The sequence below is a fragment of the Coffea arabica genome, chromosome 2e (assembly GCF_036785885.1).
Source record: "Coffea arabica cultivar ET-39 chromosome 2e, Coffea Arabica ET-39 HiFi, whole genome shotgun sequence".
Taxonomy (NCBI): Eukaryota; Viridiplantae; Streptophyta; class Magnoliopsida; order Gentianales; family Rubiaceae; genus Coffea; species Coffea arabica.
The window spans coordinates 65,558,068-65,630,156 of NC_092313.1; the positions used below are offsets into that span (position 1 = coordinate 65,558,068).

The 72,089-nt window shown below is 35.0% G+C and overlaps 4 protein-coding genes, 1 long non-coding RNA gene and 2 other non-coding genes across 8 annotated transcripts; 3 read left to right on the forward strand and 4 right to left on the reverse strand.

Moving 5' to 3' along the window:
* Positions 1–5,977: 5,977 nt before the first annotated feature.
* Positions 5,978–26,160, reverse strand: LOC113732676 (polyubiquitin-like). 2 transcript variants are annotated; one of them, XM_072080711.1, is made up of 3 exons: positions 26,067–26,160; positions 25,404–25,432; positions 5,978–7,319 (listed from the first exon to the last, which is right to left on the reverse strand). In XM_072080711.1, the coding sequence occupies exons 2-3, from the start codon at positions 25,430–25,432 to the stop codon at positions 6,203–6,205; spliced, it is 1,146 nt and encodes a 381-aa protein (XP_071936812.1). In that variant the 5' UTR covers positions 26,067–26,160; the 3' UTR covers positions 5,978–6,202. The 2 variants fall into 2 exon arrangements, with proteins under 2 accessions (XP_071936812.1, XP_027114397.1); XM_027258596.2 differs by lacking the exons at positions 25,404–25,432; positions 26,067–26,160 and adding an exon at positions 8,451–8,607 and having other exon boundaries at positions 5,978–7,804.
* Positions 18,217–19,852, forward strand: LOC140037037 (uncharacterized). Its single transcript, XR_011840884.1, has 2 exons — positions 18,217–18,792; positions 19,544–19,852. It is a non-coding gene; the product is annotated as an uncharacterized lncRNA (long non-coding RNA).
* Positions 24,062–25,432, reverse strand: LOC140037038 (polyubiquitin). The gene has a single exon (XM_072080712.1). The coding sequence runs from the start codon at positions 25,430–25,432 to the stop codon at positions 24,287–24,289; it is 1,146 nt and encodes a 381-aa protein (XP_071936813.1). The 3' UTR covers positions 24,062–24,286.
* Positions 26,161–35,063: 8,903 nt separating the features above from the next.
* On the reverse strand, positions 35,064–39,230 carry LOC140036411 (uncharacterized). Its single transcript, XM_072077806.1, has 5 exons — positions 38,859–39,230; positions 37,658–38,744; positions 36,327–36,481; positions 36,108–36,142; positions 35,064–35,709 (listed from the first exon to the last, which is right to left on the reverse strand). The coding sequence occupies exons 1-5, from the start codon at positions 39,228–39,230 to the stop codon at positions 35,064–35,066; spliced, it is 2,295 nt and encodes a 764-aa protein (XP_071933907.1).
* A 541-nt stretch (positions 39,231–39,771) lies between these two features.
* LOC140037436 (small nucleolar RNA R71) lies at positions 39,772–39,878 on the forward strand. The gene has a single exon (XR_011841339.1). It is a non-coding gene; the product is annotated as a small nucleolar RNA R71 (small nucleolar RNA).
* A 14,887-nt stretch (positions 39,879–54,765) lies between these two features.
* LOC140037437 (small nucleolar RNA R71) lies at positions 54,766–54,872 on the reverse strand. The gene has a single exon (XR_011841340.1). It is a non-coding gene; the product is annotated as a small nucleolar RNA R71 (small nucleolar RNA).
* A 541-nt stretch (positions 54,873–55,413) lies between these two features.
* On the forward strand, positions 55,414–59,580 carry LOC140036412 (uncharacterized). Its single transcript, XM_072077807.1, has 5 exons — positions 55,414–55,785; positions 55,900–56,986; positions 58,163–58,317; positions 58,502–58,536; positions 58,935–59,580. Exons 1-5 carry the CDS (start codon positions 55,414–55,416, stop codon positions 59,578–59,580), a joined length of 2,295 nt encoding a protein of 764 aa, XP_071933908.1.
* Positions 59,581–72,089: the final 12,509 nt, after the last annotated feature.

Sequence of the window (72,089 nt, forward strand, 5' to 3'; positions counted from 1 at the left end):
TTGGCTAGACCAACTGCGCGTTGTAGATCACGTGGCATGAACATCCTTACTGCCAACTGAATTTCTTCCTTCAACCCCCTTATGAAGCAACTTACTGCATATTGCTCCGGAAGTTCCACTCAATTCAGTAGTTCTTCAAATGACTCCTGATACTCCTTCACAGTCCGATTCTGTTTTAAGCTCTTCAGATCACCCATAGGATCGTCATAAAGGCAGTCTCCAAACCTTGATCCTAATGCCCTCACGTATTCCTCCCATGAAGGTGGATCCCTGGAATTCCTACCCTTCATGAAAACTTGATGCCATTGAAGAGCTTTTCCCTCCAAATGCATCGCAGCAACCCTGACCTTCGTTTCTGATGGTGTTTCATCTATTTCAAAAAATTGATCGCACTTGTACAACCAGCTCTTGAAGTCATCTCCTCCAAATTTGGGGAACTCGATGCGAGAGAATCTAGTTGGTGCCTGATAACTACCCCTACGACTTCCTTGATGATTACTTTCAGAAATGTGTGGGGATTCTTGTGGTCCTTGATTCTTTAGGCTGCAAACTTCCACCACTAAGTTTCTGATTGCCTCCAATTCCCATTCGAACTGTTCCCTCTGTTCCTTCAACAAGTTCCTGATATTTTCTTCGAACTTCCGGTTCTCTTGACCTCTAGTGCCTTCTGCCATTCTCACTGGACTTTCCTACCGAGCTGGGATGAACCAACTCTGATACCACTGATACAGAAGACAGGAAGAGACCAAATTTCCTTTATCAGAAGGGGTGAAAATGGAGAACGCCCCTTGGTGATGAAGGATAGAAATTTTATTGATAATCAGAATTAAGAGAGAGATTTTGGAAAGAATGAAATGATTCTAAAACATTCACTACCTATCTTCTTCAGCTCCTGGCCTTTTATGCATGTAGAGAGGCGTGGAAGGAGTTAGTTATAACTACTCCACTGTCTTTCCATATTCGTGCCATGCATGTGACTTGTACGTAACTAATTTCCTAACCATGCATGATACTTATTATTTCTGTTAGGTCGTTACAAGAATTCAAACAAGAAACAATTACAGAAAGAATGCAAAGCCTGCTTATTACAAAAATGCCCATGGTGAATATCTGTGTATGTAACATCCGACCAATAGTTTAGTGGCTGCTCAAGTTTTTTGCCCTAGTTCCACCATTTCTTTAGATGTGCATAAAGCATTACGAAAATGAATACATTAGATGGCATCTATTGACTTGTAAACTACCACATAAAACGAATTGTACAAGCAGTGGATCCTGTTTTACACAAACTAGAGTATGTTAAATTTGAAAGCCATATAGACATTGAAAGAAATCTTCACCATGCAAAATATTTGTGACCTCTCCCCTTATTGCAAATTGAAAATCATAAGTAAATACATGCGTCTTCATGATCCACATGGAATAATGTATTTAAGCATATGAGAGGAACGGTTTGCATCGAGAAAAATAAGAATGAAGAGGTTGGCTAAAGAAGACTAAGCTGCAAAAACTCAGTGGCTGATAGGATGCTACTAATTTACTTGGAAGAAGAATGCCACTTCCTCATGCACATAATATTCTTGATAGGATGATGTACATTCTGCACAGCAAGACTAAGTCTGCACTGCTGAAGAACCTATTAAACTAACTAGCAGATAAACAGAGCAGGGTTTGTACATTCTGCAGAGACTTTCCCTTAGGTTGCTTCAAACCACCAAAGAGAGGTGAAAAAAAGGTGCCTCAGATGGTTGAAGTGAGATATTTGCAGGTCCATCAGCCTTGAGGCAACGGTAAAGTTGGTCCAGTGTGACCAGAAAGCTGCAGGTTTGATTTATGACAGTACCCTTGTGTAGTACCAATCTCCATTGGAGGCTTATCAGGGCTTATATCAATTAAAATGTTAATGCAGGCTTTAGAAACCCCTGAAACCAAACTAAAGACTTAGTTCATCGATTGATTTGAAGTGGCAAAAGAAATGTAAAAGACCAATCTAAAATCCAACAAATCAAGCAGAGAAGTTATTAATTTTATTCCCAATAGTCAAGCCCCTGGCCCCATCAGTAGTTGAATATGCGCTTCGGTAGGCATTTAAATTGATCAGAAGAAAGTTACGGGTGTCAAAAATTTAAACAAGATGAATAGCTTCCCTTACCATCTAACGGATTCTAGTCAAAGTCAGAATCAAGCAAATTCTTCTACCATAAAATTGAGCATCTAACAAGGGCTAATACACTTTGCTGTCAAGACCAGTTGAAGTTCCGGTTGAGCAAGCAGAAACATAGATGTATGTCACTTACAGATGAATAGGCAGAGATGCAATAGTTAGGATGACGAAGCAAAGCTCCTATAGTCTCTGCAACCAAAATGGAGAGTATCACGTATATTCATTTGACTTAAAACAATACTGTTTGAGAGAAATGTGCAAAACATGCAGACTAAGCACTTGTGCACAGATTCAGCAGTAAAAATGACTCTTTACTTTATCTCTGACTTTTAATTAAATTAAATGAGGTTGTTCCTTCAGAGGATGTGAAATAAGCCGCTTATGCTTCTGATGAAAGACAAATCCTACGCGGAAGGATGTTCCATCATTTCATCAATCTGTGTTCAGATTCTGTCAATGCAGGGAAAGTTAAATGCAACAAAACTCAGGTAAACGAGAAGTGATGTAAACCGTATGAACCAATTTTACAACCAAAAGAAAAAGTTTAAAGAATAGTTAATCAATCTTTTCATTTGCAAGATGCAAAATATAGTGAAGTATGAGAAACTGTAGAGCTTTCCTACTAACCAGACTACACAAATGACAAATTAACTAAACTCCCATGCCTTTCTTGGCAACCAAACACTGAATAAATGCAGAGACTAAATGTTTCTCAAAAAAAAAAAAGAGTTAGATGCACAGTCATCCTAAACATGAAGAATTACTTAAAAATATGATTATGCGCATTTTATGGTCCACATTTGAGCAATCAAAAAGGGATTGATACGCTAAGACATTAGAAATTTTTACCAGTCAATATGTAGATTAAGCCCTCTACTCTGGATGTATCGGCAGTTTCAGCAATTTGGTCAAGATCCTTTTGTAGTGATCTCCCCGAAGCCAACAAGCCAATCTTTGAAAAAACAAATAAGAAATAGTATAAGATGCTGAATTTTTTAAAATATATATATATATATATATATATATATATATATATGTATATATCGAAACATGGAGGTGAAAACGAATTCTTGAAAAGTTCAAATGCACTATAGTCTGCAATGATACAGGACTGGCACCATTTATACATTTTTTTGGCAATATAATATGCATCACCCCAAAAAATAACAATAATAATAATAATTTGCACCACCCAAATGCTATGTATGGTCGTAGGTACAGAAGGTTGTACGAGGGAAATCTATTCATGTATGATCCTATGTAGAGAAAAACTAAAGAAAGCCCAGTTATTGAATACAGAGAAAAGTTCAAGAGAAAAGTTCAAGAGAAAAGCTTCAGTTGTCCCATTTTTAGCTCAACTTATATCCGAACACCCTCATACAGCAAGATCTTCATCTATATATGCAGTATAACATTGTTCATTTAAAGGTTGCTGATGCAAGTATGGAACCTAGAAAGATCTGCGCAAGACATTTCTCCATCAAGGTATCATTGTCCCAAGTCTGTTTTCCCCATTGGTAATTCTTAATTCTTGTCTCCTGATCCTGGTGGTTTTTTCTTTTACTGAGAGACTTGATCCATGATTGGTATCTGGCAAGTTACCATGCCTTGTGTGGAGAGAGGAAGATGGAGTTAGACAGGGGTCAGCCTCAAAGTCTGCCATGTTTATTCAGAACTTGTACAAACTTTTTCAAGAAAACTCCAGGAGAGGACGACTGGATATAGCTCTATTGAGAAGAGTTTGGGGTAGCAGTATAAAATTTGGGATATCAGACTAGAATAGTAACTACACTGATAAGGATTATAGTCCTACCTCGCACCAGTCAAATATGCAGACACAGTGAGTTCACAATGAAATCAGTTGAATCAGGATAATGCTTTAGGCATCTATAACGATCCAGAAAGAATTGATTGCCAGTCTTCTGAAAAAAATTAGTGAAACAAATTTAATCTGCCTTATCAGGGCATTTGCAGGGTAAAAGTGACTGAAGATATAGCACCACGGGGAAACTGGTTGGCAAATTTAATTCGTCTTTTGTACATTTTTATAGTGGAAGTTTTATTCTTTCCTAGGATATTCTTATGAGAGTTTTTTTTTTTTTTGTCATTTTTTTTTTAGATTTGACTATTGGAGAAGACAAGCATTGTATTTATGTCATGTTTGATGTACTTACTACTATTAGTCTAAGATATTGGGATGAAATTATTCTTATTATATAAAAAAGGAAAAATTATAATTCTTATATATTGTACCTAAGGACAAATTCGTTCCGCAGCTTAACGTTCTATTGTTTATTTGAAAACTTAAACTTGTGGTGGATCTTCTGTACATGCAAATTGTGCTTTTATACACAGTGACGAATTCAAGGTTTTAGTTTGGGAGATGAATCATCAATAATATAATATCAAAAAAAATTCTATATCAAATAAAGCACACTAAATGTAAACACAAAAGTTCAATAGACTATAATTAGGAATAAGAAATTTTTAAAAACTAAAGATAAAGTATAAAGAAAAAAAAATGTGAAAATTAGATTACATATTGTTTCTATTCACTATCACTAAGAAGCGTTTAAAATCGTGGTTGAAGATTCTCTAATTTATACAGCAGTTAAATTTTATTTTTTTTTTAGCTTTGATTTTCTATACAACAAATACAGTGAGTTTGTTTGGATAAGAGTTTATTTGGATGATTTATTTGAGATAATTACTGTAGCACTTTTTATGATGTGATGTATGTGAAATAAAAAGGTAATTGGGAAGATAAAAAGGTGATTAAAATTTGTGAAGTAAATTTTTTTATTTGAAATCAAAGTTGTCCAAACAAACCCAGTGTTATATTAGTTGCTATTTTAAAGTTATAGCATTTCAAAAATCTAAGAGTTAGTCTGTTATAAGAAATTTGTTTGAAAAATAGTACCAATTACCCTATATAATCTTTGATTTTCTATATAACAAATACAATGTTATATTAGTTGCTGTTTTAGTAACTGTTGTTCAAAAATAGTACTAATCGTAAGGTAGTGTAGATACTAATGGTATATTTTTATTTATAAAAAAAAACTGATTGCTAGTTTGATATAAGATACTTTATCTAAAGAAATTAATCAAAATAACAAAAACAACTATTGATAATTATATTTAAGGGGGGTCAGAGTTTTTAGTTGACAACTAAAATTATAGGGAGAATCTTAAAATTTTAAAAACTTTTTGGGGGTTGCTGCCACTGTCCGTCCCTTCCGTGTTTGCCCCTCTTTATACAAGCAATGGGGTTGCGCTCTACTTCAAAAAAAAAAATTACAAATGATGACAAAATAAAATTTTTAGATTACTATTTACTAGGTATGTGTGCCTGTGTATATCGATCTATCTAATAGATATTCATAAAACACTCATTAAAATATATTTACATGTTATGTGTTTAAAAATATAAAATTAATTAAAGATACTAAATAAACATAAAAAAGAGTAGGCAAGATTAAATAAGGAGATAATAATTTGTTAATATATGTGTGTGTGTAATATTTTAGATAAATACTAAGTGCGTTAACGATGAGCTAAAACGGGAAAAGTATATGATTGGAAAATTTTAGGACAAAAAAACCTCAATGTGCTTCGTCCCGACATTGACCACAAAGAAAGCCATATTGACATTGTAGTTTCAGACACATCTGTTGAAACATAATGCTTTTAGCACCCATAAGAACCAAGAAACGGCCCAATTTACCACTGAACGAGCTACGCATGCTCTCAAGCCCAGCAAATATACAAACTGAAAACAAGAAGAAATCAAGTAAACATAATAACGCAAACTTTAACAAAAGCTTTTAGAAGTCCTCGATTTTATTTCGCAACAGATAACACCACCATAAAATCCCATCACAACAAACAATATAACACCACCATCCAATCCCACAAAACGAAAATTACAAAGGCTTTAAAAAGCCAGTCACCATGACTTGGGCAGCAAAGAGACACAAGCAAAGCAAATTATTAACAGGATTATGTAACTTCCAATAGCAAGACAGCCTTCAACATTCAGAAGCCACCACGAAGACGCAGGACAAGGTGGAGTGTGGACTCTTTCTGGATGTTATAATCAGCCAAAGTCCTTCCATCCTCCAATTGCTTACCAGCAAAGATCAACCTCTGCTGGTCAGGTGGGATACCTTCCTTATCCTGTATTTTAGCTTTCACATTGTCAATGGTATCTGAGCTCTCCACCTCCAAAGTGATGGTCTTTCCAGTCAAAGTCTTTACAAATATCTGCATTCCACCTCTCAACCTAAGCACCAGGTGAAGAGTTGACTCCTTCTGAATGTTGTAATCCGCAAGAGTACGGCCATCTTCAAGCTGCTTACCAGCAAAAATCAACCTCTGCTGATCCGGTGGTATTCCCTCCTTATCCTGTATTTTAGCTTTCACATTGTCAATGGTGTCTGAGCTCTCCACCTCCAAAGTGATGGTCTTTCCTGTCAATGTCTTTACAAATATCTGCATTCCTCCTCTCAACCTCAGCACCAAGTGAAGGGTGGATTCCTTCTGGATGTTATAATCCGCAAGAGTCCGGCCATCCTCAAGCTGCTTACCAGCAAAAATCAACCTCTGCTGATCCGGTGGGATTCCTTCCTTGTCTTGAATTTTGGCCTTCACATTGTCAATTGTATCAGAACTCTCCACCTCCAGGGTGATGGTCTTTCCAGTAAGAGTCTTAACGAAAATTTGCATTCCCCCACGAAGCCTGAGCACCAGATGAAGGGTGGATTCCTTTTGAATGTTGTAGTCAGCCAAGGTACGACCATCCTCGAGTTGTTTTCCGGCAAAGATCAGCCTTTGCTGGTCCGGAGGGATGCCCTCCTTGTCTTGGATCTTGGCCTTGATATTGTCAATAGTATCAGAGCTTTCAACTTCAAGGGTTATGGTCTTTCCAGTAAGAGTCTTAACAAAAATTTGCATTCCCCCACGAAGCCTGAGCACCAGATGAAGGGTGGATTCCTTCTGAATGTTGTAGTCAGCCAAGGTACGACCATCCTCGAGTTGTTTTCCAGCAAAGATCAGCCTTTGCTGGTCCGGAGGGATGCCCTCCTTGTCTTGGATCTTGGCCTTGACATTGTCAATGGTGTCAGAGCTTTCGACCTCAAGGGTAATTGTCTTCCCAGTGAGAGTCTTAACAAAAATTTGCATCCCTCCCCTCAAACGCAGAACCAAATGAAGGGTGGATTCCTTCTGAATGTTGTAGTCAGCCAAGGTACGACCATCCTCGAGTTGTTTTCCGGCAAAGATCAGCCTTTGCTGGTCCGGAGGGATGCCCTCCTTGTCTTGGATCTTGGCCTTCACATTGTCAATGGTGTCGGAGCTTTCAACCTCAAGGGTAATTGTCTTCCCAGTGAGAGTCTTAACAAAAATTTGCATCCCTCCCCTCAAACGCAGAACCAAATGAAGGGTGGATTCCTTCTGAATGTTGTAGTCAGCCAGGGTACGACCATCCTCGAGTTGTTTTCCAGCAAAGATCAGCCTTTGCTGGTCCGGAGGGATGCCCTCCTTGTCTTGGATCTTGGCCTTGACATTGTCAATAGTATCAGAGCTTTCAACTTCAAGGGTTACGGTCTTTCCAGTAAGGGTTTTCACGAAGATCTGCATCTGTTGAGAAAGAAAAATCCAAAACACCAAATCAGATCCAATTAATATAAATTCCTCAACCCAAAATTGAAATTGCTAGCAGAAAATACACCCTAGCAAGAGAAAACTCACTGCCAAGGAAGGACCTGAATAACAGAATAATAGGAGCACCAAATTTCTTAATGTAGGGGTTCAACCCAAAAATTATACAAAAAAACCTAGATCAAAATCGGACCATCATAATTAGATCAAAATCGGACCACCATAATTAAAAGCATTAAAAAAGGCAAAAATCTTCTCATTCAACCAAATTAATCCACATAGGTTCATCGGTTATCAAATGGCTAAGAAGCTACAGTATCGATTAAGGCATCAACGAACAAAAAACCTAAATTGATAGATCATACACAAGACACGAATAGCAGGAAAAGGGGCAACCAATTTCCAAAATTAGGGTATTATTGCAAACCTAGCATCAAAATCCGACTAATTAAAAATAATAAAAACGCAACCAATATAATCACTATCAGATCCGTCTATGATCGGGAGATAAAGAAACCAGAACCATATCAGAATCAATTAAAGCAGCAAACAAACAACGAATCTTTATGTATTCTGAAAACAAACAGAAAAGGATAAATTGTCGGAGAAAGAAGGGATTGATTACCTTGTGAGAGGAGAAACAGAATAGCAGAGAAGGCTTTTGATTGAAGAATTTGAGAGAGAATTTGAAGAAGGATCGATAAATGAGCGAGAGGATAAGAAGATGAGAGGGTATTATATAATACTAGTTTTGAGGAGTCTGGAGCTGGTCAGCATTGACGTCTGTGAAAACCCAAACCGTAACCGACACGCAATTGCAAGTCGGTCGATTCACTTTGGATCCGGGGCACCTAAGATTGGCTATTGACGGGTCGGATTACGTCATTTCGACTCGATTTGGACCGTTAATTGAACGGAGCGACTCATATGCCAATTGCACGGATACTTTTTCCGACTCAGTTTTGTGGTTTCCCAATTTCCCCCTTCATGGTGAGGAAAATTTTCAGGTCTTCCATTACACGATAAAGTGTAACGTGTAACGTCCATAATATGTCGACGCCTATCTTTTTTGAATTATTATGATTATACTTCTAATTAAGTTGAATTCTTAAGATAGATAAATTTTAATACGTGAGGGTGTTGGACATTAACATATATGACAGAAGACCCGTAGCCAAATTTTTTCTTTTTTTTTTTGGGTAAACAATACGTACGTGTCAAATTATCTAGGGTAGAGCTATAAACATGCAGACTAGTGAGAAAAGCTACACACACTGCACGTGCATGTGCGAAACTAGTGAGAAAAGCAAAATATATATATATATATATATAGATACACGTGTTTGTGCAAATTAAGTAAACAAATTGGTAAGAGAAAATGTAATGGTTAATGATAGTTATTAATTTGAAAAAAATTGGTGCGTGATGCCCCGCACAGCCTGTGATCCCGTACATAACTTCTAAATACTTTTAATAAACATGCTATAATGGGCAAAATACATATCGCTTTAGGAATAAGAATTCAGTCTAGTTGTGTTTTATATAGTTCTGTCCAGTTATTATACATGTTTAAATTTTTTATGTATAAATATACATTATAATATTATTGTACAGAATATATATTAAATATTTTATTTATATACGTCACTTTTACTATAATTACAATAATATAACGTATTTATAAATATAAAACTATAGAACATGAACAAACCACACGAACTCCACCCGAACTGACTCCTTTCCCTAGCTTTGGTATGCAAAAAAAGAAGTCTTTTATATGAATTTTCAAAATGATTCCACTCGTGGCACGGTATCTTCTACCTACACTTTCCATGATAAGAAAAAAGTTGTAAAAACAAAACATCCAGCAAGGAAGTTTAATTGGAATGAATCATAATTTCTATTGTATGATCGATAGGTATAAACAAAAAAAAATCTCTATACTAGATCAGTTGCTCCTCAACCTCAACTTCTGTTTGAGCCTTTGTATACTGTAGAAGTTAACGTACTTGAAAATTCTTAAAGCATTAAAAGGGCATATTTGAAAATAAAAATGAATTGTGTCTTGAAAAGTAAATATTTAGCTAGCATTCATTAACCTCAGAAAGGGTGTGGAAAGAGTTAACAGTGCACCATTGACTCCCATAACCTCCTTGTGTTTGGTTGTGGTGTAAAATAGTACATTTTCTTTTAGGGATAATTTCAGAAACCTCCCCTTAGGTTTCTAACTATTTCACTGAGCTCCCTCAAAATTTAAAAAATTACACATATCTCTCTTATCATTTAAAATGACAATTTTACCCTTAAATATTTTAATGAAATTCCCTTATACTTAGAATAATTTTTAAAATTATTTTTTCATTTTTTTCCTTTTTTTTAAATTTTCATCAATAAAACTATAGAACTAACACTATTGCCTTTAATTTCTATTGTAACCAAATGTTGAATTAGTGATTTTTTTTACGAGTTAATTTTATTTGTAATCCAATATTTTTGATGATCTCTGTTTTATATTTTTTGGTATTAAAATTGACAATAAATTAAAAAGAAATGGTTTAAAATCACTGCTAAATTATGATTAGCCCATTACTCAAAAAATTAGTAAACTCTAAATGAATTATTTCAATATTTTCTTTTCTATCTTATAAATTTAACTTCATAATAAAATACCATCAAAATATCCTATCATAGTGATAAAATTATTATTATAGTTGATTATTAAATAGTATATATGAACATGAAAAATTTGGCACATTTTTCTTATAATTATACTAGATAATCTTATAATTGTATAGAAAAATAAATTAAAACTCATTACACAAGGGCATTTTTGGATATTCATTTAAAAATTTGATCAAATCAATATTATTTTAAAATTTTATTATTAAAACTATCAAATTAAGAAAAATAAGTGTAATTTTTTAAATCTCAAGAGAGCTCGGTGAAATTATCAGAAACCTCCCTTGTTTTTTTTTATTATTCCTAACATTCTCAAGGCCAATTGATCAGAATATTGTTAGATGACAAAAAAGTCGATCAAATACAGTGGCTTGGCTGCTTGCTTTTAAAAAGGCACGACGGGCAATTTCTTTTAAAAAAAAAAAAGTCAGGATGAAGACGCGCACACACACACACATGTAAACACTTGAAATTAAAAAAAAAGGGATAATTTCAGAAACCTCCCTTGAGGCTTCTGATAATTTCATTGACCTCCCTTGAGGTTTCGAAAATAACACTGACCTCCCCTCAACTGATTTTGGGGCCCATTGCTGATGTAACCTGGAATGAATTTACTACTTTGCCCTTATGCATAAAAGGGTGATGAGAAACCAATTTCTGGAAAAATATAATTAGGTCATTAAATAAATGAACTAATTAAATGATATTAACTGTAGTTCTATCTCTAATAAGCCAATGTAACTACACTTAAGAAATGACACTAATTGATGCACCAATATGGAGCCATTTTTTGTGATTGGACATGACTTCAAAGAGCAATACAAGGATAGTATTATACGAGAACTTAGAGAAGATGGAAAAATGGAAGGAAAAGAAGGAAAAAAACATGGCTCCCCTCGGGTTAAAATATGCTGATTTGCATTAAGATTATTGACATGCTACCCACTCGTGCTTTTGTATATGGTTGGCATTAGTGACAAACAATCAATGGTCATGAAATTTGGCTTTGCAATCCTCACCATCTGCCTCATTCATCTGAGGCAGATGGTGTTTGAAACTATCTTGGATTGCATCGATAGTTATGTAATACTACAACTGCTACAATTATAGCAATTTTTAACTAATGTCAAGTGACTTATGTTGCCTTACTAACTAGTTCAACTAATAAGTTGTTGCTTATTATCTCTTAGTAAAGTCACAGTAGTAGTCATCAAACAATAGTCATACAATTCTTCCAAATACAATCCAACTGACAAGTACTACTGGTTGACTTCTTACACAATCAGAAAAGACTTAAAATAGTTGGTACAATGTCGTGGCACTTTTATATTTGTTACGAGAGTTTATCCAATTGATTTTATATTTTGGATGAATATAGATACAACACCTAGTGTGATATTTATGATGAGTATCATGTTAACTATTGTCTTTGGTTGGTCCAGCCTTGCCACTTTTTATTACCTCAAAATTAGATAATCACACTAAAAATAAATTATTTCTTGAGTTGCTTGAGCCGTTTATATGCTTTTGAAAGAAACTTAAAATATGGCCATTGCACTAGCCATTTGTGCAAACCGAAGCTTCAAGTTGTTGTTACTGCACTTTTCCTAATTGCTATTACACCTACTAGAATTTACTAATTATGTATGTCTTTTAATAGTTTTCATTATTTACTAATACAAGTTGTGGATAAGCAAAAAGGGCATATGTGGAACACAAATATCATCTCACTCCTCAAAATATTTTTTTAATGCTCATTTTTCTGACATGTGTTGATCATGTTACTACAACTATAAGTTCAGGTGAGGTTTATGTCATTTTCAAAACCTTAGGGGAGGTCAATGAAATTGTTGGAAACCTCAAGGGATGTTTCTGAAATTATCCCCGAAAAAAAAAGTCAGGATGAAGAAGAGCGCACAAACACATGTAAACCTATGTTTTCAGAACCGGACCGAATAGCGACTCGGCCGAGGTCAGGGGTCAGGGGTCAATGGGTTCGACCGGGGGTCGATAGGGGTCGAACCGGATGACGTCATAAATAAAAATTATTTAAAAATTAAAATATTATATATATAATATCTAATAATATATTGATATTAATAAAGGTATATTCATATATATTTGATGTTTCAAATATATTTAACAAGAAAATACAAAGAAATTAGAACAATCAAGTAGCAATTTATATTATTTAATAAATATTAACAAGTTTAGACTTAAAATTATGAATTTAATTGAAAAATAACATCAAATTTTAGGACAATATTTATAAAGTATCAAATATTTGAGGTATATCAATAAGTTTTAACAATTTAGGGGGCCAAAACATAATATTAAAAAGTTTGAATTTTTTTTTAAAAAAATTACTGTTGAACCGAAAAAACCGGTTTTTCCCGGTCAAACCCGATTTTTGACCGGCTTTGACCGGATCTTAAATTTCCGATTTTTTAATGTGACTCGGACCGGCTACCTGGCCGGTTCCCGGTTCGACCGGTTCGACTGGCCGGTCCGGTCCGAGTTTGAAAACAGAGATGTAAACACTTGAAATAAATAAAAGTTAGGATGAAGACGTTGGGTTCCTCCAAAGTTTCTAGAGTTTGAGAGCGGCACTGCCATTATCATAGCAAAGCTAAAGCCGTTGCCAAGGTCCCTTCATTTTATCTTTAAGTTCTAGTTCATGAGATGGGTTTCGTAAAATTTCAAATTGTTATTTTTGACGTTGTATGGCTGATTCTGTGGGCTTATTTATGTTATACGTCTCATGAGGAGCATATTTATGTTATACGCTTGGTGAAGTATGTGCTAGTTTTGAATGAGTTTATGAAATAGAGATCGGACTGTAAATAGTCATTTTTGCTACTTTTTCACTCAATTTCTCTAAAAACTGAGGGCGAAAATGGAATCTATGCGAAAGACTTAGTGAAAGGTGAAACTTTGGGGTAAATCCATCACCGAAAGGCTCTATGACTGGTGGTGGTTGGTGGCGGCAATGGCCGGCAGCACTACCGTTGCCACTGCTCATTTCTGCCATGACTAGGTTGAGGAAGAAGAAGAGGGAAAAGGAAAAACAAAAAAAAAAAGGAAAATTAAGTTTTAGTAAAACTACTTAGCATTGCCCCACATCTAAACTACGCCGCTCCACTAAAAGGTTGAAAATGGATTTCAAAATCAGAAACTAAATTTGTAATTTGGTCCATCAATTTCTTGAAACCTCACTATAGGCCCACAACTTTGATTCTATTGCATCTAGGTCCATTTTTTTAATGCATTTTGGTCCATGGACTTTATCTATATTTAATTTTGATCCCTAATCTTTTTAATAATATGATTTTGACCTTTAAAACTCTCTAATTTTACAATTAGGTCCCACTAGAATGATAACTTTTCAATTAGAGCAGTTTGATTTCTTAATTACTATTTATTCCTCAATTATGCATTTTTATGTGTTTTTGTATGACTATTACAACTAAATGACTTTAATTAGTTTTGGTCTTTCATTACTATGACCTAATAGTGGTATCTTTGCTCCTTTTGTTCATGTTGTGAGTCATAAATAGGAAAACCTTGATCCAACACTTTAAAGGGAGGTACCCTTCTTGGTTTTACATTCAATTATGTTCTATTATGTGTTTATATGCTCTAAGTTGTTTTAATTTCTTAGTTTGCTATTATATTACCTTCTTAGTTGCAATTTGCTTTTTAAAATGCTTGTTCATTTTACTCTAATTTTTTCAAGTTGTTTTCATTTAATTAAATAAAATAGTTGGGTTCATGTTTTTCGTTCTCCCTTTGTTAGATTGCAATTAGGACCTCACACATATCAGATAGGTTTATTTTTCATTATTTCCCTGTCAGATTGTGTTCTCTAATGTAATAGATAAGGCTTTTGTGTGCTACGTGCTCTTATGTACTTACGTATTTGCATGCTTTCATAAGGATTGGCATCTAGATATCATGCTTATTTGTTACGTGCTGAGTGTGCTTTCCATGTTTACTCCTTTTATATCATGCTCTTGTATACAATGCCTGCTCAGCGCCATCACACTAGCACAATGCTAGTTGTGGCACCTTCCCTGTTTATTTGCTAACCAATACTAGTGAAGATTTGTAAAAATAGGTTAATTCAATGCTAGAATCTTAGATTTTTTGCACATTAAATCCATGTATTGTATGTTATTCATTTCATTTTTGTACATATTTTTTATATTTTTAGACATTTTTTTCCTCATTTGTATGTTGTTTTTTCTTGTAATATTCCCCTATCCCGTATGTGTTTGAGCAATTTCATTTATATTTGCATTTCATATAAGAATTTAGAAATTAGATAGTTCATTTGCTTGTTTAGATGTGTAAAGTCACCCTTTTAAGTATGAAAATGGGCAATTATTGCAATTATGAAATGGTTAAGAGGAAGTAACACTCCTAATCTTAAACTCTTCAATGGACTATCTACGCACAAGTGCTTAGTCTGCATGTTTTGCATACTTCCCTCAAACAATGTTGTTTTAAGTTAAATGAATATGTGTAATACTCTCCATTTTGGTTGCAGAGACTATTAGCTTTGCTTCGTCATCCTGACTATTGCATCTCTGTCTATTCATCTGTAAGTTACATACATCTATGTTCACTTTTATGGAATTTCAAACTGGTCTTGACAGCAAAGTATATTAGTCGTCCCTTGATAAGATGCTCAATTTTATGGAAGAAGAATTTGCTTGATTCAGACTTTGACTAGAATCCATTAGATCGTAAGGTAAGTTATTCATCTTGTTTAGATTTTAGACATCTGTAGCTTTATTGTGATCATTTAAATGCCTACTGAAGCGTGTAATCAACTTCTGATAGGACTAGGCGCTTGAATATTGGGAATAAAGTTAACAACTTCTCTGCTTGATTTGCTGGCTTTTAGATTGGATTTTACAATTGTTTTGCCACTTATAATCATTGAATGAACTGAGTCTTTAGTTTGCTATCCATTGTTTCTACAGCCTGCATTAACATTTTAATTGACGTAAGCCCTGATAAGCCTCCAATGGAGATGTGTACTACACAAGAGCACTGTCCCTATAAATCAAACCTGCAGCTTTTCTGGTCACGCTGGACGAAATTTAACATTGCCCTAAGGCTGATTCACCTGTAAATGGCTCACTTTCATCACCATCTAAGACACTTTTTTTCACCTGTCTTTGGTGGTTTGAAGCAACCTAACGGTAAGTTTCTGCAGAATGTACACCTATTTATCTGCTAGTTAGTTTAATATGTCCTTCAGCAGTGCAAACTTAGTTTTGCTGTGCAGAATGTACGTTCTGTCAAGAATTATAGTACATGCACGACGAAGTGGCATTCTTCTTCCAATTAAAAGACTCTAGCTAATTAGTAACATGCTCTTGGCCGCTGAGTTTTTGCAGCTTAATCTTCTTTAGCCAACTCTTCATTCTTATTTTTCTCGATGGAGTTGTTTCTCTTGTATCCTCAAAATACAATGCTCCATAGGATAATGAAAACGCATGCACGTAATTATGATTTTCAATTTGCAAAAAGAGGAGAATAAATGCTTTGTATGTTGGAGTTTTCTTTCAATGTCTGTATAGCTTTTCAATGTCTGAATCTCGGTTTAAAGAAAAATTTTCTATATTAACTTGAGTTCAGCTCATTTAAAACTCTTCAATGGGCTAGGTTTTAATCGATTTAACTCTAATTTAGCCAAAACTCAGCCTATTATGTAATTGTAATTCAAACAGGTTTAAAAACTTGATCAAAATCTATTTTTAAGGGCCAAAATGGCCTGTTTGAGTGAATGCAAATTTTTATTTATCAAAACCCTTGATTCACGTTATAATTTTAAAGTTTCAAACAACTCTATTTTAATAAAAGTTATAAATATTAAATTTTTTATTAAATTATTTTACCAACGTAGAGTACGGTTACGCTACTCTGACAAATTAACCAAAAGATCCTATACTTCTAGATTTCATTCGCAATCCTATACTAGCATGTGATCTTGTAGGTTAAAAAACCACTTATATGAACAATTACCAAATAAAACACGTGCTCCTGAGAGTTATTAAAAACCGGATCCCAATGAAACTAGTAAATATATGAATAGAAACTTCAAGGTTTGGTTTATTTTGCCGACATTCGAAGCAGAGAAATTCAGACGGGCATACGTGGTGGTGCTTGCTGACGCAAGTTCCATGCTGTCAACAGACTTCTTGCATGGGATCTAAGCCCATTGAGCAGCATTTGGATGCCGCTGAAAAGCCAATAGCAGGTGCACTGAAGCAGCGGCCATGCCGCTATAGCAGCAGATAGTGCCCAAGAAGCCTTAAGGAGCACTAGCCCAGGGTGGTACGGGAGGAGCAAGGATAGTAATGAGAAACTGGAGAGGACTCCAGTAGCGAAAGCAGCACCATTCAACATATCCACATATGTGTGGCAGCGATTCTGCAATTGCTTGATAGCCAGAAATAATAGGGGGTAGGAAAGTATAGCAGCAACGAAACTCCAGGTTTGCGGAGGATGTGTTTCAAATGGGTCCTCAGACTTGGCCTGATACTTCATTGCAACAACCCCAGATAAAGAGAGAATCAAATAGTTTAAGAGTTTATGACAGGGAGGTGTCGAGTTCAGTTGATCCTCAATCACTTCATCCCTGTAAGATAGTGAAGATAGTTCTTAATTTTTGTTATTTTTGACAGTGAAGACAGTTCTTAATTGCATCAAGGTTTTGTGCTAGAAAAAGGGAAAAGAATTTTGCTAGAATTGAAAAATAGAATCTAATGTTTAGTATGGACTATGGAGTGGATGGTGTGACGACCCAACCTAATCCTCATTTACACCTTAGAAATCTTAAAATTTACACTTTAAGAAATCTTAATATGTCCTCCAGAGTCAAACCTAGAAGTACATTTCCAAAAGCAAAGACATGATTGCTAGCATATAACTCAAAATCTCAAAACAAAATACGCCATTTGACTTTCCTTGTCAGATAACTAATATATAACTTTTAATAACATCCTTGAAGCCCTGGCAAACCAGGTTGTCTCAATTGAATTCATTCACATTGAAAATTATTATTATTATTATTATTATTGAAAACACCAAAAACAAAACTTGTAACCTAACAAGCCTAATGAGAAGCATGTGTGCACATATGATCATGGCTCGCGGTCGTGGGTCGCTGTCGCGTCGCGGTTCCGGTTGTTCCACATCCATCACGGCATATCGATTAAATATCTAGTGATATGCAAGTTAAAGTATATAAAACTTTCAAAAATTCTAAAAAAATTATTAAAAATAAAAAATAATATAAGCAATACAACTATCAAATTAAATTTGATAAAAAAAAAACCTAAGTTAACATAGATACCATGTAAGTCTTAAAAAAAAATGACGCAATTCTAATTAATAAACAAAAGATGTTGAAAAAAATCCAGTTCATTTGTTGTTAACTAATCCAATTTAATATTTGTTGGACTATTCTAATCTTGTTCCTTTGGTGTTAGGGGGGTTGAAATGTTGAATGAATGGAAACGCGAATGCATTCAAAAAACAGAGGAATAAAGTTTTAGGTATCCCCCCTTTGATCAAGAAATGTTTGCTCGGGTTACAGAGAAAGTTGGCAAGGAAGTGAGATAGAATCTGGTGGCCATTGACCTGTGATTTAGCTGTAATTTTTTCTTTTTCTTTTTTTGTTGTTGGGTGTTTCTCTCTCTCTCTCTCCTCACTCCATTCTATCCCATCACATTCCCAAATACACAACCCACACTGCCTCCCATAATCCCTAGAAAACGTCCTTCCATTCCACCGCCTTCCCCCCTTTATTTCTCTCTGTCTCTCTCTTCTCAAGCTCCACCACCATTACCAGTTTACCACCACCCACAAAAATCTCCAAAACCCCGAATCTTGCAAAATTTTTACAGATTCATCTTTCCACCGCCTCCCCCCCTTTATTTCTCTCTGTCTCTCTCTTCTCAAGCTCCACCATCATTACCAGTTTACCACCACCCACAAAAATCTCCAAAACCCCGAATCCCACAAAATTTTTACAGATTCATCTTACTTCCAAATTTGCTCCAACTCTTCTTGTTCGTACTCCCAATCTGAAGATTGGGATCAATCCCAACGAAATTACGAGTCTTACAATCACAACCCTCAAGAAACCTCAACTAATCATGATGGGTTGCACTAGCAGAAGTGATGGAATGAGGATGGCAACCGGTGGGAGAAAGAAGAAATCATGTGGGTGATTTTGTTGTCTGACTCGCGAGTTGACTCAGCCAAACTCGGTAAGTTTTACTAATTTCTTATTGATTTGAGTTGACTCGGTAAATATCAACCGAGTCAATTCGGATTCCGGTGAAACGGCGATCCAGGTGTCGGTATCGTACCGGTGAGTTCAGCTCCGGTTATGACTCGGCCGAGTCCGAGTTGACTCGGCCGATTTGGCGAACCATGCATATGATATACATTATTCTTGACACACACACAAGTCCGAATCTTATGAAAACGAAACTCTCAACTCAAACACAGGTCAAAATGTTCTTAACTAGTTCTAGAAAATTAATCAAAATTAAACCAATAACGAAGGTTGATAATATTCAAGCTTAACCAGATAAACATAGGCAAACCAAGTATTGCCATTGTTAACAAAACACCATCGCCGTCTCCCCAGGCAAAAGTGCGTTCAACCTCAGCGCACCAATTGCCTCAAGACTTTGTACAGAACAGAGCTAACCTCTTGACTTTGTACTTGAAAAACAGACATGCACTTGCCCATGAAGTTCCAACTATCAGATTGCAAAATATCATGTTTGCTTGCCAAAAGGAGGTCATTCAAACACGAATTCAAACAAACTACAGAATATACAAATCACACTCCGAGCAAAAAGTGTGCTGAATCTCAAATGCACAAAGTCACTTAAATAGCCAAGATTCATGCCCCATCATTATGTATGTAAAACTATCTCATGATATACGATTCACTGACAAAATCTATCTAGTTGTACTGGTACTTGACATAAATATATAATGGTGCAGAAGCCAAGACAAGCAAAAGACTGAAAAGCATTCGAAGCCCTGTAAGTACAAAAAGGATCGTTAGAATATGTACATGAGTGACCAACTGACCTGCGTGGGTTTCCGGCGAGATCATTATCGTTAACAGGATCAAGTTGGATCACAACAGCGTCCCCCATCAATACTTGTTGCGATAGCAGGATGGATGCAGTCGATATTATATAGGACTTCATGTGTCGAACTCGTCCCCCCTCAACACTTGTTCCGTAATTACCTTTTAAGGATGATGACGTGTGTTTTGTCGAATGACGTGTATTTTGTCGAAGGATACTTCACGAGTGAGCCGACCCCCAAAATTATGGTGGGGATAATTTCAGAAACCTCCCTTGAGGTTTCATGAAATATCACCTAACTATCTTGAGGTTTTCAAAATATCACTTAGCACCCCTCGAATTGACATTTTGGTAACATTGTTACTCTTCTAACCAAAAGTAATATTAAAAAATTCATGTTTGAGGAGAGAGATTATTTTAGCTCCTTTAATACCCTTAACCTATAGAAAAATGAACATTTTACAAACCAAGGAAAAAAAGTACTAAATTGGAACCATCTTAAAAGTGAGGAAATGAAAAGTGATAAGATTTTATATTACAGCCAATAGTTATTTCTATAGTAGAGAGAGACAGTAAAAGCAAATATTTTTAAAACCATTTCTATAAATAAAACCCTCCATAGCATTGAAGGCAATTAGCATGTAAAAATCATACATTTGAGCCAGAAAAACTCAGCAATAGATGAAATTCAACTTCAATATCATACAGAGAATTTACTCAAAATAGACGGACTTTTTTATGGGTGTGAAATATGAAAATTTTATTATAAAAAACTCAAAATTTGAAAAACTGCAGTTCGGAATTTTAGTTATTTTATTCTCTTGCACTCTACATGAATAGGAACAAATAACTAAATAAACCTGTGAAACACAAAAAAAAAAAGAGCCTGCAGCTATTTTTTTTTTTTGCAAATGCACTGAATATTTCATTGATTAAATCCTATATTTCATTAACATTTAGAAAAAGAAAAACAAGTTTAGAAAATTTAAATATGAGGGTATTATTGAAAATTCATCACCTTTGATATTAGCATATGGTCCTACTATCACTTCAAGGGTGCTAAGTGAGATTTTGAAAAATTTAGGGGAGCTAAGTGATATTTCATGAAACCTCAGGGGAGGTTTCTGAAATTATCCCTTGTGGTGGACTTCATTTTCCACAAGCGGCAAGTGGGTAAAGTGTAATTTGAAAGCACGCAAATGTCCGTACTAGTGCACCTAAGGACGTCTTAGGACTGAAGGAGTTGCCTAAACGCGTTCTACGCGCTTTCACTTGCTGCCACATGGCAGCTTTGAGAGCTCAAGTTTGCATTCCTTTTGGTGACCTGACCTTGGTTCTCCTGTTCTAAGGAAGGAATTTGATTGGGTTGGAAGGCTTGGACGGTGGGCCCTGGAACGATTGTGCCATCACGAGAGAAAAGGCAACCCAATTGGATGCTACGAAGGAAAATGGAATTGCTTATTGTAGGCTTATTTTTACTATCGATTTGTGAGCCGGTTTGTGCATGTAAAAATTAAATAGAGAGTTTAATAGCGTCTAAATGTAAATGGAAGGCTGTCTATCATTGTGAGAATTCCTACTTTAGTTTTTCACCCCTAATTTTTTCATTGGGTATTATCGTTAACGGGATCACAACAGCGTCGCCCATCAATACTTGTTGTGATAGCAGGATGGAAAAAAAGGGCCTTTTCACTGAATAATGTCTGATTCCAAAGCTATACAACTTCGTTAACCTGGACTAATATTAACCACCAGTCATTGAGGATTTCAATTACGATGCCTTCTTTTATTTTTCAGTACTTTTCCCTAAAAAAGCGTTATTCTTCGTATGCGTTAGCTGGCCACTTTATCTTTAATAAGTGCGTGTGATAATTTGGATAATGTAAAATCCAACAAATCAAGCAGAGAAGTTACTAATTTTATTCCCCAATAGTCAAGCCCCTGGCCCCATCAGTAGTTGAATATGCGCTTCGGTAGGCATTTAAATTGATCAGAAGAAAGTTACGGGTGTCAAAAAATTTAAAACAAGATGATGAATAGCTTCCCTTACCATCTAACGGATTCTAGTCAAAATCAGAATCAAGCAAATTCTTCTACCATAAAATATAATTGAGCATCTAAACAAGGGATTAATATACTTTGCTATCAAGACCAGTTGAAGTTCCGGTTGAGCAGAAACATAGATGTACGTCACATACAGATGAATAGGCAGAGATGCAATAGTCAGGATGATGAAGCAAATCTCCTATGCTCTCTGCAACCAAAATGGAGAGTATTACATGTATTCATTTGACTTAAAACATGTAGACTAAGCACTTGTGCACAGATTCAGCAGTAAAAATGACTCTTTACTTCATCTCTGACTTTGAAGTAAATTAAATGAGCCGCTTATGCTTCTGATGAAAGACAAATCCTACGCGGCAGGATGAAAATTTTTATCTTGGTCCGAACTCATTACTATTTAGTAAGCTTAACGGTTGAACTTGAAAAAATAAATAATATCATCAGGGCGTGGAAAAAAGCAAGAATTGGAATGCAGAATCTACGCACGTAGAGAAATGGCTGGCTGCGCGCCGGACTTTCCCGTCAAGAAAGATGTCTTGGTGGTCACTGATGCGACGGGAGATTAATTAATCTGTGATGGGCCTTTGGCCCTTTAAAGAACCAACGCGCGTGCGCGCACACATTTATACGCACAAATACACAGATACTTGATTCCCAGGTGGAATTCTATAGGAGACTATCTCATCTTCTTTTTTTCTTTTTTTCTTTTTTTTGTGTTCTTAATTTAGGCACAGATAAGAAAATTTTTTTTTTTTACTATTATTTATATGTGTTATAAAGTTTTTACAAATTATATCATTTCATTAAGTTTTTTCGTAAAAAAGTTTTTTTACGTTCTTTGTATGTATATCTTTCAATTATCTTTTTATTTTACATATATTAAATTATTATCATATATATAAATTTTTTTAAAAATTGCAATCCAAACGGCAGCAGTTTGGTAAGGGCAGCCGATAGGCCCTTTATTGGTACGTTCGGCATGTGGTAAAATCAAAATCGTGTCACTTATGCACTTACCACCATTAGTGTAAGATATTGGGATGAAATTATTCTTATTATATAAAATAAGGGAAAAATTAGAATTCTTATATATTGTGCCCAAGGACAAATTCGTTCAGCGGCTTGATATTCTATTATTTATTTGAAAACTTAACTTGTGGTGGATCTTCTGTACATACAAATTGTGCTTTTGTACACAGCGACGAATTCATGATTTTAGTTTGGGGGATGAATCATCAATAATATAATATCAAAAAAAATTCTATATCAAATAAAGCACAATAAATGTAAACACAAAAGTTCAATAGACTATAATTAGGAATAAGAAATTTTTAAAAACTAAAGATAAAGTATAAAGAAAAAATTGGGAAACTTAGGTTATATATCGTTTCTATTCACTATCACTAAGAAGCGTTTAAAATCGTGGTTGAAGATTCTCTAATTTATACAGTAGTTGATTTTTTTTTTTTTTTTGGCTTTGATTTTCTATACAACAAATACAGTGTTATATTAGTTGCTATTTTAAAGTTATAGCATTTCAAAAATCTAAGAGTTAGTCTGTCATAAGAAATTTGTTTGAAAAATAGTACCAATTACCCTATATATAATCTTTGATTTTCTATATAACAAATACAATGTTATATTAGTTGCTGTTTTAGTAATTGTTGTTCAAAAATAGTACTAATCGTAAGGTAATGTAGATACTAATGGTATATTTATATATATATAAAAAAAAAACTAATTGCTAGTTTGATATAAGATACTTTATCTAAAGAAATTAATCAAAATAACAAAAACAACTACTGATGACAAATGATGGGGTTGCGCTCTACTTCAAAAAAAAAAATTACAAATGATGACAAAATAAAATTTTTAGATTACTATTTACTAGGTATGTGTGCCTGTGTATATCGATCTATCTAATAGATATTCATAAAACACTCATTAAAATATATTTACATGTTATGTGTTTAAAAATATAAAATTAATTAAAGATACTAAATAAACATAAAAAAGAGTAGGCAAGATTAAATAAGGAGATAATAATTTGTTAATATATGTGTGTGTGTAATATTTTAGATAAATACTAAGTGCGTTAACGATGAGCTAAAACGGGAAAAGTATATGATTGGAAAATTTTAGGACAAAAAAACCTCAATGTGCTTCGTCCCGACATTGACCACAAAGAAAGCCATATTGACATTGTAGTTTCAGACACATCTGTTGAAACATAATGCTTTTAGCACCCATAAGAACCAAGAAACGGCCCAATTTACCACTGAACGAGCTACGCATGCTCTCAAGCCCAGCAAATATACAAACTGAAAACAAGAAGAAATCAAGTAAACATAATAACGCAAACTTTAACAAAAGCTTTTAGAAGTCCTCGATTTTATTTCGCAACAGATAACACCACCATAAAATCCCATCACAACAAACAATATAACACCACCATCCAATCCCACAAAACGAAAATTACAAAGGCTTTAAAAAGCCAGTCACCATGACTTGGGCAGCAAAGAGACACAAGCAAAGCAAATTATTAACAGGATTATGTAACTTCCAATAGCAAGACAGCCTTCAACATTCAGAAGCCACCACGAAGACGCAGGACAAGGTGGAGTGTGGACTCTTTCTGGATGTTATAATCAGCCAAAGTCCTTCCATCCTCCAATTGCTTACCAGCAAAGATCAACCTCTGCTGGTCAGGTGGGATACCTTCCTTATCCTGTATTTTAGCTTTCACATTGTCAATGGTATCTGAGCTCTCCACCTCCAAAGTGATGGTCTTTCCAGTCAAAGTCTTTACAAATATCTGCATTCCACCTCTCAACCTAAGCACCAGGTGAAGAGTTGACTCCTTCTGAATGTTGTAATCCGCAAGAGTACGGCCATCTTCAAGCTGCTTACCAGCAAAAATCAACCTCTGCTGATCCGGTGGTATTCCCTCCTTATCCTGTATTTTAGCTTTCACATTGTCAATGGTGTCTGAGCTCTCCACCTCCAAAGTGATGGTCTTTCCTGTCAATGTCTTTACAAATATCTGCATTCCTCCTCTCAACCTCAGCACCAAGTGAAGGGTGGATTCCTTCTGGATGTTATAATCCGCAAGAGTCCGGCCATCCTCAAGCTGCTTACCAGCAAAAATCAACCTCTGCTGATCCGGTGGGATTCCTTCCTTGTCTTGAATTTTGGCCTTCACATTGTCAATTGTATCAGAACTCTCCACCTCCAGGGTGATGGTCTTTCCAGTAAGAGTCTTAACGAAAATTTGCATTCCCCCACGAAGCCTGAGCACCAGATGAAGGGTGGATTCCTTTTGAATGTTGTAGTCAGCCAAGGTACGACCATCCTCGAGTTGTTTTCCGGCAAAGATCAGCCTTTGCTGGTCCGGAGGGATGCCCTCCTTGTCTTGGATCTTGGCCTTGACATTGTCAATAGTATCAGAGCTTTCAACTTCAAGGGTTATGGTCTTTCCAGTAAGAGTCTTAACAAAAATTTGCATTCCCCCACGAAGCCTGAGCACCAGATGAAGGGTGGATTCCTTCTGAATGTTGTAGTCAGCCAAGGTACGACCATCCTCGAGTTGTTTTCCGGCAAAGATCAGCCTTTGCTGGTCCGGAGGGATGCCCTCCTTGTCTTGGATCTTGGCCTTGACATTGTCAATAGTATCAGAGCTTTCAACTTCAAGGGTTATGGTCTTTCCAGTTAGGGTTTTCACGAAGATCTGCATCTGTTGAGAAAGAAAATCCAAAACACCAAATCAGATCTAATAAATATAAATTCCTCACCCCAAAATTGAAAATGCTAGCAGAAAATATACCCTAGCAAAAGAAAACTCACTCCCAAGGAAAGACCTGAATAACAGAAGAATAGGAGCACCAAATTTCTTAATTTAGGGGTTCAACCCAAAAATTATATAAAAAAAACCCAGATCAAAATCGGACCACCATAATTAAAAGCATTAAAAAGGCAAAAATCTTCTCGTTCAACCAAATTAATCCACATGGGTTCATCGGTTATCTAAAGGCTAAGAAGTTACAGTATCGATTAAGGCATCAAGGAACAAAAAGCCTAAATTGATAGATCATACACAAGACCCGAATATCAGGAAAAGGGGCAACCAATTTCCAAAATTAGGGTTGTATTGCAGAAATTATAGAAAACCTTGCTTCAAAATTGGACTAATTAAAAATAATTAAAGGGCAACCAAAATAATCACTATCAGATACGTCTATGATTGGGAGATTAAGAAACTAGAACCATATCAGAATCAATTAAAGCAGCAAACAAACAACAAATCTTTATATGTATTCTGAAAACAAACAGAAAAGGATAAATCGTCGGAGAATGAAGGAATTGATTACCTTGTGAGAGAAGAAACAGAATAGCAGAGAAGGCTTTTGATTGAAGAATTTTAGAGAGGACTTGAAGAAGGATCGATAAATGAGTGAGAGGAAATGAAGATGAGAGGGTATTATACAGTACAAGTTTTGAGGCGTCTGGAGCTGGTCAGCATTGACGTCTATGAAAACCCAAAGCGTAACCGACACGCAATTGCAACTTGCAAGTCGGTCGATTCACTTTGGATGACGGATCGGACTACGTTATCTCGGGTCGCTGGAGAGTTGACCCGACATCTCGAAATCAACCACCGCATTGAGCCGGGGTCAAGTGGCTCGATTTGGACCATTAATTGAATGGAGCTGACTCATGTGCTCTAATTGCACGGATCCTTTTTCCGATTCAGTTTTGTGGTTTCCTAATTTCCCCCTTTATGGTGAGGAAATTTTTCAGGTCTTCTATTACACAATAAAGTGTAGCGTGTAACATTCATATTACACCTTCTTTAACATCGACACCTATCTTTTTTGAATTATTATGATTATACTTTTAATTAAGTCGAATTCTTAAGATAGATACATGTTAATACATGAGGGTGTTAGACATTAATATATGACAGAAGACCCATAGCCAAAATTTTCCTTTTTTTTTTTGGGGTAAACAATACGTACGTAACAAATTATCTAGGGTAGAGCTACAAATATGCATACTAGTGAGAAAAGCTACACACACACACTATGCGTGGATGTGCGAATCTAGTGAGAAAAGCAAAATATATATACGTGTATGTGCAGATTAAGTAAACAAATTGGTAAGAGAAAATGTAATAGTTAATGGTAGTTATTAATTTGAAAAAAAAATGGTGCGTGATACTCACATAGTCTGTGGTCTCGTACACATCTTTTAAATACCTTTAACAAACATGCTATAGTAGGCAAAATACATAGCTTTACGGACAAGAACTTACTCTAGTTGTGTCTTATGTGGTTCTGTCGAGTTGTTATACATGTTCTAATTTTTTATGGATAAATATACATTATACTATTGTACAGAATATATATTAAATATTTTATTTATATACATCACTTTTACTATAATTACAATAATATAATGTATTTATAAATATAAAAATATAGAACATGACCAAACCACATGAAACTCCAACCGAACTGACTCCTTTCCCTAGCTTTGGTATGCAAAAAGTTTTTGATATGAATTTCCAAAATGATTCCACCCGTGACTCGGTATCTTCTACCTACACTTTCCATGATAACAAAAAGTTGTACTTGTGAAAACAGCACATTAAGCAAGGAAGTTTAATTGGAATGAATCATGATTTCTATTGTATGATCGATAGGTATAAACATAAAAAATCTCTATACTAGATCAGTGGCTCCTCAACTTCTGTTTGAGCCATTGTAATATTTAGCAGTGCACCATTGACTCCTATAACCTCATTGTGTTAGGTTGTGGTCTAAAATAGTAAAATAGTACATTTTCTTTTATCGTGAATGTAACAGTGACTTCTTCTTCTTCGGTTTTTTTTTTTTTTTGAGTCGTAACTGTGACTTAAGAGTCACTAATTCACACATCACCACAAAACATAGTGCTAGTGCACAAGTTTAGTACAAAATATTGATGGAATATGAAAAAATTCAATGGCAACTTGTAGGACTTGTGGAGGATGTATAAACTAATATGAAGCAAAGTTGAGGATATACAAACTAGACAAATTCTTAAGTACCCAAAAGGGGAAATGATCGTCTAAAAGTACAAAAATCTGTATTAGTGAGTTGCTCACTTGGCGACTGCAAATTAGTCTTCCGTATTACTGAATTTGACGCTATAGTTGGACTGTCACAGGCAAATCCGATAAACCATACTTAATAAATATTTAACTTATGATTTGAAATGTAGCACCAGCATACCTTCCGAGAGGATATAAAACCGTCTGTCAAACTCATAAATACAAAGCAACCATCACATAAACCTTCGAATGAATTTACAAAAGTTTCAAACATAGAAAATCGCTCATATAATGCTTCATACTAAACTCTTGACATATATACATTACTAGGGTACAAAAACCAGATAGGCTACACTTTTGCAAAATTCAACTCTAGAAATATAGCCCGATCAAAATTAATCTTCCAACCATTCTAGACCTGCTTCTCATCTGCAAGAGGAAATTAATTAGGGTGAGCATCCACTTGTTCAGTAAGTAGCCTAGTCACATCACCATTGGATCGAGCATATTAATATTACATAGAACGTTTTGTAAAATCATTTCACAAAATTCAATCACAATTAGAAAATTACATGCATATTACATATACGATGCATAACTATGCATGAATTCATATTTTATTAATTTTTAATTACAATCTGTGGATCTTTTTCTCTTTTCACTTTGCATTCAGTTAAAGAATATTCCACGGTCACTATTATATCTCGTGACAAGACTATTATATATTATTATTCTTTCCCGTGATAAGGCCATTTATAAGTTAAAAACGTAGTTCCGAATAATTACTACGATCACTACTTTTTCGCGTGATAGGGCCATTTGTCTACTATTATATCCCGTGGAAGGGCTGTACCGGTATTTAAATGTAGCAATTCTAGATTCTTTTCCTGTCCCTTATTTATTCAAGCAAGTCTAATGATATTCGAAATATTGCATAACAATCGCATTTGAAACATATAGTACAATTATTCATAAGCACATAGTCATCGAACAATTACATATGCTCAATCCAATTTAATATAACAAAATATATTCTTGCATAACAAGTAGCAAGTAAAGCCTTTTATGAATACATTTAAAAACCATAGAGATATGAAAGAACCACTTACTCCTTAGTCAAGATAAATTGGAATTTGTGTATAGTGTCACTCAAATTCTTCTTTATCCTTCCCCTAAAATAGTAAAATCAAAATATTAATTATCTGTTTGAAACTCCTAGTAGTAATCTAGAACGTAAATCATCTCAACAGTTATGCCAATATACTTGAGTCGCCTATAGAGTTGCACTGCTATCTATCATTTTCAGCATGGACAAAGTTCCATTAAACATGCATAACATGGGTTGTATACTTCGGAAAATTCAAAATTTCAATCCGTTAAAAACTAGAATCAAGGCTCTAACTATTTTTAGAAGGAACCACCGAGAGATTCAGATCATAAACTTATCTAAATTCAGTCACAATTCGGTACACTTTCAAGTTCCTATGTTGTGCAAGTGGAAATTTCAACAAATGCAGTCATTAGTTAAACACATATAACTCAGGTTATATATGTCAAATTACTGCAAAATTGGTGGCTTTAGAACCGACACTAAAAATGCTAAACATGACGGGTTTTTACTTTAAGTGCAAGTTTAATTCCGAATTTACACCCGTTGGACTGCAAGTATACAGGTCGCAATTGTAGTACAAGATGTGTATCGGGTCGATCCCACGAGGAGCAATTAAAACAATTATTAGATACTAATTTACTCTATTATTTAGACTTACAATTAATTTGAGCAGAAATTTCAGAATGTAATTCAACTACAAAAATTCTTAACTAGATAAATGCAATTTCACAAAAGGAATAGAATGAATAACAATCAACTCATATCATTTGGCCATAAGCTTCATCTACTCCCTAGATAAAGGAAATTAGCTACTCATGAATGATAAAACACTCATAACTTCATTAATGTAAATCATCATGAATTACAAATACAAACAGAGTAAAGAAAGTCTTAGCCAAGATATGGTGAAGCCTTCCAAAAATCTCCTTTGTCTTGAACTTAGATGATTACAAGATGAAATCCCAATTGCCCCTTGCAAGTCCTAGGTAGAGAGAATATGATTTTCTGTAAGAAGCTAAGCTACGAATGGATCCCAGACCTCTCCCCATATTTCTGCATAAAAGGTGGTAGAAATTCCATTCCTCTCACTTCATAATTTCCTCCACTCAGATTTTGTAAAAAGAAGTCAAAGATATGATGTTTCCTTTTGTCCACACTCATTTGGTCTTCTCTTTTATTGCAGAAGCATGTGCACCGAATTCCCTTGCATCTTATAGCTGGAAAGTGGTATGAACACAAGAGAATTGACTGAGTCAAATTGCAGAATTTCGGCTATAAAACGCGCCTACACAAAACGCGGCATAACTCGCGTTTTGTCTACTCGCGTTTTCACTCTGGCCTTATTTCAACTGCAATTTTCTCCATGATGCAGGCCGAACTAGCTTTTGTACAAAACACAAAAGTTGTAGCCCTTTGAGTTAGCTTTCCAATGCTTCAAGAATCATCCAAATCGGAGCTTTGTACCCTGAGATATGATCGAAATACTGTCACCTGTTCAAACCTCTGTTTTAACTTCCGACCACAGAATGCAGCTTCTGTATTCCAACGTTTTGCCCATGAAGATGGCAGAAATGGATTTCGATGTCTTCATACGAATTGTAGGTCTCTTTCTTAGCTTTAAAATGGTATAAAGATCACCTCAATCCGATAAGTGTAGCTCCAGATATGGTCAAAATACTGAAGAGTGTCAAAACTGACTTGAAGTGCAATTCTTCATTTGAACGTTTTTCACTTCATTTTTCTTTTCACCACTTAATTTCATCACCAAATCTCTATTTTTCACCTCATTTGCCATCCTTTGGTGATTGAGTCATCATTCCTGCATAAAAATGAAGGTTTTACCATTAAAATCACTAAAAATGCAATATTATCCACTTTTACCAAAAATATATAATTTTACCAAAAACCTCTTTATTTTATTTATAAAACTAAATAATCAACTCAAAATTAACTAATAAAATGCACTTAAAAATACGTAAAATAAACTCTTATCAAATACCCCCACACTTGAATCATTGCTTGTCCTCAAGCAATATAAAATTCTAACCATCAATGATCCAAAAAAATTGAAAATAAACATATGTAGTATTTCAACTCCATTTCCTTGAATCAAGGTAAATAACTCTTATGTGATCTTTCCATTAAGTTCAAGTACTCATAATATCAAGCAAAGAAGAGCCAAGTATACCATAATTTTACCAATTCAACTCAACTTCTTATTTTTATCCAATTTCGCAAGCAAGCAACTCCTATAGTCAATAAAAATGCTAACTAATCTCATGATCAACTTCTTATTTTTCTTAAAGAGGGATTTAATTAATTTTTTTATTTATTTATTTATTTATTTATTTATTTTTTTATATTTTAAGGGTTAAATATTACTTAAGTTGTGAAAAATGCCTTTTGACGCGAAGATCAACATTTTTAGATGCAGATCCCCGGTTACTCAACATTTCACATACTCAAGTTGCTTTGCATACTCTTAATTCAAGTACCTTTTTACGCGAATGTCGACATTTGTAGATGCCAACCCCCGGTTACTCGGTATGAGAATCATTGGAGTCGAACAACCCTTTTTTTTTTTCAATATATATATATATAATAAAATTCCCTCTAAGAGTAATCATGAGAAGAGTATGACACTTATTAACCATATTAATTTCTTATCTTATAAAATTAGATAAAAAGAAGAATTTTCATCAAATATACAAAATGTAGGCATAATTTTCTCCATTTTACTAGATATACTTTCCTATAGATGTAAAAATTATAATCACATAAAAATCATTTCCAAATTTCATGAGAAAAGAAGTATCAAAACCGCATATATTTATTTTAAAAGGATAAGTGACAACATTTTATTTATTTATTATAGTTAATAACATATATGTGTATAAGGTTTTGGAAAAATTTTGACAGAATCTCCCCTTAAAAGTGGACTAAAACTCCCTGCCAGCAACCACAAGAAACACCATTTAAGCACAAGAATTATATCAAACACAACTAAAACCACAAGTATCACACATATTTCTCCCCCCACACTTAAATTACACATTGTCCTCAATGTGTAGGAAAGAAATGAAACAAAAGAAGAAAAGAAAAGAAAGAAGTACTCCCCAAGTCAATGGCTGAGATCCTTATCAGCCACTAATCACGAACCACTGTCAAAATACAAGTACCTACCACATAGAAAACAGAAAAATAAAATGAAGTTAAACATCTTAAGTTCCACAAGTTAAGATAATTAGGCAAGCAAGTTCATCAACTAAAGATAGCTTCTGCAGTGTGCCAAGTCAGTCATCCCCCTCAGCATCATCGTCATCCTGTGCATCACGATTGGGCGGTGGATGAATGCCCAAATGATCTTCAATTCGGCTTAGACGATTCCTAACGTCAGCGAACTGGAATGCAAAGTCCTCCATATGATCAAAAAGTCGCTGCCAATTAGTTTGTGGTGGAGGAGGAGGTGGTGCTGCAGTAGAAGGTCCAGCTTCATCCCGACCATGTCTAGCCTTTTGTCTCCGCTCCTGAACAGGGCGTGGAATGTCTCCCGTGCCAATACCAAGGCGGCGAAGAGTAGTGATAGTCATCTCAGCACGTGGTGGAACATACTCCCGCCGCATGCCTTCCAAGGGAACCTCAAAACGGGGAAAGATTAAAGTCAGTAGACGAGGAAATGATAGTTTGAAGGAAGTTGTCTTACGCCTCGCCGTAGACCTAATGTGGCTGATGATGATGTTAGGCAATGAAATCCGAGCATATGGAGATGTCCGGTTATGGAACATGTAATCCAAGAAGTAGATATCGCTCTTGCGGACCTCCGTGTGCCCCGTCTTCTTTGGGATGACATTGTGAGCCATCATGTAAATGATAAGACGATGACGAGGTTCGAATACATTCGCCAATATAGTCTCCTTTCTGGTAGAGCGAAAAGGTTGGTACTCGAGACCAAACCTAGCCATGGCCAATGAGGGATCCCACCTCCTATTCGGGGGAACAAACTCCTTCTTCAAGTCTACTGGACGTCCGTCATCCATACACCCCAAAATAGCAGCCAAATCTTGCCGTGACAAGGTGATTCGTCTTCCACGCACCCAGGACTCAACTATTTCTCCACTATGGCGCGCCTTACTTTCAATGTTGGCGTAAAACTCGCGCACCAAGTCTGGGTAGTAATGGTTTGGAAGGGTGAGAATAGGAGCCCATCCTAGCTGAGCAAAAGCCTCTGAGATGTTGTACATCATCTCAACTGTTGGATTCACATGCATCTCAAACAGGAACTCCAAATTAGCACGCTCCTCATGCCATTCTTGATTCCTGCGAGTATTGAACCTAGCACTGTCAAAAATCGATCTACCCGCTTCACGGGAGGTGCCCTCACCAGGTCGACGGTTAACTGGTGGAGGAGAAGGTGAATTCTCCTCTTCAGTCACCTCCATCTCTTCATTAACCTCCCTCTCCTCACTACTAGAGGATGAAAGTACCGCTCTTCTTCCCCTTGGCATAGTACCTAAAAAATATTTCAATTATCCACATGTACTACAACTCATTATTTGGCAACAAAAGTTCAGCATTAATCCAAATAACCTCAAATACAATTGCTCAAGTTCTAATCATTCAATGATCGTACAAGACATATTTTATGCCTAAAGTTGCCCAAAATCACCAAATTACACAAGATATGTATCAATTATAATTTAATTAGTGAAAATAGGAACAATTATGATTATAACTATTTAGAATTAACAATAATAATATGCTTTTAGCTATAATCATGTTTAGGCAAAAATTAAACTAATTAACTCCCCAAATCAACCAAATTACTCACTATACACAATGCACATGCTTAAACATCATCAACTAACCATTTTTAACCATAATTTAACATCACCAATGGCTCGAAAACATCCTAGTTCCTTTTTCCAATTTCATCTAAATATAGCAATTGTGAATTTTAAAGTACTTGAAAACCAATAAATTGCTACATTTAAACATTTAAACATGCTTAAACAATCATAATAATCATGAATAAAATCAAAAATAGCCATGAACCTCATCAAATTTTCGAAATTAAAAGATGTCAGATAGCTCAGGATAAAAAATATGAACTTCTAAAATCAAAAGATTTGATGAAGAAACTTACCTCAATCACATAGAAGGATGTTTGGTGATGCTAAAAATGCAAAAAGCCCTATGAAACAACCTCCAATTGACCTCCAATTGAAGAAATTAGAGTTTAAGAACCCTAACCTTCAATCCCTCAAAAACCTGATTTTAGGTGTTTTTCTTGGATTTTAATCGGTTAAAAAGGTTGTATGAAGCTCAAAAGGTGTTGGGGTGATGATTTCTAGCAAGATTATGGAGTATAAATGAAAATTTGTGAGTTGGGTAGAAGGAAGAGGGAAAAACGCGGCTGGAAAAATTGGAGAAGTGAAGAAGAAAGGCTGAAATCGCGTTTCTGAAGGCTATATTCAGACACGGAAAACGCGACTAAAAACGCGCCTTCAACTCGCGTTTTTGAAGTCGCGTTTCCTGCACAAATCTTGCAGGAATGAAAACGCGACTGTGATGGAAAACGCGACTTAGAGTCGCGTTTCTGAAGTCGCGTTTTTGAGTCTTGATCCAGGCTTGAAAACGCGACTTCCATTAAAACGCGACTTTGGGTCGCGTTTTGAAGGCGCGTTTTCTGTTCTGCAGGTGCAGAATTGAAAACGCGATTCCTAGAAACGCGACTTGTAGTCGCGTTTGCTTTGAAAACGCGTTTTCTGCTTCGATTTTTAGCAGAATTTCAACTTTTGAAAAATTACAAAAGGTACCCCAATGACTCAAAATGCATCATAGATCATTTGTTTGCCAATTTTAATGGCTGGAACAAATGTAAAACATTAAAAACATGCATTTTACCCCTTTATAATGAATCAAAAACACCTTTAACGCAAATCGAGGGGTTGAGTTGTTTGATCAAAGTTCGCCTTTTTTGTACTCAATTGGTCATCCTTGCCTTCAATTGCCAACCCTACATTACAAAAACAACAATTTAGCTAAAACATTGATTCAAACCACAAAATCACACCAAGTTAACAAATATAACCTAAATATTGGGTTGCCTCCCAATTAGCGCTTTTGTTTATAGTCGTTGGCTCGACTCACACATTCAGTTTCTTAAATTGAAGAAGAGTCGCCCAAAAGACATATGAGTCCTTTGGGTACGATTTCACCTGCCAAGTAAGGTTTCAATCGTTGTCCATTGACCTTAAACCTTTCATTTCTTGAATTTGCCACTTCAACCGCTCCATAGGGAAATACTTGAGTGACTTCAAATGGTCCAGACCACCTTGACTTCAATTTTCCTGGAAATAACCTCAGGCGTGAATTGAATAAAAGCACTTTTTGCCCTACCTGAAATTGTTTAGGAATAATGTGCTTGTCATGCCAATATTTGATCTTTTCTTTGTAAATTTTGGCATTTTCATATGCATGTAACCGGTGTTCCTCCAATTCACTCAGCTCAAGTAATCTCCTTCCACCTGCAAGATTAAAATCTATATTAATTGCTTTAATAGCCCAATAAGCTTTATGTTCAATCTCTACAGGTAAGTGACAAGCTTTTCCATAGACTAAACGATACGGCGACATCCCTAAGGGAGTCTTAAATGCCGTTCGGTAAGCCCATAGTGTGTCATCTAGCTTTGTAGCCCAATCCTTGCGTGATTTATTCACAGTTTTCTCCAAAATGAGCTTTATCTCACGATTAGCTAGCTCCGCTTGTCCATTGGCTTGAGGATGGTACGGGAGTGATGTCTTGTGCCTACAACCATATTTAAACAATAAGGAATCCAGTTGTTTGTTACAAAAATGTTTTCCTTCATCACTTATTATGGCCTTAGGTATGCCAAATCTACAAAAAATGTTCTTTTTAAGGAATCGGAGTACAACCTTAGAGTCATTAGTAGGTGAAGCGATTGCTTCTACCCATTTAGAAACATAATCCACTGCTACTAAGATGTACTTATTATTAAAAGAGCTTGGAAATGGTCCCATAAAGTCTATACCCCATATATCAAATAATTCAACTTCTAAGAAGGTAGTTAGGGGCATTTCATTCTTTCGAGATATATTTCCAGTTCTTTGGCATGCATCACAACTTTTAACATATTCCCGAACATCTCGATACATAGTTGGCCAATAAAACCCTGATTGCCATACCTTTGCCACAGTTTTTGAGGTGCTAAAATGTCCACCTGTTTCAAGGTTATGACAATGATATAAAATATTATGTACCTCGTTTTCGGGAATACATCTACGTACCATACCATCGGCACAATGTTTATACAGCAATGGTTCCTCCCAAAAGTAACTTTTGACATCATGTAAGAATTTCTTCTTTTGATGGTAATTAATTCCCTTTGGAATCTCTCCACTTACCAAAAAATTAGCAATATCAGCATACCATGGAGAATTGATAATTGCTAGGACAAACTCATCCGGGAAATTCTCTTGAATAGGAACTTGATCCTTGACTGGAATATATTCTAGGCGTGATAGATGATCCGCTACTAGATTCTCTGTTCCCTTTTTGTCTTTTATTTCCACATCAAATTCCTGCAATAAAAGAATCCACCGAATTAGTCTTGGTTTTGCATCTTTTTTATGTAACAAATATTTAAGAGCCGCATGGTCCGTATATATAATAACTTTAGATCCTACTAGATAAGATCTAAATTTATCCAAAGCAAATATCACTGCCAATAGCTCTTTTTCTGTGGTTGCATAATTGAGTTGTGCTTCATTTAGCAACTTGCTAGCATAGTAAATGACGTGCAACCGTCCTTCTTTCTTTTGTCCCAAAACTGCTCCAACCGCATAATCACTTGCATCACACATCAATTCAAATGGTAGTGACCAATCAGGCGAAGTTATAATTGGGGCCGAAATCAATTCCTTCTTCAACCTTTCAAATGCAACCAAACAATTGTCATCAAATTGAAAAGGAGTATCTTTACATAATAAATCACATAATGGCTTTACTATTTTAGAAAAATCTTTAATAAAACGTCTATAAAAGCCAGCATGTCCTAAAAAACTCCTTATCCCCTTGACATTGCTTGGGGGTGGCAATTTTTCGATGACTTCTATTTTGGCTTGATCCACCTCAATTCCCTTGGAGGAAATCTTGTGTCCTAAAACAATTCCTTCTTTTACCATAAAATGACATTTCTCCCAATTCAGTACAAGATTTGTTTCCTCGCATCTCTGCAAAATCAATTCCAAATTATGAAGACACTGATCAAAAGATGAACCATACACAGAAAAATCATCCATAAATATCTCCATAATTTTCTCAATATAATCAGAAAAAATAGCCATCATGCATCGTTGAAAAGTTGCGGGAGCATTGCATAACCCAAATGGCATTCTTCTAAAGGCAAAAGTGCCATAAGGACATGTAAATGTGGTCTTCTCTTGATCCTCTGGAGCTATAGCTATTTGATTATATCCTGAAAAACCATCAAGAAAACAGTAAAATTCATATCCGGCTATTCGCTCCAATAATTGATCAAGAAATGGTAGGGGAAAATGATCTTTTCTTGTTACCGTATTTAACTTACGATAATCGATACACACTCTCCACCCTACCACAAGTCTAGATGGAATTAATTCATCATTTTTACCCACGATTGTAGTCATTCCACCTTTCTTTGGTACCACATGAATTGGACTAATCCAAACACTATCGGAGATAGGAAAAACTATACCTGCGTCAAGCCATTTAAGAATTTCATTTCTTACCACCTCTTTCATGTTTGGATTGAGTCTTCTTTGTGTTTCCACCACTGGTTTGCAACCGTTCTCCAATAAAATTCGATGCATGCATATAGAAGGACTTATACCTTTAATGTCTGAAATTGTCCATCCAATTGCCTTCTTACGCCTTCTTAGAACTCTTAACAACTTTGCACACTGTTCATCATCAAGGTCAGCACTAACAATTACAGGTAAAGTTTTATTTTCTCCAAGAAATTCATACCTTAGATGAGTCGGAAGTGGCTTGAGCTCTAACTTTGGAGGTTCAATTTCTGAAGGTTGTGAAAACCCTTTTCCTTGGCCAAGACTTTCATACAAATTACCCCTTTTATAAGGTGCTTGAAAATCCAAGTATTTGGCCAATTCTTCAATTTCTTCACAAACATCTTCTTGCTTACCTAAACTCATTAAACAATACTCAAGAGGATCTAAGTCAAAGTTGACTTGACTCATCTCTTGGGTTAGTTTATCAATTGTGCCAATAGAATAAGCATGATCGGTAAAAGAAGGGTATTTTTCCATTTCATTCAAATTAAATTCTACCTCTTCTTCACCTACTTGAAACTTAAGCTTGCCATTTTTTACATCAATAATAGTACCTGCAGTAGCTAGAAATGGTCTACCTAGAATAATTGGCATAGATATATCTTCTTCCATATCTAATACCACAAAATCCACTGGAATGATAAATTTTTGAACTTTTATCAATACATTCTCCAACACTCCCAATGGATATCTAATAGACCGATCCGCTAGTTGCAAAGTGATATTAGTGCGTTTAAGCTCATGCAAACCCAATTGTCTAGCCACCGTTAAAGGTATTAATGATACACTAGCACCAAGATCACACAATGCCTTAGAAAAATCAACGTTACCTATGGTGCAAGGTATAGAAAAACTCCCCGGATCCTTCAACTTCGGTGGTAGCTTATTTTGAATAATTGCACTACATTCCTCCGTTAATGCTATTGTTTCGCAGTCTTCCAACTTTCTTTTTCTAGTCATGATTTCCTTGAGAAATTTCGCATAAGATGGAATCTGCAAAATAGCATCGGCAAAAGGAATGTTAATGTGCAATTGTTTGAAAAGTTTAACAAATTTTTCAAAATCTTTATCAAACTTATTTTGCTTTAATCTTTGTGGAAATGGAACCGCAGGGGGTATTGGAATGGTAGTGGAAGATGATGGTTGCTTTTCTCTTGGATTCTCCCGACTATTTTCCTCCACAATCGCCTCTTGGTTCCTCTGCTTTTCTTCTTGTTTTTCATTCTCATCTTTCTCAACTTCCTTCACTGGAGGATCTTCTAATTGTCTACCACTACGAAGAGTAATGGCTTTCACATGCTCCTTAGGATTGACCTCTGTTTTGCTAGGTAATTCTCCTTGATTTCGATTATTCAAAGAACTAGCAATTTGACCAATTTGGACCTCTACATTCCTGTACATTGTAGTGAGTTGGTCCAACCTTCCTTCTACTCGCTCAAATCTGTCCGAGGTAACTTTTGCAAGCTTTTCCACTGCCATCTCCCAACCAGGTTTAGTTTCAGCTTGTTGTTGCCTTGATTGAAATCCCGGTGGATTGGTTGGCCTTGGTTGATTTCCTTGATCCTTCCATCCAAAGTTTGGATGATTTCTCCACCCCGGATTGTAAGTATTCGAGTAGGGGTTATTTTGAGCATTACGATTGTAATTATTGACGAATTGTACCTGTTCAGAATCAACACACTCATTACTATCATGTTCACCTCCACATATAGAACAACATGCTACATGTGCATTAGATGAACTTGGACCAACTCCACCTTGTCTACTTAGCAATTTCATCACATTATTCATTTGAGCACTCAACATATTGAGAGTGTCCATTTCGATCATACCTGCGTGACGTCTTGTATTACCTCTCTCATTGGCCCATTGGTAGTTATTTGCTGCCATTTCTTCTATCAAATTATGAGCCTCTTGGGGTGATTTACCCATTAAAGCTCCACCTGCAGCTGCATCGATCATAGTTTTAGTAGAAAAAACTAAACCATTATAGAAGGTTTGTATGATTAACCATTCCGGCAGTCCATGATGTGGACATTTCCGAAGCAAATCTCTAAACCTTTCCCATGCCTCATATAATGATTCTCCTTCCAATTGGCTAAAACTAGTGATATCCATTCTAAACTTAGCAGTCTTACCTGGTGGAAAATACTTATTTAAGAATGCTCTTGATAGTTCATCCCATCCAGTGAAAGTATTAGGAGCATGAGAGTGTAGCCAAAGTTTGGCCTTATCTCTCAATGAAAATGGGAACAATCTTAGCCTTATGGCATCATCACTAACTCCATTCATTTTAATTGTATCACAAATTTCCAAGAATGTAGCTAAGTGTGTATTAGGATCTTCTACTGCATTACCTCCAAATTGAGATTGTTGAACCATTTGGATAAGTGATGGTTTAATCTCAAAATTGTTAGCATTTACCGTAGGCCTTACTATGCTTGTTTGAGATCCTTGTGTTCCCGGTAGAGTATAATCTCGTAGAACTCGCCTATTTGGGTCATTTTCGGCCATCTCTTCCGCAAATGGTAGTTCTATCAAAATTTCCTCTATCGGTTGCCAAATCTCTTGTTCCTCTTGCTGTTGTGTGTGCCTCCTTTGTCTATGTAGTGTCCTCTCAATTTCTGGATTGAAAGGTGCGACTTCTCGAGACTCCCGGTGCATACACTACAAACAGAAATAAGGGATATTATGCAACTTCAATGGTAAAAAAAAAACTGATTACAATACAAGATTAAATATAATCTAAAAAATAAAGCTGTCTAAATTAATAAAGATGATTAGGCTCTAATATTGCCGCTCCCCGGCAACGGCGCCAAAAACTTGACGGGTTTTTACTTTAAGTGCAAGTTTAATTCCGAATTTACACCCGTTGGACTGCAAGTATACAGGTCGCAATTGTAGTACAAGATGTGTATCGGGTCGATCCCACGAGGAGCAATTAAAACAATTATTAGATACTAATTTACTCTATTATTTAGACTTACAATTAATTTGAGCAGAAATTTCAGAATGTAATTCAACTACAAAAATTCTTAACTAGATAAATGCAATTTCACAAAAGGAATAGAATTCACTAAATATTAAGATCTAGGGATGTAGATTCCACTTATGACACAAAAGATCTAAAATGAATTAATTCAACACTTGTTACTGCTCTTGTTTAACCAAGGATTCATTTCCAGAAATACCAAAATCACATTCTCATGATAATAATGGGTTAAAACAGATTAGTTTTTCCTAATCTCTTGGTAAATACTAAATCTGTTCTTATTCACACATGAAATGCAGATTTCATCCACTTGAATGTATTTCTATTCTCATGAATATACTACTCAAGCTCTACTTATGTCATTCCATTATTTTTACCATTTCTCAATGAGTAAAAACAACTATAAACCTGCTATTGGTGATCAAGCAACAACAAGTAATCCAACATACACAAGTAGATGAGTTAATACAAGACATAACAAGAATGAATAACAATCAACTCATATCATTTGGCCATAAGCTTCATCTACTCCCTAGATAAAGGAAATTAGCTACTCATGAATGATAAAACACTCATAACTTCATTAATGTAAATCATCATGAATTACAAATACAAACAGAGTAAAGAAAGTCTTAGCCAAGATATGGTGAAGCCTTCCAAAAATCTCCTTTGTCTTGAACTTAGATGATTACAAGATGAAATCCCAATTGCCCCTTGCAAGTCCTAGGTAGAGAGAATATGATTTTCTGTAAGAAGCTAAGCTACGAATGGATCCCAGACCTCTCCCCATATTTCTGCATAAAAGGTGGTAGAAATTCCATTCCTCTCACTTCATAATTTCCTCCACTCAGATTTTGTAAAAAGAAGTCAAAGATATGATGTTTCCTTTTGTCCACACTCATTTGGTCTTCTCTTTTATTGCAGAAGCATGTGCACCGAATTCCCTTGCATCTTATAGCTGGAAAGTGGTATGAACACAAGAGAATTGACTGAGTCAAATTGCAGAATTTCGGCTATAAAACGCGCCTACACAAAACGCGGCATAACTCGCGTTTTGTCTACTCGCGTTTTCACTCTGGCCTTATTTCAACTGCAATTTTCTCCATGATGCAAGCCGAACTAGCTTTTGTACAAAACACAAAAGTTGTAGCCCTTTGAGTTAGCTTTCCAATGCTTCAAGAATCATCCAAATCGGAGCTTTGTACCATGAGATATGATCGAAATACTGTCACCTGTTCAAACCTCTGTTTTAACTTCCGACCACAGAATGCAGCTTCTGTATTCCAACGTTTTGCCCATGAAGATGGCAGAAATGGATTTCGATGTCTTCATACGAATTGTAGGTCTATTTCTTAGCTTTAAAATGGTATAAAGATCACCTCAATCCGATAAGTGTAGCTCCAGATATGGTCAAAATACTGAAGAGTGTCAAAACTGACTTGAAGTGCAATTCTTCATTTGAACGTTTTTCACTTCATTTTTCTTTTCACCACTTAATTTCATCACCAAATCTCTATTTTTCACCTCATTTGCCATCCTTTGGTGATTGAGTCATCATTCCTGCATAAAAATGAAGGTTTTACCATTAAAATCACTAAAAATGCAATATTATCCACTTTTACCAAAAATATATAATTTTACCAAAAACCTCTTTATTTTATTTATAAAACTAAATAATCAACTCAAAATTAACTAATAAAATGCACTTAAAAATACGTAAAATAAACTCTTATCAAAACAAATCCAGAAGGAATCATTTACTGAATCAATCAATAGAGGGCCCTAAGTTGGACCACAAGTCAGCGCAAATTCCAGTCTCTAGCTGCGCAGGTCTTGATTTTCAGCAAATTTTGTAAATTTTCTGGTATTAATAGACAACGAATCAGAGCTTGGATTTTATATTGTTGAACTATCTCTGAATCTAGTTTCTAACAGAATTGTACTTCATCCAATTTCAATATTTTCATATCAAGTTATGGCCAACTTACTAAAGCTGCGCAAAGGTGACTGTTAACCTTGAGGTTAGTTAGAACTCAAGGTTTCTTGGCCATTAACATTTAAAATCTCTTCAGTTTCATGCATATACCCACATCAAATGCTTGGTTTCAAGTTAATAACAACATATGCAAAAAATCATAGCCATAAAATTGGTTTATAGTTGTCCAGCTTCAATTTTCCCAACTAGTAGTTATCAACTCAACTTTGGTTCATAAAGATCACCAAATCCTATTAAGTTCCACTAATAAAATTCAATTCTACACATTAGTTACCTCAAACCAAGTGAACTCTGGTGGATTTGGACCCCTAGTTGCTCCCCCAGAGTTGTTATGTTCTTCCCTCCATTTCTTTCTACAAAATGAGAGCACAAAGTCGATACATAGGAGCTCCAAGTGGTAGAGAAGATATATATATCAAGGCAATTTGTTAGGTTTCGTGCCTTTATTTACATACTAAGTGCTCTTTTCCATTTCTCGAATGAATATGAGACATAATTCTTTACTCATGAATCTAATAAGAAATTTTCAGCCTTTTTTATGCAAAAAAACTGTGCTGCTGTTTGGATACAATATGAAAGAAGTGATTGCACATTTTAGCTAGTTAAATTGTAAGTATATTTTACAAACTGCATGGCTTGGAGGAATTCATATGGCTGAAAAAGAAAAAGAAATATTGCATTATACACTAATTGTATACTAAAGAGAGTGCGGATATGGTAGATTTTCGTCAAGAAATCAAAAGTTTAATCATTTGAAACATTGAATGCAAATTATTTACTTATCAACCCTGTTGCACCACAGTGAAGGCCCAAAGATCAAGTCATGAAATTGTGCGAGTCTCTATTCATGTGCGCGGAGCTGGATTTCTATCCCATTCTACACCATTTCTTTGATTCAGTTCCTACAGTGTTGGAAGTTTTTCTCCCTCGTGTTAGCATTCATATCAACGACTAGTTTTGGGCCCGTGCATTTGCACGGGATGATGTTGAAATTGATCTTCTATAGCATTCTATGTGAAAATTGATCTTCTGTATAATTCTATTCTATTATGTTTGTTAAATTAGAGATCAAAACTAAGTATCTTCTAAGATTACTGTTAACATAAACTAAGGAGAAAGCATAAAATTTTCATTAACCAATAAGGAGTTTGGATAAAGAGAGAGAACTTGATTTGCATAATAGTAAAGTATAACTGTATAAGGGCTTGCTAGATCAGTGCAAGAATTGCAAACATTTACACTGTAGCAGTCAATATATATTTTAACTGGGTTAATTTCACTTTATCCTCTCGAACTATACGCGGTATCCCATTTTGGTCCTTAAATTTCAAAATCGGACACTTTACTCCCTAAACTTTCAAAATCATACCACTTAAGCCAAAATATTGATGGAATCCAAAAAACTAATGGTTTGGATCGAGAGTGTGGGCCACATGTGCCCTTGTGCAAGGGCATTATAGGAAATTCAAGGAAAATGTCTCAAAAAAAACGAAAATGGGAAGGAAATTAGGGATATCATCAAGGACGGAAACTTTCCCTCTACTTAACCTATACGTGTGGGTCATTGATTTAAGAGTTACCCGATCAAAGTCATAAACCCGATCCAAGACATAAAAAATCTAGGATCGTCTTTCTCAAACAGAACATTTTTCTCTCTTGCATTGTTGCAGTAGAAGAATGAAGAGGAAAAAGGCCTATGAACTTCGTTCAGCAAAAACCCTTAGGGATGGGAAAAAAGGAATTGCAATTGTGGAAAAAAAGCACTACCGATACACATCATGGACAAGCATAAACCCTGACAGAACATTTTATCGATGTGCCAAGTAGGGGGTACGGTCAATTGGGGTTAACCTTGTACTATCCTTTGAGTTTTTTTAATAGGTTTAGTGTTTCAAATAGTTTCTAATGTTTGATTAGGAAATTGGAGGCTGTTGATATTAAGATTGGGTTGATCCTAAAATGAGTCAACGGGTAAAGGAGATAATACCTAGCCTATTGAGATCGATGAACAAGATGGAAGCTGAGATAGCCGGCTTGAAAGAGAACTCAAGGTGGCCGCAAGGAAAAGCGAGGGAGGCTGAAGATGTACATCATCTTCCAGTGGGTATACATTGAAGTGTGGTTTCTACTGGCAAAACTTGAAGTAAAAAATGACCACAGACATTGAGAAGAAGAAGCATTATGATATATGAAGTAGTTTGTTTAGGATAAATCTAAGGTTAGTAGACTATGTATTAACATATTTTAAAAGAATGAACTCAGGTAGTGTTGCTGTAATGTTTTGCCTTGTTTTGTTGTATGATTTGCTGCAAAGCTGTTTACTCGGATGAAATGTAATTTTGCTATCACATATAAGATTATGAGGTTAGTTTCTAAGTGGGCTTTGATTGACTGGAATCTTGTGTGAAATAGCCAAAAAATGTGATAGTAGTAATAATGAGCAACTGATATTTGAACTGGATTAAGCCAACTGTGATAACATATCATTCTGAGAAGAAAAAGACATGTTCAACGTTTACCCAAGCTATAACAGCAAACAAAACAAATACTAGTAGACTAGTTCATCCAAAAACAAAAATAGCAGAACCTTTTTTTGACCACAAAACTAATTCAACACAAGACATTTAGTGGTCCTAAATGAACAAAAAGACCCACCACATGACTTTTTGGCACCAGAACTTCGATTTCACAACTTACCAAATTCATTCCCTTCTCCATGGAGCTGCACATTCCCAATTCCACCTAAATGCATGTTATGGCCCGCAGCAGCTTGTAGAGTAGATACGTTAAAACAGATATTGCCATTCCACATGAAAGGTGCTGGTTGAATTAATGGTTCCACTTTATGAGCTCTATCTTTATCAGCCTTTTTTTTTTTGTTCCAACTCTACATCTTTGTCTTTTTCCACATCAGCAGAACTTATGTTATTAAAATTTTCTGGTTCCATTGCATGATCATTTTTGCTGTCAGTTTCGTCTGCCTTGTTTAATTCCACATCTGGTGGAAATTCCCCTAATACCTCCGCGTCACTTGTGGTATCAGCCGAAACATCTATTTGTTCAGCCTCTTCCTTAGCCTGATTTTCATGAAAGTTATCTCCTTGCTGATTGGCTCCATCATTAGGATCTCGGGAATGGAAATTCATCACCTTTCCTGTCCCTCCAACTATAGGTGGCAAATAAACCCATTTAACTAAATTTATCCATATCCGTCCATGAATAAATGAGTATGAATATCTTAAATTTTTCCATGTGAGTATAAATGGATTATCCAATAATACCCATTTATTAAATGGATATTATTGGGTAACCCATCAAATCCATTTAAAATTGTCTTTCCCCAAGTCTTCACTTTTCCCCCACCCATTTTTTTTTTCAGATTTTTCATTTTGTCATGATGTTAACTACTTTTGTTTCATTATTATTATTATTTGTTAGTTTTATCTTATCATTTTATTTTATCTTAGTTTGTTAACTTACTCATTTTTCAACATTACCAATTTATGACAAGTTTTAACCTCTTTTCCTACCTTTCCAAAATGAAATTTTAAATTTACACACGAAAAAATGCTAGGAATTCAAAATTTTTGGATTAAATTTTTATGTTAACTTTTATAGTATTTAGTTCAAATTTTTATATTCTTGTTGTTTAATTATTAAATAATATGCAATTTTGCGACATAAAGTACGGATGGGTAAAAAATTGGTAATGAGGCTTATTGAGTATTATAAATAAATATTTAAAACTAATGATGGGTGCAAAGGGTGGTATAGATTGATAACCTAGTTTGCAAAAATGAATTTAAATGAGTTTATAAAAAGTTAAAATAAATGGGTTATAAATGGGTAATTGGGTTAGCCAATTCATTTTTGAAATTACTTATTTATACACATCTAATTAAATGGGTATAAATGGGTTGACTCACTTATACCCATTACCCATTTTAACCAACCCAAACTCATCCAAATCACCCATTTTGACACCCCTACCTCCAACCCTTAAATACATTTCTGCAACCCTATTTGGAGGTAATGTATTCACTATTACCTCACAATCTCTGTCACACATGCAAAATAATAGTCCTGTGTCCAATGGCATGATTGGAAGTTTACAGTACCACCCAAAACCTGCATTTTTAGGGCACCCCACTCTCTTTGTACACTTATCTAGTACTTGTAATGACCATTTGTACTTTGCCGCCTAAAGTTACTTTTTTCTCACTTTATCCCTTAAACCGTCAGTTGACTTTAACGTTGTGTAATGGTAATGTCAAAAAGACATATATATCCTTAATAGTTAAATGCAGTAATTCCCCTAACTTATTTTGCACTTTATCGTCTAACATCATTTTTTTTCAATTTGTTTGTTTGTCACTAAAATCATTAGTCAACTTCAATATTTTATAACACTTAGGATAAATAATGTCTAAAAAATCAATATTCCTAATACGATAATAAAAAATAATATATTTATAGATATGGCCCTAATTGAATTTCATCCCATAATTATACTTTTTCAAGATTGAGAGAAATATCTTGCTGATTTCATGTAATAATGGAAAAAATAATAAACATTGTTATTGAAAAATATATATGCAAAATTATTATTAAAAGACTAAAAATGCTCGAATATTGTCAGTTTCTCTTTATAAATCTGCATATGGTTGCGCTTTTCTTTTAATAGTTAGATATTTTCTTTATATGGGAGAATACATTTTTTTTTTCATTCGTAATACTTAGAAAAGAGAGAAACATAGTTGATTTGGGGTTCCAAATTTTTGGGTTCATTTCTTTTAGCACAACATGATTAGATGCTATTAAAAATTGTTTGGATTGCTAAATTTTTCTAAAAATCTTTTTGTTGCATCATAGGCACGTTTCTCAATCATCTTTTTATTTTTTTTTAACCACCTTTTTAGTTTACAAATATCAAATCACAAAAAAGTATTAGAATATTATTTCTAAAAAACATTCCAAATAATCTTCAATCCAAACAAATCTATAGAACTTTAATAATATTTTTATTGTTTATTTTTCACTAAATAATTTTGTTTTTTCCTCTTATCAAATAAAATGAGCAGGATATTTTCCTCTATCTAAAAATTTGTAACTATGGAGATAAAATCTAACAAGAGTTATATCAATAATTTTCATTATTATGTTAGGGATACTGAAAATTTTTAAACATTATCCGTCTTAAGTGGTTTTAAAGATAAACAGACAAATTAAGGGAAAATAATATTAGAGGGATAAAGTGAAAAATGGGCAATACCTTAAGGAGATTTATTGGAATTAATCCCTAGGGGCATACATGTCTTTTTGACATTTCCGTTACATAATGTTAGAGTTGACTAATAGTTCAGGGGAAAAAGTGAGAAAAATAATGTTAGGGGTTAAGCGTAAAAATGGTTAATCCTTAAGGGGAGTTTTTGTGATTAACCCTTTATATTCTAAGGGTATGGAGAATTGCAATTTTGGCACCTCATGTTGACCTGTGTGCCAAATTAGTCCCTAATGTTTCCGCCAAAATAAATCTAGTCCCCAAAGTTTGTGATATTAGGTAGATTTATGATAATTAATGGAAATGAATTGATAACTAATGGTCAACATCAAATTACCATTAATTTGTAACTTTTACTTTGCACTTTTTGGTTCCCATTGTTTTAATTTTAAATTATTGTGTTTCTTTAATTTTTAAATAATGATATTAAGGGTTTTAGCGTGAATTGAAATGCATATTAAAATGAAATAGTATTAAATGGGTAATAAGAATTCTAATTAAACTTCTTTTTTCTACTTCTTTTTTTAACTTTATTTCATTTATTCATGCTGATAATGTATCATATGTTTCTTTTCTTGTGTATAGTTAGTCTCAAATTTGGTATTATTTCATTTAATATCATTTCATTCTAATTTGCATCACAATTCATACTAAAACTTTTAATATTACTATTTAAAAAGTAGAGAAATATAATGATTCAAAATCAAAGCATTAGGAACTAAAAGTGCAAAGTTAAAGTTGTTAACTGCTAGTCATGATTCCATTTCCATTAGTTCTTTTAATTTACCTAAAATCACAAATTTTGGGGATTAAATTTGTTTTGGCCGAAATATTGGAAATCAATTTGGCAAGAAACCAAATATTGAGGACCAAAATTGTAATTCTTTGTTATGGATGCTTATTGCCAACTTGTATTGATTGCGGCTCCTTCTTGTGGGAAGACTCTGTTTCTGATTTGCGATCCCGTACGCTACGTTGGCAATCGCAATATTTTAAGTGTTAAATACTGCTGAACCCAAAATATTCTATCAAAAGATACCTTTGTGTGGTCTGAAAGTCAGCATGCCTTTTGGGTTGGGCTGTTGGTTTGGCTTAAGTTCTGGGTGTGTGTGTTATTTGCGGTTGGTTGAGAGAAAAGGAATTGCGGAGTGGATAAAAGCCGTTGGTGAGCTGTAACAGGCAATAGTCTTGGTGTTTCCCCTCCCCCTTTCCTTCCATCCCACATCGATTGTGAGTGGTGTGTGTGCGTAGAACTTAAGTTCCTCAGTGTGGCCTGAAAGTCAGCATGACTTTTGGGTTGGGCTGTGGGTTTGGCTTAAGTTCTGGATGTGTGTGTTTTTTGCGGTTGGTTGAAAGATAAAACTAATATATTTTTTATCACTTTTAAAAAACTAATGTATATCAGAAGGCAAATTACACACATAAAAATATATGTAAAGAAAGAGAAATAAATCAACCATATAATATCAATAACACCATAAGAGCAACAAGGCTCTCAAACTTTCACTATTTTCATGATAATAATAAATCTATCTATTTATAGATTAGATGACTTGGTAAACAAGTTTTACAGTCACAAGAAATTTTTTAATAAAATGTTAATTCTTAAATAATAAAACTACCATAACTTGACTCCAATAAAAGTACTAAAACATTAATTTGGCTAAAACACTGCTAAATAATAATATGAAAATTTCTATCTATTAGCCTTAATTTAATATATCAACATTGTCTCCCTTAAATCAAACTGCCTATTGAATTAGGTTCACCGTAATCAAGATCAATAATCTCTCTTACAAATTTAGTCACATCACTTTGTATTGGTTCTTTAACTTTAAATATTTTTCTCATTTCAATAATCTACGCACCTTCATAGACTGTTTTCGTCGCACAATTTGATATCAATTTATTGACAACTCTTTTCGTAATTTTAATAGTCACAATTCAATTGACAGTATTTTTCTCCAATCTCTATCTTCACAATCACAATTAATTTGACAATTCTTAAACCAATCTCATGACCCAATTTTCAACAACCGGTTATTCCATGACCAATCTTGTGATCTAACTCAATCAGTTGACTTCTTCCAAGCAATCCTGTGCTCCAAATCTCTAACAGTGAAAATGTTCAGGACTAGTTTCGTAAAACTATAAGAGATAAATTTCATAAAATTAATATTTATGAGAAGGCAAATTATACACATAAAAATATATGTGGGAGAGAAGAGGAATAAATCAGCTATATAATATTAATAACACCATAAAAACAAGACTCTCAAGCTTTCACTCTTCTCAACTTACGAGAATAATACAATTCTCTATTTATAAACTAGATGACTTGATAAACAAGTATTACAATCATAAGAAATTTACTAGTAAAATATTAATTTTTAAATAATAAAACTACCGTAATTTGGTTCCAATAGAATTACTAAAACCTTAATTTACTAAAATACTACTAAATAATAAGATGATAATTTCTATTTTTTAATCTTGATTTAAAATGCTAACATTATTATCAGCAGAATTCGGATTGTTTCGTGCGGGCTGCAGAATTCGGAGTGTTAAAGACTATTATTATGCAATACTATAATGCAAATGGTAGTAGTATTTGCTCATGGAGCCATGGTAGGATCCCTTCAATTTCCAAACCGTGTCGAAGGATTATAACCTTCCAGTTCCCCTTGGAAGATACCATTCGCATTTCTACATTAACACGGACAGGTTGTAGTGTAAATATCAGGTTATAGTACCGTGGCCATGGATGAAATGACGGAGCCAGGATTTTTTTTTTGGGGGGGGCCAAAATTTTTTCCTAATAAAATTATCTTAATATATTATGTTCAAAATAATTTTCTTCTATTTAAATATATGAAAAATATCAAATATTAAATTTAATTATAAAGGTATGTCTATTCATAAATATGCGGTATAGTCATAACAAAAATTAACAAAAAAGATAACTTTTGATTAAATATCTTATAACATCACAAACCATCCAATTTGCACATTATGAGAAGATGCTCTCCAATATGTCACCTATGCATATATATATATATATATATATATATATATATATATATATATATATAATCATGTAATATAAATGTAACTATTTTCAATTGAAAAAAGATAAAAGTTATGTTAACATAATTTGAAATTTCAATATTTTTTCTTAGAAGTAAATTGAGCTCTACGCTCTTTCATAAAACTAAATTCATCTATGATTGAATCACTGCTAAATTTTTCAACAACTTCCTTTTCTATATACACAGTTAGACAATCATTCAAGAAATTATCTTGCATCTTGTTTCGAAGCTTTGTCTTGATTATTTTCATAATTGAAAATGCCCGCTCTGTAGTTGCAGTTGATATAGGAAGAGTAAGAACAAGTCTAATAAATCTGTCAATAAGAGGATATATCACTGATTTTCTTGTCTTCGCGAAGCCTTGACATAACTCATGAATACCAGATAATTCTTGCAATTCATAATGATTTGGAATGTCGAACTCAAAATATTGAAGTTCTATTCTTAGACGTACTAGTTCTTGCTTTTAACAATTATGAATTGGGTCTTTTTAGCCCATTAACAATTATGAATTGGGTCTTTTTATTCTAATACATCACATTGGGTCAATTTACTATGGAACATCAAATTATATGTTTAAATTTTGAAAGTTAAATAATTAGTACAATAAAAAATAAATAACTTTTTCTTAAGGAAAAAATTAATTCAAAGATGACTAATTCATATATATATATATATATATATATATCTCAACTCTCATAATATAAACTAAAATTGTAAAAATTTAGGGGGGGCCAATTTTATTTTACACACATATTTACATATTATGAATTAAAATTTTCAAAACTTAGGGGGGACCATGGCCCCCCTCTGTCCCCCTTGGCTCCATCATTGCATGGATGAAGAGTGCCAGCGGGGTGTGATGGATTATTGGAGCATCTTTTTTTTTTTTTTTTTAACAATAAAAAGGCACGGAAAGTTATTGCAACGGCCTCCCTCTCTGACGTGTGGGGACCTTGAGCTTCATCTTTTCTCCTTCCAGTTGAACTAGTTTCATTCCCGTGCAAAAAATGCAGGAGACCATTTTGTGTTGAATAATAACACAAGGTAATTCATGATAAGAGTTTATTTTACGTATTTTTAAGTGCATTTTATTAGTTAATTTTGAGTTGATTATTTAGTTTTATAAATAAAATAAAGAGGTTTTTGGTAAAATTATATATTTTTGGTAAAAGTGGATAATATTGCATTTTTAGTGATTTTAATGGTAAAACCTTCATTTTTATGCAGGAATGATGACTCAATCACCAAAGGATGGCAAATGAGGTGAAAAATAGAGATTTGGTGATGAAATTAAGTGGTGAAAAGAAAAATGAAGTGAAAAACGTTCAAATGAAGAATTGCACTTCAAGTCAGTTTTGACACTCTTCAGTATTTTGACCATATCTGGAGCTACACTTATCGGATTGAGGTGATCTTTATACCATTTTAAAGCTAAGAAATAGACCTACAATTCGTATGAAGACATCGAAATCCATTTCTGCCATCTTCATGGGCAAAACGTTGGAATACAGAAGCTGCATTCTGTGGTCGGAAGTTAAAACAGAGGTTTGAACAGGTGACAGTATTTCGATCATATCTCATGGTACAAAGCTCCGATTTGGATGATTCTTGAAGCATTGGAAAGCTAACTCAAAGGGCTACAACTTTTGTGTTTTGCACAAAAGCTAGTTCGGCTTGCATCATGGAGAAAATTGCAGTTGAAATAAGGCCAGAGTGAAAACGCGAGTAGACAAAACGCGAGTTATGCCGCGTTTTGTGTAGGCGCGTTTTATAGCCGAAATTCTGCAATTTGACTCAGTCAATTCTCTTGTGTTCATACCACTTTCCAGCTATAAGATGCAAGGGAATTCGGTGCACATGCTTCTGCAATAAAAGAGAAGACCAAATGAGTGTGGACAAAAGGAAACATCATATCTTTGACTTCTTTTTACAAAATCTGAGTGGAGGAAATTATGAAGTGAGAGGAATGGAATTTCTACCACCTTTTATGCAGAAATATGGGGAGAGGTCTGGGATCCATTCGTAGCTTAGCTTCTTACAGAAAATCATATTCTCTCTACCTAGGACTTGCAAGGGGCAATTGGGATTTCATCTTGTAATCATCTAAGTTCAAGACAAAGGAGATTTTTGGAAGGCTTCACCATATCTTGGCTAAGACTTTCTTTACTCTGTTTGTATTTGTAATTCATGATGATTTACATTAATGAAGTTATGAGTGTTTTATCATTCATGAGTAGCTAATTTCCTTTATCTAGGGAGTAGATGAAGCTTATGGCCAAATGATATGAGTTGATTGTTATTCATTCTTGTTATGTCTTGTATTAACTCATCTACTTGTGTATGTTGGATTACTTGTTGTTGCTTGATCACCAATAGCAGGTTTATAGTTGTTTTTACTCATTGAGAAATGGTAAAAATAATGGAATGACATAAGTAGAGCTTGAGTAGTATATTCATGAGAATAGAAATACATTCAAGTGGATGAAATCTGCATTTCATGTGTGAATAAGAACAGATTTAGTATTTACCAAGAGATTAGGAAAAACTAATCTGTTTTAACCCATTATTATCATGAGAATGTGATTTTGGTATTTCTGGAAATGAATCCTTGGTTAAACAAGAGCAGTAACAAGTGTTGAATTAATTCATTTTAGATCTTTTGTATCATAAGTGGAATCTACATCCCTAGATCTTAATATTTAGTGAATTCTATTCCTTTTGTGAAATTGCATTTATCTAGTTAAGAATTTTTGTAGTTGAATTACATTCTGAAATTTCTGCTCAAATTAATTGTAAGTCTAAATAATAGAGTAAATTAGTATCTAATAATTGTTTTAATTGCTCCTCGTGGGATCGACCCGATACACATCTTGTACTACAATTGCGACCTGTATACTTGCAGTCCAACGGGTGTAAATTCGGAATTAAACTTGCACTTAAAGTAAAAACCCGTCAAGTTTTTGGCGCCGTTGCCGGGGAGCGGCAATATTAGAGCCTAATCATCTTTATTAATTTAGACAGCTTTATTTTTTAGATTATATTTAATCTTGTATTGTAATCAGTTTTTTTTTTTACCATTGAAGTTGCATAATATCCCTTATTTCTGTTTGTAGTGTATGCACCGGGAGTCTCGAGAAGTCGCACCTTTCAATCCAGAAATTGAGAGGACACTACATAGACAAAGGAGGCACACACAACAGCAAGAGGAACAAGAGATTTGGCAACCGATAGAGGAAATTTTGATAGAACTACCATTTGCGGAAGAGATGGCCGAAAATGACCCAAATAGGCGAGTTCTACGAGATTATACTCTACCGGGAACACAAGGATCTCAAACAAGCATAGTAAGGCCTACGGTAAATGCTAACAATTTTGAGATTAAACCATCACTTATCCAAATGGTTCAACAATCTCAATTTGGAGGTAATGCAGTAGAAGATCCTAATACACACTTGGCTACATTCTTGGAAATTTGTGATACAATTAAAATGAATGGAGTTAGTGATGATGCCATAAGGCTAAGATTGTTCCCATTTTCATTGAGAGATAAGGCCAAACTTTGGCTACACTCTCATGCTCCTAATACTTTCACTGGATGGGATGAACTATCAAGAGCATTCTTAAATAAGTATTTTCCACCAGGTAAGACTGCTAAGTTTAGAATGGATATCACTAGTTTTAGCCAATTGGAAGGAGAATCATTATATGAGGCATGGGAAAGGTTTAGAGATTTGCTTCGGAAATGTCCACATCATGGACTGCCGGAATGGTTAATCATACAAACCTTCTATAATGGTTTAGTTTTTTCTACTAAAACTATGATCGATGCAGCTGCAGGTGGAGCTTTAATGGGTAAATCACCCCAAGAGGCTCATAATTTGATAGAAGAAATGGCAGCAAATAACTACCAATGGGCCAATGAGAGAGGTAATACAAGACGTCACGCAGGTATGATCGAAATGGACACTCTCAATATGTTGAGTGCTCAAATGAATAATGTGATGAAATTGCTAAGTAGACAAGGTGGAGTTGGTCCAAGTTCATCTAATGCACATGTAGCATGTTGTTCTATATGTGGAGGTGAACATGATAGTAATGAGTGTGTTGATTCTGAACAGGTACAATTCGTCAATAATTACAATCGTAATGCTCAAAATAACCCCTACTCGAATACTTACAATCCGGGGTGGAGAAATCATCCAAACTTTGGATGGAAGGATCAAGGAAATCAACCAAGGCCAACCAATCCACCGGGATTTCAATCAAGGCAACAACAAGCTGAAACTAAACCTGGTTGGGAGATGGCAGTGGAAAAGCTTGCAAAAGTTACCTCGGACAGATTTGAGCGAGTAGAAGGAAGGTTGGACCAACTCACTACAATGTACAGGAATGTAGAGGTCCAAATTGGTCAAATTGCTAGTTCTTTGAATAATCGAAATCAAGGAGAATTACCTAGCAAAACAGAGGTCAATCCTAAGGAGCATGTGAAAGCCATTACTCTTCGTAGTGGTAGACAATTAGAAGATCCTCCAGTGAAGGAAGTTGAGAAAGATGAGAATGAAAAACAAGAAGAAAAGCAGAGGAACCAAGAGGCGATTGTGGAGGAAAATAGTCGGGAGAATCCAAGAGAAAAGCAACCATCATCTTCCACTACCATTCCAATACCCCCTGCGGTTCCATTTCCACAAAGATTAAAGCAAAATAAGTTTGATAAAGATTTTGAAAAATTTGTTAAACTTTTCAAACAATTGCACATTAACATTCCTTTTGCCGATGCTATTTTGCAGATTCCATCTTATGCGAAATTTCTCAAGGAAATCATGACTAGAAAAAGAAAGTTGGAAGACTGCGAAACAATAGCATTAACGGAGGAATGTAGTGCAATTATTCAAAATAAGCTACCACCGAAGTTGAAGGATCCGGGGAGTTTTTCTATACCTTGCACCATAGGTAACGTTGATTTTTCTAAGGCATTGTGTGATCTTGGTGCTAGTGTATCATTAATACCTTTAACGGTGGCTAGACAATTGGGTTTGCATGAGCTTAAACGCACTAATATCACTTTGCAACTAGCGGATCGGTCTATTAGATATCCATTGGGAGTGTTGGAGAATGTATTGATAAAAGTTCAAAAATTTATCATTCCAGTGGATTTTGTGGTATTAGATATGGAAGAAGATATATCTATGCCAATTATTCTAGGTAGACCATTTCTAGCTACTGCAGGTACTATTATTGATGTAAAAAATGGCAAGCTTAAGTTTCAAGTAGGTGAAGAAGAGGTAGAATTTAATTTGAATGAAATGGAAAAATACCCTTCTTTTACCGATCATGCTTATTCTATTGGCACAATTGATAAACTAACCCAAGAGATGAGTCAAGTCAACTTTGACTTAGATCCTCTTGAGTATTGTTTAATGAGTTTAGGTAAGCAAGAAGATGTTTGTGAAGAAATTGAAGAATTGGCCAAATACTTGGATTTTCAAGCACCTTATAAAAGGGGTAATTTGTATGAAAGTCTTGGCCAAGGAAAAGGGTTTTCACAACCTTCAGAAATTGAACCTCCAAAGTTAGAGCTCAAGCCACTTCCGACTCATCTAAGGTATGAATTTCTTGGAGAAAATAAAACTTTACCTGTAATTGTTAGTGCTGACCTTGATGATGAACAGTGTGCAAAGTTGTTAAGAGTTCTAAGAAGGCGTAAGAAGGCAATTGGATGGACAATTTCAGACATTAAAGGTATAAGTCCTTCTATATGCATGCATCGAATTTTATTGGAGAACGGTTGCAAACCAGTGGTGGAAACACAAAGAAGACTCAATCCAAACATGAAAGAGGTGGTAAGAAATGAAATTCTTAAATGGCTTGACGCAGGTATAGTTTTTCCTATCTCCGATAGTGTTTGGATTAGTCCAATTCATGTGGTACCAAAGAAAGGTGGAATGACTACAATCGTGGGTAAAAATGATGAATTAATTCCATCTAGACTTGTGGTAGGGTGGAGAGTGTGTATCGATTATCGTAAGTTAAATACGGTAACAAGAAAAGATCATTTTCCCCTACCATTTCTTGATCAATTATTGGAGCGAATAGCCGGATATGAATTTTACTGTTTTCTTGATGGTTTTTCAGGATATAATCAAATAGCTATAGCTCCAGAGGATCAAGAGAAGACCACATTTACATGTCCTTATGGCACTTTTGCCTTTAGAAGAATGCCATTTGGGTTATGCAATGCTCCCGCAACTTTTCAACGATGCATGATGGCTATTTTTTCTGATTATATTGAGAAAATTATGGAGATATTTATGGATGATTTTTCTGTGTATGGTTCATCTTTTGATCAGTGTCTTCATAATTTGGAATTGATTTTGCAGAGATGCGAGGAAACAAATCTTGTACTGAATTGGGAGAAATGTCATTTTATGGTAAAAGAAGGAATTGTTTTAGGACACAAGATTTCCTCCAAGGGAATTGAGGTGGATCAAGCCAAAATAGAAGTCATCGAAAAATTGCCACCCCCAAGCAATGTCAAGGGGATAAGGAGTTTTTTAGGACATGCTGGCTTTTATAGACGTTTTATTAAAGATTTTTCTAAAATAGTAAAGCCATTATGTGATTTATTATGTAAAGATACTCCTTTTCAATTTGATGACAATTGTTTGGTTGCATTTGAAAGGTTGAAGAAGGAATTGATTTCGGCCCCAATTATAACTTCGCCTGATTGGTCACTACCATTTGAATTGATGTGTGATGCAAGTGATTATGCGGTTGGAGCAGTTTTGGGACAAAAGAAAGAAGGACGGTTGCACGTCATTTACTATGCTAGCAAGTTGCTAAATGAAGCACAACTCAATTATGCAACCACAGAAAAAGAGCTATTGGCAGTGATATTTGCTTTGGATAAATTTAGATCTTATCTAGTAGGATCTAAAGTTATTATATATACGGACCATGCGGCTCTTAAATATTTGTTACATAAAAAAGATGCAAAACCAAGACTAATTCGGTGGATTCTTTTATTGCAGGAATTTGATGTGGAAATAAAAGACAAAAAGGGAACAGAGAATCTAGTAGCGGATCATCTATCACGCCTAGAATATATTCCAGTCAAGGATCAAGTTCCTATTCAAGAGAATTTCCCGGATGAGTTTGTCCTAGCAATTATCAATTCTCCATGGTATGCTGATATTGCTAATTTTTTGGTAAGTGGAGAGATTCCAAAGGGAATTAATTACCATCAAAAGAAGAAATTCTTACATGATGTCAAAAGTTACTTTTGGGAGGAACCATTGCTGTATAAACATTGTGCCGATGGTATGGTACGTAGATGTATTCCCGAAAACGAGGTACATAATATTTTATATCATTGTCATAACCTTGAAACAGGTGGACATTTTAGCACCTCAAAAACTGTGGCAAAGGTATGGCAATCAGGGTTTTATTGGCCAACTATGTATCGAGATGTTCGGGAATATGTTAAAAGTTGTGATGCATGCCAAAGAACTGGAAATATATCTCGAAAGAATGAAATGCCCCTAACTACCTTCTTAGAAGTTGAATTATTTGATATATGGGGTATAGACTTTATGGGACCATTTCCAAGCTCTTTTAATAATAAGTACATCTTAGTAGCAGTGGATTATGTTTCTAAATGGGTAGAAGCAATCGCTTCACCTACTAATGACTCTAAGGTTGTACTCCGATTCCTTAAAAAGAACATTTTTTGTAGATTTGGCATACCTAAGGCCATAATAAGTGATGAAGGAAAACATTTTTGTAACAAACAACTGGATTCCTTATTGTTTAAATATGGTTGTAGGCACAAGACATCACTCCCGTACCATCCTCAAGCCAATGGACAAGCGGAGCTAGCTAATCGTGAGATAAAGCTCATTTTGGAGAAAACTGTGAATAAATCACGCAAGGATTGGGCTACAAAGCTAGATGACACACTATGGGCTTACCGAACGGCATTTAAGACTCCCTTAGGGATGTCGCCGTATCGTTTAGTCTATGGAAAAGCTTGTCACTTACCTGTAGAGATTGAACATAAAGCTTATTGGGCTATTAAAGCAATTAATATAGATTTTAATCTTGCAGGTGGAAGGAGATTACTTGAGCTGAGTGAATTGGAGGAACACCGGTTACATGCATATGAAAATGCCAAAATTTACAAAGAAAAGATCAAATATTGGCATGACAAGCACATTATTCCTAAACAATTTCAGGTAGGGCAAAAAGTGCTTTTATTCAATTCACGCCTGAGGTTATTTCCAGGAAAATTGAAGTCAAGGTGGTCTGGACCATTTGAAGTCACTCAAGTATTTCCCTATGGAGCGGTTGAAGTGGCAAATTCAAGAAATGAAAGGTTTAAGGTCAATGGACAACGATTGAAACCTTACTTGGCAGGTGAAATCGTACCCAAAGGACTCATATGTCTTTTGGGCGACTCTTCTTCAATTTAAGAAACTGAATGTGTGAGTCGAGCCAACGACTATAAACAAAAGCGCTAATTGGGAGGCAACCCAATATTTAGGTTATATTTGTTAACTTGGTGTGATTTTGTGGTTTGAATCAATGTTTTAGCTAAATTGTTGTTTTTGTAATGTAGGGTTGGCAATTGAAGGCAAGGATGACCAATTGAGTACAAAAAAGGCGAACTTTGATCAAACAACTCAACCCCTCGATTTGCGTTAAAGGTGTTTTTGATTCATTATAAAGGGGTAAAATGCATGTTTTTAATGTTTTACATTTGTTCCAGCCATTAAAATTGGCAAACAAATGATCTATGATGCATTTTGAGTCATTGGGGTACCTTTTGTAATTTTTCAAAAGTTGAAATTCTGCTAAAAATCGAAGCAGAAAACGCGTTTTCAAAGAAAACGCGACTAAAAGTCGCGTTTCTCGGAATCGCGTTTTCAATTCTGCACCTGCAGAACAGAAAACGCGCCTTCAAAACGCGACCTAAAGTCGCGTTTTAATGGAAGTCGCGTTTTCAAGCCTGGATCAAGACTCAAAAACGCGACTTCAGAAACGCGACTCAAAGTCGCGTTTTCCAACACAGTCGCGTTTTCATTCCTGCAAGATTTGTGCAGGAAACGCGACTTCAAAAACGCGAGTTGAAGGCGCGTTTTTAGTCGCGTTTTATGTGTCTGAATATAGCCTTCAGAAACGCGATTTCAGCCTTTCTTCTTCACTTCTCCAATTTTTCCAGCCGCGTTTTTCCCTCTTCCTTCTACCCAACTCACAAATTTTCATTTATACTCCATAATCTTGCTAGAAATCATCACCCCAACACCTTTTGAGCTTCATACAACCTTTTTAACCGATTAAAATCCAAGAAAAACACCTAAAATCAGGTTTTTGAGGGATTGAAGGTTAGGGTTCTTAAACTCTAATTTCTTCAATTGGAGGTCAATTGGAGGTTGTTTCATAGGGCTTTTTGCATTTTTAGCATCACCAAACATCCTTCTATGTGATTGAGGTAAGTTTCTTCATCAAATCTTTTGATTTTAGAAGTTCATATTTTTTATCCTGAGCTATCTGACATCTTTTAATTTCGAAAATTTGATGAGGTTCATGGCTATTTTTGATTTTATTCATGATTATTATGATTGTTTAAGCATGTTTAAATGTTTAAATGTAGCAATTTATTGGTTTTCAAGTACTTTAAAATTCACAATTGCTATATTTAGATGAAATTGGAAAAAGGAACTAGGATGTTTTCGAGCCATTGGTGATGTTAAATTATGGTTAAAAATGGTTAGTTGATGATGTTTAAGCATGTGCATTGTGTATAGTGAGTAATTTGGTTGATTTGGGGAGTTAATTAGTTTAATTTTTGCCTAAACATGATTATAGCTAAAAGCATATTATTATTGTTAATTCTAAATAGTTATAATCATAATTGTTCCTATTTTCACTAATTAAATTATAATTGATACATATCTTGTGTAATTTGGTGATTTTGGGCAACTTTAGGCATAAAATATGTCTTGTACGATCATTGAATGATTAGAACTTGAGCAATTGTATTTGAGGTTATTTGGATTAATGCTGAACTTTTGTTGCCAAATAATGAGTTGTAGTACATGTGGATAATTGAAATATTTTTTAGGTACTATGCCAAGGGGAAGAAGAGCGGTACTTTCATCCTCTAGTAGTGAGGAGAGGGAGGTTAATGAAGAGATGGAGGTGACTGAAGAGGAGAATTCACCTTCTCCTCCACCAGTTAACCGTCGACCTGGTGAGGGCACCTCCCGTGAAGCGGGTAGATCGATTTTTGACAGTGCTAGGTTCAATACTCGCAGGAATCAAGAATGGCATGAGGAGCGTGCTAATTTGGAGTTCCTGTTTGAGATGCATGTGAATCCAACAGTTGAGATGATGTACAACATCTCAGAGGCTTTTGCTCAGCTAGGATGGGCTCCTATTCTCACCCTTCCAAACCATTACTACCCAGACTTGGTGCGCGAGTTTTACGCCAACATTGAAAGTAAGGCGCGCCATAGTGGAGAAATAGTTGAGTCCTGGGTGCGTGGAAGACGAATCACCTTGTCACGGCAAGATTTGGCTGCTATTTTGGGGTGTATGGATGACGGACGTCCAGTAGACTTGAAGAAGGAGTTTGTTCCCCCGAATAGGAGGTGGGATCCCTCATTGGCCATGGCTAGGTTTGGTCTCGAGTACCAACCTTTTCGCTCTACCAGAAAGGAGACTATATTGGCGAATGTATTCGAACCTCGTCATCGTCTTATCATTTACATGATGGCTCACAATGTCATCCCAAAGAAGACGGGGCACACGGAGGTCCGCAAGAGCGATATCTACTTCTTGGATTACATGTTCCATAACCGGACATCTCCATATGCTCGGATTTCATTGCCTAACATCATCATCAGCCACATTAGGTCTACGGCGAGGCGTAAGACAACTTCCTTCAAACTATCATTTCCTCGTCTACTGACTTTAATCTTTCCCCGTTTTGAGGTTCCCTTGGAAGGCATGCGGCGGGAGTATGTTCCACCACGTGCTGAGATGACTATCACTACTCTTCGCCGCCTTGGTATTGGCACGGGAGACATTCCACGCCCTGTTCAGGAGCGGAGACAAAAGGCTAGACATGGTCGGGATGAAGCTGGACCTTCTACTGCAGCACCACCTCCTCCTCCACCACAAACTAATTGGCAGCGACTTTTTGATCATATGGAGGACTTTGCATTCCAGTTCGCTGACGTTAGGAATCGTCTAAGCCGAATTGAAGATCATTTGGGCATTCATCCACCGCCCAATCGTGATGCACAGGATGACGATGATGCTGAGGGGGATGACTGACTTGGCACACTGCAGAAGCTATCTTTAGTTGATGAACTTGCTTGCCTAATTATCTTAACTTGTGGAACTTAAGATGTTTAACTTCATTTTATTTTTCTGTTTTCTATGTGGTAGGTACTTGTATTTTGACAGTGGTTCGTGATTAGTGGCTGATAAGGATCTCAGCCATTGACTTGGGGAGTACTTCTTTCTTTTCTTTTCTTCTTTTGTTTCATTTCTTTCCTACACATTGAGGACAATGTGTAATTTAAGTGTGGGGGGAGAAATATGTGTGATACTTGTGGTTTTAGTTGTGTTTGATATAATTCTTGTGCTTAAATGGTGTTTCTTGTGGTTGCTGGCAGGGAGTTTTAGTCCACTTTTAAGGGGAGATTCTGTCAAAATTTTTCCAAAACCTTATACACATATATGTTATTAACTATAATAAATAAATAAAATGTTGTCACTTATCCTTTTAAAATAAATATATGCGGTTTTGATACTTCTTTTCTCATGAAATTTGGAAATGATTTTTATGTGATTATAATTTTTACATCTATAGGAAAGTATATCTAGTAAAATGGAGAAAATTATGCCTACATTTTGTATATTTGATGAAAATTCTTCTTTTTATCTAATTTTATAAGATAAGAAATTAATATGGTTAATAAGTGTCATACTCTTCTCATGATTACTCTTAGAGGGAATTTTATTATATATATATATATTGAAAAAAAAAAAGGGTTGTTCGACTCCAATGATTCTCATACCGAGTAACCGGGGGTTGGCATCTACAAATGTCGACATTCGCGTAAAAAGGTACTTGAATTAAGAGTATGCAAAGCAACTTGAGTATGTGAAATGTTGAGTAACCGGGGATCTGCATCTAAAAATGTTGATCTTCGCGTCAAAAGGCATTTTTCACAACTTAAGTAATATTTAACCCTTAAAATATATAAAAAAATAAATAATAAATAAATAAATAAATAAAAAAAATTAATTAAATCCCTCTTTAAGAAAAATAAGAAGTTGATCATGAGATTAGTTAGCATTTTTATTGACTATAGGAGTTGCTTGCTTGCGAAATTGGATAAAAATAAGAAGTTGAGTTGAATTGGTAAAATTATGGTATACTTGGCTCTTCTTTGCTTGATATTATGAGTACTTGAACTTAATGGAAAGATCACATAAGAGTTATTTACCTTGATTCAAGGAAATGGAGTTGAAATACTACATATGTTTATTTTCAATTTTTTTGGATCATTGATGGTTAGAATTTTATATTGCTTGAGGACAAGCAATGATTCAAGTGTGGGGGTATTTGATAAGAGTTTATTTTACGTATTTTTAAGTGCATTTTATTAGTTAATTTTGAGTTGATTATTTAGTTTTATAAATAAAATAAAGAGGTTTTTGGTAAAATTATATATTTTTGGTAAAAGTGGATAATATTGCATTTTTAGTGATTTTAATGGTAAAACCTTCATTTTTATGCAGGAATGATGACTCAATCACCAAAGGATGGCAAATGAGGTGAAAAATAGAGATTTGGTGATGAAATTAAGTGGTGAAAAGAAAAATGAAGTGAAAAACGTTCAAATGAAGAATTGCACTTCAAGTCAGTTTTGACACTCTTCAGTATTTTGACCATATCTGGAGCTACACTTATCGGATTGAGGTGATCTTTATACCATTTTAAAGCTAAGAAAGAGACCTACAATTCGTATGAAGACATCGAAATCCATTTCTGCCATCTTCATGGGCAAAACGTTGGAATACAGAAGCTGCATTCTGTGGTCGGAAGTTAAAACAGAGGTTTGAACAGGTGACAGTATTTCGATCATATCTCAGGGTACAAAGCTCCGATTTGGATGATTCTTGAAGCATTGGAAAGCTAACTCAAAGGGCTACAACTTTTGTGTTTTGTACAAAAGCTAGTTCGGCCTTCATCATGGAGAAAATTGCAGTTGAAATAAGGCCAGAGTGAAAACGCGAGTAGACAAAACGCGAGTTATGCCGCGTTTTGTGTAGGCGCGTTTTATAGCCGAAATTCTGCAATTTGACTCAGTCAATTCTCTTGTGTTCATACCACTTTCCAGCTATAAGATGCAAGGGAATTCGGTGCACATGCTTCTGCAATAAAAGAGAAGACCAAATGAGTGTGGACAAAAGGAAACATCATATCTTTGACTTCTTTTTACAAAATCTGAGTGGAGGAAATTATGAAGTGAGAGGAATGGAATTTCTACCACCTTTTATGCAGAAATATGGGGAGAGGTCTGGGATCCATTCGTAGCTTAGCTTCTTACAGAAAAACATATTCTCTCTACCTAGGACTTGCAAGGGGCAATTGGGATTTCATCTTGTAATCATCTAAGTTCAAGACAAAGGAGATTTTTGGAAGGCTTCACCATATCTTGGCTAAGACTTTCTTTACTCTGTTTGTATTTGTAATTCATGATGATTTACATTAATGAAGTTATGAGTGTTTTATCATTCATGAGTAGCTAATTTTCTTTATCTAGGGAGTAGATGAAACTTATGGCCAAATGATATGAAGTGATTGTTATTCATTCTTGTTATGTCTTGTATTAACTTATCTACTTGTGTATGTTGGATTACTTGTTGTTGCTTGATCACCAATAGCAGGTTTATAGTTATTTTTATTCATGGAGAAATGGTAAAAATAATGGAATTAAATAATAGAGTAAATTAGTATCTAATAATTGTTTTAAATTGCTCCTCGTGGGATCGACCCGATACACATCTCGTACTACAATTGCGACCTGTATACTTGCAGTCCAACGGGTGTAAATTCGGAATTAAACTTGCACTTAAAGTAAAAACCCGTCAAATAGGAAATTATAATGGCGTTGAAGTGTTAACAGGGCCCCAACCGCACAGGCTCCGTCCTCGTCCTTCTTCTCCGTCCTTCTGCATTAACTCTACCTGATCCCTCTTTTTGATTTGTTGATCCCTCTTTTTTATGGAGACGGGGTAGGAACGGTCATCAGAAGAACTATCCTTGAACAGTGCACGGTCAGGATTTGGTTCAAAAAAATTGTATGGTCCAAATCATTTCTTGTACCTTGTTTTTAATACCGTGTGTGGGGGTCACAAAAATTTATTTTAAAGTTACACGTTGTACAAACAAAGTTACGTTGTATAAAAACAAAATTACGCGATATGTAAAATACACAAAACTGCTAGGAACGGTTACACCTGCAACCCCGTTCCTTCCTGTGGTCCCTTTTGCATGAACGTGGTACATTTTGGCATTTCGCCGAGGCTCTCTCTCTAATTTATCACTCACCGACACAATTAACACACTCCACGCCCTCCCTCCCTCCCTCTCTCTCAGCACACCAAACATGCACACATACACACCGACACCAAGAACACAAACTAGCTCCATTAAGGGTCTGTTTGGTTGGAAGTAAAATGTTTTCCTTGGGAAAATATTTTCCGTGGAAGTAATTTTCCATGAAAATCATTTCCCTTTGATCATTTTCAGGTGTTTGGTTAGCTTATTGAAAATATTTTCTTACTTCATTTTTCTGGTGTTTGTTTAACTTTTGAAATATTTTCACTTTTATCTCTATCTTTACTTTCTACACATTATAACTACATACTTCTTCCCATGCAAAATAAGAAAATTTATCTCATTGTTTAACTTTAAAAAATCTTGGAGAAATGTATATATGAATAAAAAATATCTCCTTAAGCAATAAACAAATTGCTAGCCATTTAGTGTCAAATATCAATCACATGCAATGCTTATTGTGACATACTCTCACTGCTGAAAGTTTCTCTAGAAAAGAATGTCCCTATTATACATAATTAATTACTAGCATAGGATGAGCAGGATGAGGTTTTTTTTTTATTTTGAATATACTAGGGGGAGGGTTGGGTTGGGTTGGGTTATACGGGGGAAGGAGTGTAAGGAAGAGGTGTTGGGTTCGAATCCTCCTGTTTACACTTAAAAAAAAAGAACATACTACAAGATGTTTTCAGTAAGTTTGGAACATACTACAGACGGGATGCATGCATTTCGGAAAACAACTTCAGTAAGTTTGGAAGGGAAGTTGTTTTCCATAAGATGAGTGAAAATATTTTACATAGGAAAATGTTTTCAGTAACTTTTGTGCAACCAAACACGGGAAATTAGGAAAATATTTTCCTGGAAAATATTTTCACCCGAAACAAACGGACCCTAACAGCACTCTCTTTTCCTCTCTCCAACTCTCTCTTGGCCTCTCCTTCCCTAACAGCACACACTAGTTCACACACTACACATACAATTGCGCACATTTCACTCCACCCCTTTCCCTCGAAACTTTGTCAATTCCGCACACACTACACACCAGAAACACACAATTGCACGCACAAGTAAACACTTGAAATAAAAAAAAAAGTCAGGATGATGGTGTTGGGTTCCTCCAAAGTTTCTAGAGTTTGAGAGAAGCACTGCCATTATCATGGAAAAGCTAAAGCCATTGCCAAGGTCCCTTCATTTTATCTTTAAGTTCTAGATCATGAAATGGGTTTTGTAAGGTTTCAAATTGTTATTTTTGACGTTGTATGGCTGATTCTCTGGGCTTATTTATGTTATACATCTCATGAGGAGCATTTTGGTATAAGTTTGGTGAAGTATATGCTTGTTTTGAATGAGTTTATGAAATAGAGATCCGACTGTAAATAGTCATTTTTGCTACTTTTCACCCAATTTCTCTAAAAACCGAGGGCAAAAATGGAATCTATACGAAAGACTCAGTGAAAGGGGAAAGTTCGGGGTAAATCCATCACCGGAAGGTGATGACCGGTGTTGGTTGCTGGCGGCAAAGGCTGGCGGCACTACCGTTGCCGCTGCTCATTTCTACCATGGCTACGGTTTTGAAGCTCCAAGGAAATAAGAAAGAAGAAGAGTTTTTTTTTTTAATTAAAAGAGACTTTTATTAATTGGGAAAACATGCGTACACTATATCACCCATATCCAACCACCCTTCTACGAAACGATGGGAAACCCACCTTATCCATGCGAACACCCCCCTTGACCAGCCGCGGCAGATCAGAGAATCTATCAAATAGCTGTCCTACCTCCGAATCGGCACCGACATTCGCCAGATAATCTGCCGGCAAATTCGCTTCCCTATAACGGTGCGAGATCATGTGAAAATGTTGTTGAAACCCAAGCAACTCGTCCAGCTCCCTCTGCAATTCCCATGGACACACACAAGCCCCTTGAACGATTCGAACGAGTGTAAGCGAATCTGCCTCCAAATGTAAATCCAAATAACCTCGGGCAATGTAGTATTTGACTCCCATCAGGAGCGCTCGGAAAAAGAACAAGGTAAAAAAAAAAAATCAAGTTTTACTGCCGTTTGGGTTACCGTAACTTATTGAAAAATACTGTCCTTATAAAGTTTTTAATAAAAATACTTATTAATTATTTAAGTGCTTTTAAATATATTGTTTGGAAACATAATTCAATAAGTACTTATTATATTGGATAATGTATAATTTAAAATTTTTTTAAAAGTGTTTATCTATTTATTTGGTTCATAATATAGGATAAAATTAAATTTGATGTTTTATTTTTTAAATCACAAAAACTACTCTAAAATTACGAAATTTGAGCTTTTGCTGAAAGTACTTTTAACACCAAAACCTCTACCTCTAATTTTATGGGATGATATTCACCAAATATTTTTAAAATACTTTTAGCACATAAAAGTACTATTTTATCAAAAGCAGCGCAACTCCAAACGGAGCCTTAGTAAAACTACACAGCATTGTTGTTCCACTAAAAGAAAATCAAAACTATGCTGTTCCACTAAAAGGTTGGAAATGGGTTTTAAAATCACAAACTGAATTTGCAATTTGCCATATCAATTTCTTGAAACCTCACTATGAGCCTACAACTTTGATTCTATTGCATCTAGATCCATTTTTAATTGCATTTTGTCCATGAACTTTATCTATATTAAATTTTGATTTCTAATCTTTTTAATAATATGATTTTGATCCCAAAAACTCTATAATTTTACAATTAGGTCCCTACTAGAGTGATAATTTTTCAATTAGAATAGTTTGATTTCTTTAATTATTATTTTATTCCTCAATTATGCATTTTTATGTGTTTTTGTATGACTATTGTAACTAAATAACTTTAATTTGTTTTGGGTCTTTTATTACTATGATATGATAGTGGTGTCTTTACTCCTTTCGTTCGTGTTGTGAGTTCTAAATAAGAAAACCTTGAACCAACACTGTAAAGGGAGGTACCCTTCTTAGTTTTACATTTAATTATGTGCTATTATGTGTTCATATTCTCTAAGTTGTTTTAATATCTTAGTTTGCTATTACATTACCTTCTTAGTCGTAATTTGAATTTTAAAATGCTTGTTTATTTTACTCTAATTTTATCAAGTTGTATTCATTTAATTAAATAAAATAGTTGGTTTAATTTTTTTTTGTTCTCCCTTTGTTAGATTGTAGTTAGGACCTCACATGTAATAGATAGGTTTATTTTTCATTATTTCCCTTTTAGATTGTAATTAGATTCTCTAATGTAATAGATAGGGTTTGTGTGTCTTGCGCGCTTCTATGTGCTTACATATTTGCATGCTTTCATAAGGATTGACATCTAGATATCATGCTTATTTGTTACGTACTGAGTGTGCTTTCTATGTTTATACCTTTTATATCATGCTCTAGTATACAATGCCTGCTTAGCTCCAGCACACTAGTACAATCCTAGTTGTGACACCTTCCCTCCTTTATTTGCTAATCCAATGCTAGTGAAGATTTGTAAAAATAGGCTAGTTCAATGCTAAAATCTTAAACTTTTTGCACATTAAATCCATGTATTGTATGTTATTCATTCCATTTTCATACATATTTTTTTTTATATTTTTAGACTCATTTTTTCTCATTTGTTTGTTGTTTTTCCTATATTACGCCCCTATCCAGTATGTGTTTAAACAATTTCATTTATATTTGCATTTCATATAAGAACTTAGAAATTAGATGGTTCATTTGCTCGTTTAGATTAGAAAAGTCACCTTTAAGTATGAAAATGGGCAATTATGGCAATTATGAAATGGTTATGAGAGAGTAACACTCCTAATTTTAAACTCTTCAATGGACTATCTGCACACAAGTGCTTAGTCTGCATGTTTTGCATACTTCCCTCAAACAGTGTTGTTTTAAGTTAAATGAATATATCTAATACTTTCCATTTTGGTTGCAGAGACTATTAGCTTTGCTTCGTCATCCCGACTATTGCATCTCTGCCTATTCATCTGTAAGTTACATACATCTATGTTCACTTTTGTGGAACTTCAAACTGGTCAATTGATAGCAAAGTACATTAGTCGTCCCATGATTAGATGCTCAACTTTTATGGAAGAATTTGCTTGATTCAGACTTTGACTAGAATCCAATAGATGGTAAGTTATTCATCCTGTTTAGATTTTAGACATCTGTAGCTTTCTTGTGATCATTTTAAATGCCTACTGAAGCGTGTCGTTAACTGCCGACAGGACCAGGACCTTGAATATTGGGAATAAAGTTAATAACTTCTCTGCATGATTTGTTGGTTTTTAGAATGGTCTTTACATTTGTTTTGCCACTTCTAATCAATGGACGAACTAAATCATTAGTTTGTTATCCATGGTTTCTAAAGCCTGCATTAACATTTTAATTGATGCAAGCCCTGATAAGCCTCCAATGGAAATGAGTATTACACGAGTTCTGTCCCTATAAATCAAACCTGCAGCTTTTCTGGTCACGATGGACCAAATTTACCATTGCCTTAAAGCTGATTGACCTGTAAATGTCTCACTTTCACCATCTAAGACACTTTTTTTCACCCATCTTTGGTGGCTTGAAGCAACCTAACGGTAAGTTTCTGCAGAATGTACAAATCCCGCTTTATTTATCTGCTAGTTAGTTCAATTTGTCCTTCAGCAGTGCAGACTTGGTTTTGCTGCGCAGAATGTACATTCTGTCAAGAATTATATATGCACGACGAAGTGGCATTCTTCTTCGAAGTAAAAGACAGTAGCAAATTAGTAACATGCTATTGGCCACTGAGTTTTTGCAGCTTAATCTTCTTTAGCCAACTCTTCATTCTTATTTTTATCGATGGAATCGTTTCTCTTATATCCTCAAAATACAATGCTCCATAGGATAATGAAAACGCATGTACGTAATTATGATTTTCAATTTGCAACAAGAGGAGAATAAATGCTTTGTATGGTGGAGTTTTCTTTCAATGTCAGTATAGCTTTTTAAATGTCTTTTTTCAATTGGGTTTCGTGGACGAGGACGTCAATAAACTCAATTTCGATCTAAAGAAAAATCTTTTATATTAGTTTGAGTTCAGCTCATTTAAAACTGTTCAATGGGTTAGGTTTTAATCGATTTAACTCTAATTTAGCCAAAACTCAGCCTATTATGTAATTGTAATTCAAATAGGTTTAAAAACTTGATCAAAATCTATTTTTAAGGGCCAAAATGGGCTGTTTGAGTGAATGCAAATTTTTATTTATCAAAACCCTTGATTTACGTTATAATTTTAAAGTTTCAAACAACTCTATTTTAATAAAAGTTATAAATATTAAATTTTTTATTAAATTATTTTGCCAACGTAGAGTACAGTTACGCTACTCCAACAAGTTAACCAAAAGATCCATCTTTTACTTCTAGATTTCATTCGCAATCCTATACTAGCATGTGATCTTGTAGGTTAAAAAACCACTTATATGAATAATTACCAAATAAAACACGTACTCCTAAATAACAGAGTTATTAAAATCCGGGTAAATATACAATAGAAACTTCAAGGTTTGGGTTATTTTGCCAACATTCTAAGCAGTGAAATTCAGACGGGCGTACGTGATTCTTTCTGATGCAAGTTCCATGCTGTCAGCATAATTCTTGCATGGGATATAAGTCCATTAAGCAGCATTTGGATGCCGCTTAAAAGCCAATGGTAGGTGCACTGAAGCAGCGGCCATGCCGCTATAGCAGCAGATAGTGCCCAAGAAACCTTAAGGAGCACTAGCCCAGGGTAGTAACTAGTATGGGAGGAACTGGAGAGGACTCCACTGGCGAAAGCAACACCATTCAATATATCCACATATTTATGGCAGAGATTCTGCAATTGCTTCATAGCCAAAATTAATAGAGAGTAGGAAAGGAAAAAGGATTTTACTAGAATTGAAAAATAGAATCTAATGTTTAGTAGAAAATTAATCAAAATTAAACCAATAACAAAGGTTGATAATATTCAAGCTTAGCCAGACAAACAAAGGCAAACCAACTGTTACCGTTGTTAACAAAATACCCAGGCAAGAGTGCGTGCAAGACTTGTTCAACCTCACCGCACCAATTGCCTCAAGACTAGAACATAACAAAATAATCTAAATTCGCAAAATACCTAATATGATCAAAGCTTTTTTTTTTTTTTTTTTTTTGCCAATCGTCATTTTTTATCTATAATATTCTATACTATCCTAATCAAAGGGGGAGACCCAACTGGGTCTAGAGGGACCGATGAGGACTGAACCACCACCAGACTAGACGGATGCACTACGCACCCGTCTGAATTTTTTAAACTACGTACTTAATGTGATAATTAGTGGGAGGCAAGTTT

What these genes read in the sequence shown, in the direction of transcription:
- LOC140036411 (XM_072077806.1), bottom strand. Translation starts at nt 39,230, where the DNA reads ATGGCAGTGGAAAAGCTTGCAAAAGTTACCTCGGACAGATTTGAGCGA. An exon ending in TCTTAAATGGCTTGACGCAG is followed by an intron (nt 36,482 to 37,657) that starts GTATAGTTTTTC and finishes TGGAAATAAAAG; the next exon opens with ACAAAAAGGGAACAGAGAAT. An exon ending in CTGATATTGCTAATTTTTTG is followed by an intron (nt 36,143 to 36,326) that starts GTAAGTGGAGAG and finishes ACCTTGAAACAG; the next exon opens with GTGGACATTTTAGCACCTCA.
- LOC140036412 (XM_072077807.1), top strand. Translation starts at nt 55,414, where the DNA reads ATGGCAGTGGAAAAGCTTGCAAAAGTTACCTCGGACAGATTTGAGCGA. An exon ending in CCATTCCAATACCCCCTGCG is followed by an intron (nt 55,786 to 55,899) that starts GTTCCATTTCCA and finishes GCTATTTTGCAG; the next exon opens with ATTCCATCTTATGCGAAATT. An exon ending in TCTTAAATGGCTTGACGCAG is followed by an intron (nt 56,987 to 58,162) that starts GTATAGTTTTTC and finishes TGGAAATAAAAG; the next exon opens with ACAAAAAGGGAACAGAGAAT.
- LOC113732676 (XM_027258596.2), bottom strand. Translation starts at nt 7,804, where the DNA reads ATGCAGATCTTCGTGAAAACCCTTACTGGAAAGACCGTAACCCTTGAA.
- LOC140037038 (XM_072080712.1), bottom strand. Translation starts at nt 25,432, where the DNA reads ATGCAGATCTTCGTGAAAACCCTAACTGGAAAGACCATAACCCTTGAA.